Raw genomic sequence first — 72,089 nt, 5'->3', positions numbered from 1 at the left:
TACGAGAATTCATAGCCCTTTTTCCTCTCCTTCGTGAAAAGAAATTTATTATAAACAAACAAAGATAATTTCACAGAAATATATCTGATTTTTTAATTTATTTTTCATTAACTCTGTGTAACAATGAAATAGACGTTGTTTCCTGATAGCTGATGACACCACCACAGGACAACCAGAGACAATTTATTCCATCAAGAATCTGCAAAGTCAGCTTAATTTTTTAAACTATCAGTTTTAAACCATTTTAACAGAAATAACAAAACGAAAACAAAAATCCCATCAACAGAAAAAATATATTTGAATAAAGAAGAATCTTGAATAAGATTTGTCTTTTTGATTGATTTATAGTTTATATCTCAAGAAAAAAAAACATCTGAGGCTGAAACAAGAGTTTCTAAATATAGAAGATTATATCTTTCTACGTCATTAAATTCTGGTTATCAGCTCGTTGATTGCATTGCAGACTAGTTTTATTTTAGCTATACTGTTTAGATGTGATATGAATGATTTATTAATCTGCCAAATGAATAGAATAGTCCATGATGGCGCAATGCAATGGTTAATCTTCAAGTGTTAGTCAGTTTTAACGTCTCATAATACCTTCTTTCGCTTTAATATTCTCTTTTTTACCAACCGTGTAAGACCCTCATGTGTAGTCAAGATCGTTACAAAAAAAAACCTAGTTGTAGTATATTCTCTTTACAAAACCCAGCCCGAACCATTTTGATAAAGTTTTAAATGTTGTATTCCAAATTACCTGGACAAATGCAAAGGCTGAATTTTAAGCGAAATACTAAGAAAGCATGCGTCAAATGTGCTCAAAGCAGGCACAGTATTAATAAAAAGAGGAACGATCATGGATAAAACTATTATAATTCTAAATAGCAGAAATCAGTTGATTGCATTAATTTACAGTGGAGAAAACCTGGTCTACACTCGAAAAAAAAACTGGACCGATTCCCTCGAATATCAGCTTGACACTATACATACGTGTATGAGGAACTAATTAAAAAACAAAGAATAACTGGCAAATGATTGTAATTATCCATACATGTACATGTAATTCAACAATACTCGTCTCCAACTCAGAATACTAGTGTTAAATTTGTGTGAACACGTAAACTTCAGAAGTTAATTTTATCGATTGCTATTGCAGTACATTTGAGGACAAATAAAGAAATATAGATTAATAACAATAAATTCTGTCCGGGCAAACCCATTTTCTTTTTGTTATTTTTATTATAAGCAACTCCCATTTTTAACGGACGTGATCTGCTCATTCGACTTTTTGTTTTACTACAGTAACTACTGATGAAATAAAAACGAAAAGATATTATAGCATGTTTTTCTTTCCATCAAAAGAAATAACCTCTTCTCCCACAACAAACTGCGCGTAGACAAAATGTATATTTTGGGAATTTCCACTTTTGAATTTGGCACGCTTTTTCACCGCAGAAGACATAGCTAGTTATTTCCTTTCATTTGATGTCGACTGGGTGAAACGGGGGATGCCACCAGTCATAATTTTCATAAAAAAGACTATAAAAACACAAAACATGCAGCAATTGTAACATTACTTCACGAAAATTAGTATGCGCTAAGCATGCTATCAATAAGTACAAAATTAAGCCTGGATATTCTTCGTTCAGTCTTCCTGTGAATTCTTATCTGAAGTGTCTATACTGATGTCAGGGGTAATTGATTTTGATTTTAAACATATTTTATTCATTAAGATATGAAAAGGATTGAGCAACAGGCACAGCCTATAAAAGCTCTCTCAATATTACATGTACAAGGTATAATTCAATTATCAACAACTGTATTTAAAATAATGTAATATAGTGGAACATGCATGCTACTTATGAGCACACACGAGCAAATATATGTTTACAGTGTTACTTACTAAATGTAAAGTATATTTAAGTATATAGGCAATTACTCATCATTTATTCAAGTACCTTGAAACATGCAAATATCCTTTATAAGTCATTAGAAATATATATGTATGGCTTGAAAGAGGCACTAAGCTTACTTAGTGGGATAAATGAATTAATGTTGAAGAGGAAGCGAAAAAAATAAAAAATAAAACTAAATAAAACAAAAATTGAGTAAATTTCAAACAAAACGTGTCACTGATATATTTCTGAACAGATTTAAAAATAGCAATATTCATATGAAAATAATCTGTTTCCAAAAAGTAATAATTCAATATTTATGTCAACATTATCAGCAATGGAGTAAATGGAATCAAGTAGGATCTGTCTTACATACTTGTACTTAGGGCAAATAAAAAAGAAATGTTGGTTATCCTCAACAGGGTGATTACAGTTTGCACAAAAAGTGTTCTCGGATAAGAACTGATTAAACAAATGAGATTTTAGGTTGCTAGCATTATTTCTGAGTTGACAATGACTTATATTAAGTTTCCTTATCCCATAGTTGAAAGGATTAAATATATCATCAGTCCTATAAAACTTGTCCAGTCCACTTCTAAATATACCCAAATTTGGGGATTTTTGTAAACTCAAAGAAAGACTATTCCAAAGTCTTATAGTGGAAGGAATGGAAATATTAAAATAAGAGCTAGTTCTAGCAAGAGGCGGGTGAAAAGTGTTATTTTCATTCCTCAAAGTATAAGGGGTCTGTCTGGGAAGATATGGCTGGACTAACTCATATAAGTATGCAGGTGTCATCCCATTTAATATTTTATAGAATCGTATAAGCTTATGTTTATTACGTCTATTCTCCAGAGTTTCTAAACCTAATTCAATATAAAGTTTTTGTCTTGAGGAATTACGTCGTAATCCTGTAATAATTCTAGCTGCTTCTATTTGGATATTTTCAAGAAGCTCATACTCGTGCTGGGAGCAATTGCCCCAAACAACATCACCATACTGTAATATAGGTCTAAAAAAATCATAATAAATACGTATAAGTGAACTCCTATCTAATAAATGTTTAACTTGACGAAGCACAGATAGACGAGAGCATGCTTTTTTATAAATAATATCAATATGTGTGTTCCATGACGCTAATGACTGAAATGTTATCCCAAGATGACAGTGAATATTTATTTTCTCAACCTCTTTGCCATTTATCCCAAAAAAATACAGGTGGATGCTCCCTTTTCCTTCTAGTAAATACAATATTTTTAGTTTTCTTAGAGTTAAATTGAACAGCCCATGATTTTGCCCAATTTGAGATAACATCCAAGTCATCAGTCAAAGAAGCAGCTGCTACAGCATGGTCATCATCTACTATAACAAATAAAGAGGTGTCATCTGCAAAAAGTCTAATATTATTAGCAATGTCATTTACTATATCATTTATATAAATAAGTAACAGAAAGGGTCCCAAAACTAATCCCTGAAGGACACCTGCATGTATACTTCTTAGAGTTGAAGAAAAGCCTTCTGAAACTACCTTTTGTTGACGATCTGAAATATAACTTTCTATCCAAGATAAGAGCTAATTATTTAAGCCAGATTATTTAAGTTTAAATAAAAGTCCTTTAAGCCAAACTTTATCAAAAGCTCTAGATACATCACAAAATAAAAACCTTACATCCCTCCCACTATCCATATTACTAATAATTTTATGATATATTTCGATTAACTGATTAACAGTAGAGTCACCTGGCTGGAATCCAGATTGAAACTTTGACAAAAGGTTATTACTCCTCATATAATTATACAAATGTTTAAATAGAACTTTTTCCATAATCTTACAAACAATACTAGTAACAGATATTGGACGATAGTTTAGAGCTGAATGTGGGCTACCTTTCCCTTTAAAAATAGGATTAAATTTAACATGTGCAATTTTCCATAACAGTGGAACCTGTTTAACTGATAGAGACATATTAAATAACTTAGTTAATGGTTTAGAAATAAAGCTAGCAACCTCTTTTAAAATTCTAGGACTGATACCATCAGGTCCAGTTGGTTTGTTAACATTCAAGATTTTTAACTGGTCTAAAATTTCTTTCTCAGTGATGACAAATTTGTTTAAATGACATGGAAGAGGCTCATTATTATCAGGAATTTCTGGTTCCGTATCAATATTAGCTATATTAGCAAAATGATTGTTCAGGATCTCTGATTTGTCCAAAGGATGAATAAAAATTTGGCCATCATGTTCCAAAAAAGGGGGGAATCTCTGTTTTTAGTAAAATTTGATACAGACTTGGCAATGCGCCACCATTTACCAGGAGGAATATTTTTGTCAATAAGTTGTGATGTCAGTTTGCACTTATAGTCATCTTTTGCCTTTCTAACTAAACTGATAATTTCATTACGAATTTCTCTAAATTTTTTCCAGTGATCTGGATTATTTGAAGTTTTCGCTTTGTGGTGAATTCTATTACGATGTCTTATCTTGTTTCTTATCAAGTTGTTCATAAATGGTTTATCATTTGGTCTTACTGTAATAGTTTTAGTAGGTAAATACCTATTGACAGTACTTTCAAATGTTTTGACAAAGTTCATATAAACGTCAGGGGTAATTGGAGATAATACAAATCCATCAGTTCGAAGGCAATCCCTTTTCTTCTGTATAAGCCTAGAACGGTTTTTGCTAAACATTTGACGTTCCACCCCCTTTTTTTAGTACTGTTTTATGTCTTTTTGTTGTTTTTCGTTCCTTGCCATATTAGTATTGTCGATTTTTCTCTGACCTATGATTTTTGATATCCCTTTTGCTATATAGAAAAGTGTAGATATACAGAATATAAATCTTAAAATGTTCTTTTAAATCATTCGTGCATCAATTGAACTTTCATATTAAGCGCAACATAATAATACAATAATTTCTCTCGTAAAAAGTTAGAAAAAAACCCGAATTGGACGAGATCTTTCTTCTCGTGTGCTAATCTATGATATACCAACTAACAAGAGTGATTATGATATGCACATTCTACAGTAACTGTACATGTGTTTGCGAGATATCAGAAGCTGAATGAAGTAAATAAATCTTTAACTACAATGACAGCAAACAGTATATTTCACGACAATATTATGTCTAACAAACAACACCATTATTTCCTTGAAGTTCTTATAAGAAGGCTTTTAACACAAATTATGTTAGAAACAACATATCAATAGTGTCAATTTAGGACATTTTGTTTGTTAAGAAAGAGGTTATTACATTCTAAGCCGTAAATTGTTGCATATTAATTGGGGTTTTCAAGGGTCATTCTCTGGATCCAAGGCTACTCTTTACATTAGACAAGAGGTTCATTAAGATATTATTCTATGTGTTGGTACAATGTATTTCAAATAAACGTCTATGTAATTGTTTTCAATTTGTATGATGTTATGACGTAGACAGTATTTGACTACTCAAAAGGTTAGTGTCTTTCTGTCCTGACCATGTGCGCGCGTCTTTGCCATATGGTATTTCGAGCTCAATGGTAACTAAACTCTATTGTCAATTTTTCTTATGGAATATTGGCCCGCCACAAAGAAAATTTATCTCACTCTGGATGTTTGATGCCTTAAAAGTAAGATAAACCTAATGGCGTTTGCTATTTTTCTAATTTAAAGGGAAGTAATTTTAAAAACCGGGAGGTAAGAAATCCAATAACAAAGAAATAATGAAATTTATATGGAAAAAGCAGTTGTGTCAATCCTCTGTGATTAGTGGGAAAGAAGAGGGGATGTAACAAAACACCAAATTTAAAAAAGACATACTACTATAAAGGACAGAAAGCAAGATCTGAACCAAAACAAAAATGCCCTATATTTTCAAAGATTTTAAAATTTATAATTGTTTACATTAAACTTTCTCTCGCTGACATGTAGGGACACTAAAACTGACGAGGGAATATCAATACACATTTAAGGGTTATTGGTCTTAGACGCCTGACACTATCAAATATACCGATGACCATATCAAATTTCCAATATCTTGTTCCTATCAACACTGGAAAGAAATAAAATTTTGAGAAACGCATATGGTGCATCAACTTGATTGATTGATTCTTGAAAATTTAACGCCCAATGGCAAATATTTCATGCATAAGCAAGACAAGAACAATTTGAAAATTAATCCAACAAGTATGTACTACAAAGTGTGTCGTTCTGTGTGGTGGGCAAATAACCTAAACTTAATTGGAAAAAGAGTGCTGGTTTGGTTTGTGTCGGCAGGGGATGGTTGTGTGCACATAAATACTCACAATCAAGGATGTTTTTCTTGATCGTGCATCCATCCTACAAATTGACCAAATATTTATAAATATTGAATCTCTGTCCTTCAAATAAAACATTGCTATTTTAGTTTAAACTACTTGCTCGTCTATTGTAATATAGTCTACAGCCTTTATAAATTGTCAACAATATAAACCATCAAATCATATGACATAGAGCACAATCCTCCCCAAAAAGATATTTAAATATTTAGAGTGTATTCTTTGTTGATCTACTTTCAAACAAAATTATTTTGTTGACACTTGTGCTATATACCAAATTGAAGAGCCGACAAAATGTTCATGGAATTAGCCTATATTTACCTAAATGTGTATTCCAATTGTCATTATGACGTCCCAGACAAATTATATCATGCACATCATCAGGACTAACCAAATATATATTCATTTTCGTTAAGATCTACATTTTATATGCCTTCTTTTTCATTTTCCATATTGTTACACATTGTTGTTCTCCGTGGAATCCAAAGCAATTGTATACAACTTACAATAGCTTTGCTCTTTTAACCAAGATCAACATTTGCCCTGTCCACTTGTGTCTTTTCCTTTCAATTTACTTTTCAAGTTCAATATAGCACATGGACATTAATGTCTCTCTATCCCGTAATTATAAAACTTAGTTGTCACGAGAAAGAGACAGGCCATTACAACTTTAAGCCATATGCCGATTTTCTCTTAATGGATTTGTTGATGGGTCTATAGGAAAATTTAATTACAAGGAAAAATACATACACTATTTCGTTTCCCTTTAATTAACCTTTCTTGATATTTGTAATACATGAATAAGTAATGCTTAAAGCAACGTCTGTAAACATAACGGTAAGCTTTGATTCACTTATTCGTTTGATTTTACGTTGAGCTAACGTCTTCAGTGATAAATATTTTTGTTTGACAATATGGTTCTCATGACGTGTACCAGTTTTCTCTAGTCTCTGTAACCCGAATAATTCAGTCCCTCCTGTGATCGACTCTCCCATTTTCGAGGGCACGATAACTTTTTACGTAAAAAACGCGTCACAAATCCAGGGGTGCCTTCAATATCATAGCTGCGTCGTAGGGCTACGTAGATTTCGACTACTGAACGCATAGCTAGCCTAGCCGCTAAATAGATCTAGATAGCCTAAACAATTCATGCTATCTAGAGTTTCCAAAATGGCGTCGGATAGGTTATTATTAATGACGTCAATTGGATAGCCTAGCTACGTAGCATATCATTCAATATAAATAGATATCTAGGACATAGCGGCTATACATCTACCAGCTGCTACGATATTGAACGCAACCCAGGATTTTGTTTGACGCTCTCTGGATAAGACAGCCAATCAGCTGGAAGCTTAATATTATCGGTATAGGTAAATCCGTATCTTACATTTATTTGAATGATGAATTGACGAATTTTATATTTACTAGGTATTCAGGGGTTTAATATAGCTGTCGTACGGCAGCGGACTATAACTACTAAACTATTCGTATTATAGTTTCTGCTAAATTTAGATGCTAGTTCGATTTGGAGACAGTAGGTTTTCATCTTTTCTTTATTTATTCACCAGTTGGCGCATGGAAGATGTCGGATTATTAAGCAAACATGGCCATAGACGGCTTCTGCTCATATGATAAAAAACTCTTTTGATTTTTGCGTTCTCTAACGTTTAATATATTCGGCTTACCAATTTATTAGTCTTGATCCAGCTTGGTGGGAGATTGTTTCAGAAAAACGAGTTATGCCCATGGAAATGATATCATGAGTTTTTATGTTTACATAATACATTAATAATTCTAGGAAGACGAATTTATCATTTGGTATTTTCGTGCTTTAACAAAAAATTAAACAAGTTTTTTTAAGAAAAAAATATAGGAAAGGAAACATGGACTGTTACTGGAAAGATGATATACAGGATAAAGTTGCTTCAAGCGTTCTTTAGAGTACACAGAGCATGACGTCTTAACAAGGGTATTGTCGTTTGAAGAGGAAAGTTCAGGTGATCATATTTCGATAGTCCAGTCAACTGTTAGGACTCCTAAAAAAACCAAGGGATGACCCGGGTTTATGAATATGGTCATTTGGATATCTCTTATACGGCAGTAAAATTAGATTTTGAATTTTGAATAGTTTTTGCTGTTTATGGTTTTACGGAGTTTGCAAACTATACACACATCAAATAGCAAAGTATCGTTTTATGATATACTTATAGATATGGAGAAGGCTTTCTCAAGCCATATCTTGATGATACAGTTAAAAAAAATTATATTTCCGGTTCCCCGTAAAGATTTACAATAGTCACATATTTAAATACTGAAATTTGTACAATTAATCAATGGTATCGTGGCAAAAAGGAAATAACAAAAATAGCAAACTCCAAGGAAAATTCGAAACGGAAAGTCTTTTATCAAATGGCAAACTCAAAATTCAAACACATCAAACGAATGGAAAACAATTGTCACATTCTAGACTTGGTACAGGCATTTCCTTATGTAGACAATGGTGGCTTAAACCTAGTTTAAACCTAATAGATCTTTAGATATCAGTATAGTTGTTTGATCTGTAGTTTTACCGATTGTGTCCAATTCCTGATAATGACATCTTTACTGAGTGTGAGTTCGCATGGCGATTGATGCATGCAAAGCAGGAGACGCCTACCCTGTCGACTAAACCTGTCTGAGTACTTTTAGAGTTCCTGCGATTTGATCAGTTTCTGTTTGTTCACTTGATTTGTCTCCTCCTAGTTGAATTACGAGATTTGACGGTAAACAACTGTCGCCTTAATTTAAACCGAATTTCCTTTTTTTTGCAATTAGAACAAATATATCGACAGTGTTTCCTTGTGAATTATGTTTCATCGTTAGTTCTCTAGTAACATCAGCGACTGTACTTTAAAATGATGGATTTAGAAGCGCTGTTAGCAAACATTAATCCAAAATCTTATTTTACCAGTACTTATTTAGGACCTCGTTAAAAGCAATATTGTTGCAAATAACACATGAGAACACTTCTAACCAGTAATATGAGTTCAATATTTACAATCAATACATAGCTCTTTGAAAGTACATTTTAGGTACAGTTCTTGTAGCAAAATCTTGCATCATCTAGCAAGTGAAGCATAGTAAAAAAAGTCTAAGAATTACATAGAATATCATAGATTGTTGGAAATTTATGTATAACACTAGCTACTGATAAATGAAAATAAGATACTAAACAGTAAAAAAATCAGAAGCCATGGCCAATAAAGAAAAACAGCGAAAACAAAATTAACAGTCTAAAAAACACTACTAAAAAAACTCAACACTGAGCAACACACACCCCTTCAAGACCGGTGGTACTCGCAGGTGCACTAGAAGGGTGATTGACATATCCTGCTCCCCAAGTGGCTCCCATCATTTCTCATTTGCAAGTAAAGATTCGGTGATTTAGTCTGTCATCTGTGACACCGATATACATACCGGTCAATCAACTGTTGTCGAACATTATAATACAGTATTTTGACATTCCCCTTTCCAACCTTACTTACAATTTCGGATGTAAATATGTATGCATCACATGTATATATATACTTATTTAATACTGTAATTGTTGAATTAACAATTTTTTGTCTGTAGCAAGTATGTAGTAAGTAATTTCCATTTTAATAACATAATATAAAAAATACTCAACGACTTCGTTTTTACGGTATACATCAATCAAAGTAGTGTTCTAGTTGAAAAAAAAACACAAAACGTCAAAATAATCGTAACTGCATCGCGTTGTAAGCCGTCAATTTTTGACGTTTTTTAACTACTAACTAGGTTCCAAATTGTTAATACAAAACAAAGTCGGTGACCCTTTTGATTATTTTATATAAACCAAATGGAAATTTATGTATCGACAACATGTCAATCTAAAAAAAAAATCTGGGTTTGAAATTTGAGACAAATTTAATAACGTTTTTCTCCGATTTTGTGTGCTTTCTCTTGTATGCAATTGATCAAAATCTGTGACGTAGCCCATTAACTGTACCCTTGACCTTAAGACGTACAAATGTAATATGTGTTAACTTCAATGCAGCTGCAGTCATCTCGAACGGAAGTATGAACTGTATAAATCCTTTAGTAAAAATAAATGAAATATACTGTCTCAGTCTATATATTGGGAATCATACCACCAACGTATGGTTGAAACTGTACTAAAATACCTCGATTGAACTTCTTAATATTGCATGCCTAGTGGAGATCACCGAAACCATTGGTTTAAACATTATTAAAGGTAAAAAGTACAACTAATTGTCTTTTCTGTGCAGCTAAAAGCAATTTCAAACGGAAGTACGAACTGTAATAAAACCTAATAAAACCAATTAAAAAGAAGAAAATGACTATATATTTAGAAAAAACGGAAAAAGGCAATTTGTTGTACTTTTCTACCTTCCTTGTATATTCCTTTTTAGTTCCATAACCATAAATACCGGTGAACTGTGCTAGGCGACGTGTGTCAATGGAGGTATACACTATCAAGAAGTTCCGATCTAGACGTTATATTACACTACTGACCGTACGTTGCATGGTGACATATAACAGGATCTGTAAAGTAATGATTCCGTTATGAAAATGAAAATAACGTTTTAGAAATAGAAAAGTAATTCTGCGTTTTCCTACATCTAACCAGACGCAAAGCCAAACAACTGAAAGCCAACGATGAATAAGTGTTATGAGGTTTGTGTAGACATGTATAATTGGTATAATATTGATTTTTTTTTAAGACCATATATGGTTACATTTTTTTATGTAATTCCTCATATTTTCAAAACTTTATTTTGCTTACTGACATTAAAATATAAGTTATTTATTCAAAAAATAAAAACGATGTATTTACCACATTTTTAAATTTGAGTTAACTTTTCAACATGCCGATTTTGTATGCAAAATATTAACATCAAACATTTACAGTAACATGTCCTTAATTAAATGTTGACCAAATGCGATAAAATTTATGTGTTACAAACCCACTTGATGTTTTTCTGAATATTATCCTTCCATCGTTTTTTATCTATAATTTATTCAAGCTTCAACAACCTAACATGCTAAGAATTTATATGAGATATACATACATGAATATATACAATAACTATTTTAAAAAAAATGAATTTCTTGGGCATACATGAACGACGAATTTTAATGTTCAAATGAAATACAAATTTCGTTTTGGCTTAAATGGTGAATGTCTCAAAACCACGAAATCAAGTATTCACGACAATACACGTTTCTTGAATCAACGAATCCAAAGTAGATGAAAAATAAAAGTTATCTTCATATTTTCCATGAAGAATGCAGTAATCATTGTTTATAAAGAAGTAAATCTGTATTACATTATGAAATGGTGAGTAATTGAGAATTAAACAAAGGGATTTCAATCTTGATAAATTAGAAAATAAGTCAGTGCATGAATGTCGACCCGAAGTAAAAATAATATTGACTGACTGTTGTAATTGCATGCAAAACATAATTTATACCTAATAAAATACTCCTTAATGAAATTAAATAGACCATCTTGACAATAAGTGTAAATAATGCAATAATGGATGTGTAAACAATAAGTTGTCAAATATATCGAAATGTTTGCACGCAACCTTAACATAAACGAAACCTTTGCTAGCCAATTGCAATTGTAACTATAAACGAGAACCATAATCTTATTCATTGTGATGTAAATCAGAAATAAGGCGAAACATAATCTCTGTCTTTCAGGTATCTGTACATGGAAAATTAAAGTAGACAGAGAAGGATATGGCTTGCTAAAATTACTAAAGACGTTAAAACTCTTCAAACTAAATGCTCATCTGACGTCTTTAATGCTTAGCCTGTGATATTTCTTGATAGTTGACACAGTTGGTGACACTTTTTGGTCCTGGAAGGTATCCAAGCCCGGGAGCGCGCTCTTTTTCTGTACAGTTACTGTTTATAAAATATTAAGAATAATTGAAACAATAAGGTTTGTCTACATCAAGACATAGATATCATTAACCAGATTTGGTGCCATATTTGGGAATGTTTTGGTTGTTCTACTTGTTTGTTTTGCTCTTTAACGTCGTAATTGATTTTGGCTTATCTAATACTTTGATATAATCACCAAAGATTAGTCTTTTATAGACATAACGTGCGTCTAGCGTACTTATTTGGAATTGTAGTATCTTAAATAGGATTAGTTGTTAACTTCAATGTCATTTGGTCTCTGGTGGAATGTTGTCTCATTGGCAATAATACCACATCATCTTAGTTTTTTTTATTATAATGGTCACCTGGATGATAAAAATCCAATAATTCGCTTATATTTTCTTTTCAAATAGTGATTTGTGTTGAGTAACTTAATTAAATCGTAACGAACATTTGAACTAACCTTCAAAACTGTGCTTAATCGGAATACAATCTTTGCCATAAGCATAAATCTCTTAGATTAACGTCAACTTATTTTCCTTTTACATATAAATTGCTTTATTCTTTTGCTAGTGGGATCGTATATTGTCAGTTTTTGAAAATTACAGTATACATTATTACAGAATGAAAGCTTTTATGTGACATTTCAGGCGTTTAATTATACGACAAGACATTCTTCAAAAAAGATTTCTTTTTACAATTCATACTGAAATGTTGATTTCATTGTCTTTAAGGGTTTCCTTGTATTGCAAAATAAGTACAATAAGGTAATGTTTTTTTCTGAAGAAAGATAATCTGTGATAAAAATGCCTTCGAATCCCCACTCATTTCTTTCGGAGAATGAATAAATTTAAAAAATCGGCTAAAATAAAGTTCTTAAACTAAGATATAAATAGTAAAACTAAATATTTATGTGTTTACATACTTAGTATTCTATCATTTTTGTAACGAAACCAATATCAGGTGGAAAAAAATCAATCATATCAAATAGAAAAACAATATTTCGAAAGATATTTGTGTAAGTAATATGTATTCATGTTCAGTGGTATCTGCATCATGCGAATAGGTGTGGAGGCACTTCTTTCCATGTTGGTTAATTTTGTATTGAAAATCTTCAAATTCAAAGAACAAACAAAATGCAAAACCGAAATAAAAAAAAATATGATAATTATGGCTATTTGCATGCATGCGTCCATTTTCACTGAACTAGCACACAATTTTAGTTAGGGGCCAGCTGAGGACCACCTCCGGGTGCGGGATTTTCTTGCTGCATTGAAGACCCATTGGTGGCCTTCGGCTGTTGTCTGCTCTTTGGTCGGGTTGTTGTCTATTTGACATATTCCCCATTTCCATCCTCAATTGTAGCATGTATATATGAAAATACCTTAAGTATATATCCATACATCCCACATGGTGTTATTATTTCCAAAGGCAAACATACACGCATGCGTATATCAAAAGAAATGAAACTGACAAATGCATGTATATTTCTATTTAAATTATATGAATATCCAGCTCATCTATCATTTTTAGCTAATTAAATACTATTTCAGTCCTTTAAAGGTCATTTTACCTCTATAATTCTTTTTTTTTATCAAATATATTTTGTTAAAGGGTATTTACTTCAAAGCGACAAAAACAAAGTATAATATACATATATATCATATATAAATATATAGATTTGGGAACCAGAAGGGCAGTATGACTAACCATTGGGATTGTATATCCGTTTTGTAATTACAAGCTACTTTTGTTGATTGAAAGCACAGCTGTTTGTTCTTTAAGAGTGTTAAATATGCTGTTTGAAAAATCATCTTTATCTTGATGTAATTGAAAGTTACACATACTAAAATTACAAATCGGTTGATTCACCTTGTGGAACTATATATAATTATAAGCATGACCCACTTTGCATTTCCGTTTAAATGAATATAAAATTATTATATTGTCACAGACTTTCTTTGTGGTGAATTTAAAACGTTGGTACTGAAAAATGTCAAAATACAATGTGTTACGACTGACAACGCGATGATGTTACGGTAATTTCGACGTGGTGGTTTTTTGTCACTTGAAACACCACTTTGAATGATGTATGCTGGATAAACGAAATTGGTTACCAAATTTATGTATCAATAACATATCATCCATAAGAAAAATCTATGGCTAGGACATTAAAGTGTTGATGATTTTAAGACAAATTGGAGAACGTGTTTCGTCGCTTCCATGTGCTTTCTATACAAATGTTCACATATTCTGATAGAATTCAATCAGAAATATGTCAAAAAAAAAGACATAAATGTATTTTTTTCTTCGATTTCCAGTTAGAGTTCAACCAGCCAATGGTGTATACAAAATTTAACCAAAATCTGTAAAATCGAAGCTGTTAAAACAATAAGAAAGACAAAACATGAAGACTGACCTCTCCCATCTGAAAATTAAGAGTTGAAGGGTTCCAGATATTTGGTCTATCACGGACTTCTCCCATTCGACAGTTAAAGCCTTGATAAATTTTGACGTCCATTAAGAATGTATAAAAACGTACTATCGAAATGGAGTACGTAAAAACAAAACTACGTTTAACCCGCCAAATGTTCATTTGTATGTCCTCGTCTGTGGAATTCTTTAGGAGTTTATTGTTGTTGTCCATTTATTGAAATGTATGTTTATTGTAGATCTTTGATAGTCTGTGTTAAATTTAGTCAATACTTGTCTAGAACTTTGGCGATTTAATAATTGACATATACATCTATAATTGACAAATGTCTTAACAGTATGTCAACTCTAAATCACCACAAGTATTTGCAAAAAAAAAAAAAAAAAAAATACCTTTCACTATAGAAATTTTCTTTCAGTATCAAATGTTTGAAACCCCTGACGAGGTGTTCGGCTAGCACATGGTATTTGGGTTAATATTGCTTATCAAATTTATATTTTCTATAATGGAACAAAACGAGTGCATTGCATTTTTAGCAATATTCTGACATTATCATTTAAAGCTAATTTTTGAAACGTAGTAAACCCAACACGGCAATTGCCCCTAGAAGAAGTAAATAAGAAAGGCCTCTTTTCCGGATTTCATCCTTGTTTTGATGAGGTTCATGTCATGCAATCTCTTGTATTTTGTATAATATTTTGACGCTGATGAAATATGTTGTTAACTGTAGATTGTTCGTTCATTGTTTTTCCCACCGACCTACACAACTGTACCCATCCTATTTTGAAGTTACCCTCGTCCTGAATTATAAATAGTAGGTCTTTTGTTTCTGCATGTCTGGTAATTAGAGAAATCTCTAGATAACTTTTGGTTAGAATGATAGCAGATTATGGAGTTAGCTCCCCTTAATTGATAATTTCTAGTGCGTTTTAACCAATTTTTATCTTGAAATACCAGAATAGGAAAAGGAAAGGAATGTAATATGCACGCATTATAACGAATTTTGAACTGAAATTAATGTAAACTTGAGTGGGTTTTTGTTTGTCATGTTTTCACCACTGCCTGATTCTTAGGCAGATTGGCACTTAATTATCAATTGGTTACTTCTCTTTTTTGAAATGATAGTTTACGACGTAGAATTCTAATTTCAATCTTTTAAAAATATTTTATTAGAACTCACCAAATTTTACTCAAGCACACTGTATTATTTTCTTCCTACAATGTACTAGGCACAACATTGTTATATTTATAATTTAAATGTTGGATAGCAAACAATGCAACGACTAAATCCTCATATCCTTCGAAATAGCGTTTTAACATTATCCTTATCAATCTAAAGTATTGTTAAGTTTGGTATGCGGAATTAAATCAATTAACCTTTGAATATGTATACCCAACTCACAGTAATATACAATTAAAGTCCTTATTCTATTATTAAAGCACAAGTTAATCTCTATTTCAATAGACAAATCCTCGTATATGTATTGATTTGAAGGTAAAATCAAGAAGACCAATGACGGATGTAATCGAAAGTATTGAAGTAAAGTAATTGTTCCCTGTAAGCTTTTATGAGGTGCAATTTACGTTTTATCGAGTATCACGATAGGTGTCACTAATAAAGCAGGATCCGCTTACCCTTCAAGAAAATCTGCTGTCACCCTAAGTTTGGGGGTCCCTGTTGCTCATTTTTTTTTCTAGTAAGTGTCTTTTGAATTTGTGTTTCTTTTCGTAGTCCTTTTTTTTGGGGGCTATAACGTTTTTCTCGACTGAAGTGATTAGAATGTATCCTTATTTACCGTTCATGTGGAAAATACACACAGCTGATATTCGGGCTATTTTCAATATTAAAATACTTTGATAACATTAACTTTTTAGCAATTGTAACAGTATTCCCACATTCAACAAAATTGAATGTAATCCTTGCATTAACAGAAAACATGTTTATTTTAAGAAGTTTGGAAAGAATAAATGGGCATATCATCTTAGCTGCAAATAACTTTGGTATTTACATAAATCATGCTATTAAATTTTTACATGCCTTATCCTATACAGAAATAATGAAATTATACGTACCTTAAGATATAAGCGCATGCAACTTGTGTCAAAATTAATTAACATCATTTACAAACTTACAAGGAATCAGACAGTCTTGATATAACAAATTTAATTTGATTTTACGTTATATTTTTTCACACGAGAAGTAAATGACATGAGTTTCCTCAAAGCAGCAATTAAATACCAAACCACTCTGAAAACTCTTGAGCGTTCATAAATCACAGATAAACCCCGAATGGCAGGAAGCAATTAAAACGAGCTGGAATGATTTCTCCCTGCAATTACACTTCTACACTAAGGTAATATATAATGACAGGATGAGACATTAGATATGTTATACTCTAGGGAAATGGACGAATTTTCATTTCTTTGTTGCTTTGATAATGCAATTTTAAATAAAAAAGAGAAAAAAATGAAGTTGTTCTTTTGTAAAATTTTACAATTACATGGAATGATGTAGATTCGAACGGAGACCTGTAGTTGTTAAAGTCATTGGCATTTTGGTCAATTGTTTGATAAAAAAGTTTATAATACCGAACTCCAAGGCAAATTAAAAAAGATCAAAGTCCATAAAAACTGACGAAATCAACGGAACATTGTTGTCTCTTTGACATAATATCAAAATTTCCTTCTTTATATATTGTACTATACAATGTAAGTATGGGTTTCAAAATGTCTACATTAAAACAAAGAAATATATGGAAAGTATTGACAATGATCAGACTGAGTGTTTATTAAAGATAAAGCTCACAGTTATTCTACTGATAGTTTAAAATGAATTATCAACAGCAGTTTTAGACTTTCCTGATAACTAATATTCTTGGTGTTATGAGTTGCTTTTCAAAATTGAATTATATCTCCAAGGGCTAAAAAAAAAGTCAAAACTTTATCAAATTGGTACACAAATAATCCATTGCGCGCGGTTTTTACAATTTCTTTAAACACACAACTTAAACTAATACAATCGATAAAACTACAGATTATACAACTATATTGAGATACAAGACCGCGGAAACAAGTCGATAGTGAGTTGGTACATCGGCACAGCATACAGTCTTCCAATTCCTGACGCCGACAGCATAACTTATGAAATGTCGATTTTAGCCGTTCTTACTCATGACTTCGTTGGAGCAGTATGTGTTTAAGGAGCACACCCTTGTATAGGAGTCCGCATAATGTGATCATGCACGAGTGTACATATTAAATGTAATATATAAACGTCATACCTGGGAACAGAGGGTATGTTACTGCTAAGCAAAGGTAAGTTGACAATTAGAAAATTGAAAGCATCACGTTTGTGGTAGACCTTAGTTTTAAGTCGTCCATTTAAGATCGAATTCAAAACTGTCAACATTGACTAAGATTAGTATATACCCTTTTGAGCAATTCGTTTCTCTCTTTAAAAAAAAAACCCACACACACACACACACACACAACTATGGTTGCGTCTCCTCGTGCGCTTCAATATTTTTCGTCTTCCCAAATGTTAATCTGGGTATTTCTGATTCTGGTTAACCAAGTCATCGAATAATGGTAAATGAAGAAATGCAATACAGTTGTAGTAAAATAAGGTAAATATCATGCAACGTACTCATTTAATACATCTTATCTTATTATATTATAATTATCTGTATAAAGAAATATTAATACACGAGGCTCCCCGAGTGTAGAAGGTCTAGGGTTTGATCGCCTGTCAGGTCAAATCAGAAACTTAACTTTGTTTTTTGCTGCTCTCCCGTTAAACACACCGCATTTAGGAGTAAGAAAAAAACAGCGGTCGACTAAGAACAAAGAACTACTTGGTAGGATGACAAACCTTCGTGCGTATCTTGTGAAAAAGCATTTTGGTCAAGTACAAAGCCGGTTTAATATTCATATCACATAAAGATGTTCATGTCCTGTTAGGAATATGCTAATTGCCACCTGACGCTAAACACCAATCAATCTATTCATCCATACAGGAGATTTATTTACTGTTTTTTCGTTACAATGTTAAGACTGACATAAGTTAGGATTTTCGGTTTTTCTGCTAGTGTTTATAATCTATGTTTATGATAAGTTTTAAATTACATCTTAAGCGGAATGTATATGTGTTTTGTTTCATAGAATGCTGAAGTTTAAATGCAGTTGTTATTTAACTACATTAAAGAAACATTCTATTTATCTATGCTTGGATTATTAATACACAAATATGATATGCTATATCATTTATGTAATATTTACAAAAGGACAAGAATGTAAACATTTGATTTCTTTCAGCATTGACGTTTATTAATTATGTACATTTTTGGTTCAAATTTCAGCCAAAAACAAAGGGCAAATTTGACTTAATATTAAATAGTTTTTGGTATAAGATTTCATTTAGTTGCCCATGTGATTAAAATGTATACATCCTTTGCCTCCAAAATTTGGATTTTCGCGTTGCTTTTGAAATTTTAACTAAAGAATTGCTAGACAGATGCAAAAAATAGTCATTGCATTACTTATATGGCACGTATACTTTGATCTTCAATGTAAAGGATTTCGTAGATTACAAGAAATAAGAAAAGGATAATTGTAAGGCGAATTATATTTTATGTCGATATATTGTAGTGAATGACAACACTCACAGTAGATTATGGTTTATGCCTTTAATAGCATTGTATAGATTTCTATTGAACTGACATCGTAAATATTTCGTGGTAGCTAAGATCATAATTTTGCGTTTTTATGTGATCATTTAACCACATTTGTTTTATATTTTGTTGAGACTTTAATTAAACTGGCCGATTCCTATTTGTTCGTTGAACTACCGTGTTAGCCTTTATCTTATTTTTATACCGAAATGTTTCTTCTTCTTTTTATAATGCTTGTATTAAATCAAACGAAAAAGAAAGGATATAATATTACGTATTTTACAAGTCTTGTGCTACAATGTAAATAAATATGTGCCAATGCTCTTTATGTCTTCTTCAATTACTTTGAATCACTCGTGAAAAATAAATAGAAAGGAACCTCCGTTATATGACAGATATACTGATATTTTGCGTTGCATTAAGGCTTACCTAACTGTATTATATAACTTGATCAACACCTGCCTATTATTGTGGAAACATTTAATCATTTTCCATAGACCGAAAAGTAGTAAACAGACAGAGAAAAAAAACCCAAATATTTCAATCAAACGCGATGATACATCATACAAATTAAACCTCATCAAATGCAGTTAAATTAGGCATACCAGAAAAATGCGAATGGCAATAAAGGCTAAGGATAAATTTACAGGTCAGTGATAAGGAAAACAATATAGATATAAAGCTTAAGTTAGTATTTGAAAAGAAGCAAATTGCGGTGTATGACCTTTAAGGGAAACAACAAACTTTTTTATATTGAAATTTATTGAATTTCATTGCTCTTAATGTTTGAGTTAACCTATTGGATTGAAACAACGTTATTTAATTTAAATGTGTACCGGTAAAGTATCTGGAATTTAAGAACTATGTTATTGTTTTAAAAACTATCCAATGGGGGAGATGTTCTGAGCAAAGCTAACGCTAGGACGTTTGAGAAACTAGGGACACTTCGGAAACACTATTCAGCTTTGGATGATTATACAAATGTCAACTGATTTGCCAAACTGAGACAGATTTATCAAAAATACAAATGCATACCTTAAGCCACTATGCATTTCACCAAATGATTATAACAAAGAATACGTGATTGGCAATAGTGAGACGAATGAAATGTCTATGTCGACATATTGTAGAGAACGGAAAAACTACAGAAGGTTTTGATCGATTCTGTTAACAGTTTTGTTTTGATTTTTACTGGCTTTTTGTATATATTTTATAGAGCAAATCAAGGATGTTCCATTTTTAATGAATTCGGATGGTATGGAAGTTGATTTAAATCTGTTTTTCTTCAAAATACGATATTTTGATACTTTAACAAAACTGCATCATTCTTTATTTGTATTTATTGTACCAATCCTTTATCGTATTTTGTATCGAAATGATAGTCTGAATGTTTTGAATTTAAGTAAATGAAAAAGTGATCTTTTTATGTTCTGTACCACAAGTTCAATGTAAAGTTATCTGTTACCACAAGTATGGAATGAACCTCTTTTAGTAATCTTCACATTTTTCCTATTGCAAAATACATGTACGTAGACAACGCCTCGGTTATGCAATACAAAGGTTGACATTAATTCCACCATCAATGATGACTCTCTTCATAGACTTTGGCGTTTTGTCAACGATACTTTCATAAATCTGTTATATAATTTTAAAAGCAATTTTCTACTTTCCTGGAAACATTACTCTTTCTTGCATAGACAGAAATAAACATGCCTACATAGTGGAAATCGGTACAAATAGTTAAAATAGTTGAAACTTGATCGAACGCTGTATTATGTTGGCGTTGCATGTAAAATGTATTAGTGTTAAAGGCTTAACATAAATATCAATTAAGCTGACATTTGTTTTGCTGTGCATGTATAGTTGCGAGGGTGATAACAGAATCGACTTAAGGGTAGAGATTTGTTTTTACTGTAAACTCCTTTAAAAAACTATGGGACACATAAAATTTGATTTGATTAACTGGAGGCTGTTTTAAATGTGTCAGTCAATCGACAGCATTTTACAAGAGAGGCGGAAAATACTAAAGGAATATTCAAGTTCATTAGGTCATGTCGTCATCTGTGAAAAAGATTTTATGTAACGGTCAACTAAATCGTGAATGCGTTCGTCAGACAGCATTTCAAAATAGGCTCTGTTTGAAATTTCAACATAGTTATTGTTTGGAATTTCAACACAGTTTTTGCTTGGAATTTAAAAAAGCTCAGGGGCGGGATATTTCTATACACAGTTTCACATACAACACACATACATTTATAAGTGTGAAAACTTATTAAAGATACCAGACTTATAATTTAGTACGCATGACGCGCGTTTCCTATGCACAGGAATAGTCAGTACGTGGTGCTTCATACGAAGTTTAAAAGCATTAGAAACCAAACATTCCGATATGTTTGCCCACAACAACCCAGTAAAAATATATATTTGGTGGTAAAAAAAAAATCCATAATGTTATAGACAGTTATTTTACAAAATAAGTACACATCAATGATATGCTTCATATCAACTCAATACTACCGAATACTGGTCTGTTAAAACCCTCCGGGACGAAACGTCCATTAGAAGTGGCATATGCCCAGTGGTTGTAAAACAATCACCGAAGACACATTTACAAATTAGTAAATCAATCGCGCACATTCTATATACATGTAATTGTTTTTCTTTTTAAAGAATTTCCAGATATTCATATTAAGAAAAAAATGTACAATCATTATTTTTGATTACCATTATTTCAGGTAAAGTAATGAAAAAGATACTAAACAAAACTAATGCATTTAATCTGTAATCACGAATTTGATTATCCACTATATATCATACATTTTGAGGGGGTAAATGCCACGGTTTACCAATATGTAACTAACAAAGGCCGCCGTTTTGAATTATTTGTATGTTATTTCTTCAATAGTAAACGATATACGCAGATTCTTGATCTGAAATTATCGTGTTTGTCGAATTTTATTTTATTTTGAAGCGTACATCAATTAAGCCCACGTATTCGTTTGACGCCGGATTCTTACCGATGGCATCATACTCGTCTGGTAATGTTTCAAAAGCGAAAACAACGGTTCGCGGGATTTTCGATTTCAGTGATTTTACACCGAAATCATGTCTTAAGTTGAGTTTCTGATCAGAATGAATATATTGTTACATTGTCACGTAACTTTATTTCTATTTTAAGTTTTGCCTACGTTAAACTTGGTTATATTGTCGCAAATCCACTTCGCATGGCTATGTAAACTACATTTGTAAACGTATTGTCAAACTCCTGCTTCACATATTCCACGTGTAAGTCTAATGTAAGAATATTATTTTCTCATACATCTGGTGCATCATATAATGCCTAGTTAATTCCACGTTGCTGTGTAACGTTTGGGGTCAAAAATCCTAAATCAAAACACACAGTTAGATCCAGCATATCAAAGAACCCCATACATTCAATTTTTGTTGAAATCAAAAAGTTTAATTTTGGACCCCTATTTGTACCAACTAGAAAACTGGGCCCAAACTAAAAAATCTGAATACATGTTTCGATTCAGCATATCAAAAAATCCCTTGAATCCATTTTGTTTTTAAATCAAACTACGTTTTAATTTTGGACCCTTTGGACCTTATTGTGTTCCAAAATCAAAAGTCTAAATTATACGGTTAGATTCAGCATATCAAAGAACTCCAAGAATTCAAATTTTGTTGAAATCAAACAAAGTTTGATTTTGGACCCTTTGGACCTCAATGTTGACCAATTTAAAAATATTCAAAATCTAAATACACGGTTAGATTCAGTATATTAAAGAATCCCAAGAATCCAAGACTTTGAATTGAACCCCATTAAAACTTCTCAAGAAATACGCAATTTATAAAAAGTATTAAAAAAGTATTGTTTTTGACCCTTTTTTCCCAAACAGTAAGGGCCATACATGTAAACCCTCAAAATCATTCCCAACCTCTCTTTAGTAATATGGAACCTTGTGGTACAATTTCATAGAAATCCATAGACTTATACTCAAGTTATTGTGCGAAAACATGAAAATCCTAGTCCCCTTAACTCTTTAACGGTTTGGGCCATAACCCCCAAAATCAATCCCAACCTTTCTTTTGCGGTATGGAACCTTGTGATACAATTTCATAGAGATCCATACTCTTATACACAAGTTATTGTCCTGAAACAAGAAAAATGCTTGTGTTTGGCCCCTTTTAACCTACCGAATTAGACTTGTTACCGGGTTTGTACTACCATGATCAACACGACGGGTGCAACATGTGGAGCAGGATCTGTTTACCCTCCAGGGCACCTGATATCACCCCCAGTTTTTGGTGGGGTTCGTGTTGCTCAGGCTTAAGTTTTCTATGTTGTGTTTTGTGTACTGTTGGTGGTCTGTTGGTCTTTTTCTTTATAACCCATGGCGTTATCAGTTTATTTTTTACTTATGAGTTTAAATGTCCCTTTGGTATTTTTCGCCTCTATTTGTGGCCTCTTATTCCTAAACCGTTAAAACAATAACCCACAAAATCAATCCCAACCTTCCTGTTGTGGTATGAAACCTTGTGGTACAATTTCATAGAGATCCATACACTTATACTCAAGTTATCGTCTGGAAACCAAATGTCCTCGGACGACGACGACGATGCTGACATAGTGATAACATTATACGAACGCAACAAGCTTGCAGTCGTATGAAAATTTTGTACGCCAGACACGCGTTTCGTAGATAAAAAGACTCATCAGTGACGCTTAAACAGGCCAAATAAAGTACGAAAATGAAGAACATTGAGGTCCTAAAATTCCGAAAGGTTATTTTAGTGTCGTCGCAGTTGTATTTAAAACGATATCAAGAAGTTATCATACAGTATTATGAACATTTATATATTTAATATGTACATTTCAAAAACTGTCTCTATAACATGCGTTCATAATGCCAAATCAAACAAAATTCTCCGGAGACAGTGGAAAGAATATTGTTAATGTTGACGGCTAATATCGAACATGATTGATATTAACATTTAAAACCGATTACATCATCAATATAACTAGTCAACCTCTGTCTGAGAACGTGACCATAATCTCTACGGTAACCTTTTTCCAAGCTTTCTCGTTAATGCAACTGTTGTCTTTTACGGAAGAGAGATGCACTGCATAATATCGTGTGACATATTCTATTATGTGATTGACTAGCCTGTATATTGACACAGAATTTCATAGTATGAGGAGATTATTCGATAGATAACAACCAATTCTTTTGTTGTGTAATTGAAGTTTCAAGAATTATCTAATTGAGTGAAAATAATGTTAAGTTTCGTAAATAGAACCACTTACAATATACTTCCTGGTATAATCATATTTACATAACAGACAATTGAATTTAAGAAGTATAGCATGCAAAGAATAACTAAAGTGCCTAGATGTCAATAAGAGCTCAAAGATGATAGATCTGAGATTATGGCAAACGGAGGACCTTGAATGTTCACAACAAAGACAATATAAATTTCAGTGGGTGTAGATAAATGATCCTTGTCGTCCGGTACTTTGACATTTCATTATAGAGATAAGGAGATGTGGCATGGTCGCCAATGAGCTCATGGCGTGTATGTAAGAAACAATAGGTCACTGTTCCGTTTAGTCAACATTAACGTACCTTGCCATAAAAAAATAAGAGACATTTGAAAAAAAAAAGAAATATTGGCCTGAGTCAAAACAATGATTGAAAAACAAGTATGACAGACGATAACTAATGACTAACTCTGAAAAACAGGCTCCTGACTTTAAATAGACACAAACAGAATGTTGCGAGATTAAACATATCTAACAGCGCTACGCCATCCCCTACCCTACAAAGGTGTAAGTGCACAACAGAACTTACATTCCTTTGGAAATTATCTGACTTAACTTAATAACATAAGACACATTGTTCCAATCTAAGAGTATGGTGGTAACGGTGTCTTCTTGCTATTCCTACATTTTATAAATGCATATTCCTTCTATTCCTACAAACAAAGAACAATAGATGTTGGTAAAAGTTGTTTTGTTGTTTTAGCAATTTAAATTTGATTGAAATACAGGTAAGTACAGGTCATCTGGAAAGGATTATTACAATGAAGAAAAAAAAATAATAAAAAAAGAAGATGCATTGTAGAGAATATAGAATAGAACAGTCCCCCAAAAAAATTCATTTCTGTTAAAAATTAAAAAAAAATGTTTTAAAAATAATAAACCTTAAATAGGAATTTTATTTTTAAAGTTTAATAGATATCTTTATGGGGATAGTATTGTGTACAGTAATCTTTATTTATTTTGACTATGTTCTTATTAAATGGATTTGATGCTAGAATGAATGCTACAAAAGTATAAAATTGATCAAAATGAAAAAGACCCAAGCCTAGAAGTAACTTTGGAGCTCTTTTTTTTGACAAATCCATAAAACTCTTAGAAGGCATGCCATCGCCGATACTTTTATTCTTCATTCAAACCTAGAAGTAAGAGTTATAGGATAGATTTTACAGAGGGGCTTGACATCGATGGCCCTGACCTACTTCGTACACCATCACACATATCTCCAATAACATTGCCAGATCCAGAGGCCATTCAAACTGCCTTTGCCTTGCAAGAACGGCCAGACACTGTACCAAACAGTAACAAGTTTTAAGAAGTATTATATGCTTAAAACAATATTAGGTAGTAATGACAACTACTATGAAGAAGAAACTAAAGTTTGTGTCTGAATTTGCAATAAAAATTACTTTTAAACAGTCAAAACGTATGATAATAGCGAGAAAAAGTATATATTCATTAAATGAAGCAAATATCATGTGATTCAAGTTTTTCTTTTTACTTTTGTATAAAGGGGTTGCAAACTTTCCAATATACTCTTAGGCATTAAAACGACTTTTTCGAAAAATATTACCTTACAAAATTCTTACGACAGTGTGGAAAATATAGTACATGTATAATATTTGTCTTTTTTAGCCGTGTGTTATTTTGTGAGATTAAACTCAAAATTTAGACGACTTTTTACACCTCTGTCACTGCACTATATGTGGACTAATGTCCTATAATTTTGATTTCGTTTTGCTCATGTTTTTGTAACAATTCCTATTACAGTCACTGTGCTTAAAGATTTTGGACCATAAATAGTGTTTAAATTATTGTTCTATTTTCTATTTTTCATGAACATGATGAATTAACTAAATGCAACTATTCCGATTTTAAAATTTATTGTCTCTCAGTGATATAGGAGGTAACAAACATAACTTAACAGTACAAAAAAAGACAAGAATATATTATATTTCTTTTGATGATTTGCAACATTTTATATTATTATACCTCAGTATGTTATTTCTATATAAAAAATAATGAAATAGTTGTGCTATTTCATTCCACGAACTATTTGCCAGTCAATAGTTTCAAAGACTATTACCCCGGTTAATAGTTTCATAATCATCTTTTCCGTACTTTTTCATGCTTATTTTTCATTGGACAATAATGATGTCATTGACTATTTTGCTTGGCAACGTCAAACTCTAATATTGTAAACGGTATAATCTGTTTGTGTCGATTGTAATTTCACTTACAAGAAGCAATTATAAAAGAGAGAAAATCTTTTAAAGATCTAAAATATAGTACCTTATTCACAATATGGGTTCGGTCGTCGTATTCTAAAAGCGAATTTGCGTTTGGTGTACTTTAGCTTAAATTTATCATATGCACGGAAAATTTAACACAAGTATTTCTAGTCTTGATTGCAATTAATAAAATATTTACAAATACAAGAAGAACTATAAAAAAAAAACCTTATAGTTCATCTTGTGCATGTCAAGTTATGTGACATTTTTTCTTTTCTTTCAGATGATATATGTACACTTTTAGAAAATTAGTTAATTTGGTATATAAAAACACTTAATGACTGTGTTGTTCAGTATAATAAAACACCTAATGACTGGTTGTGCGGGTAATAGCAAGTTTGTAGTCCCTTCGCATACCAACTATTGCTCTCGGCTTTGCCTCGAGCAATAGTTGGTGTATACTGTTAGTACACTTAAATTACACATGAATTGAAAACTAAAAAGATATTTCATTTAAATTTACCTGAAGTTAATTAGCTTCATGTTTTTACAACCTGATCCGCCTTAATCCCATGTTCGTACGGTATTTAGGTTTACTCCTGGTTTGCCCACTTTTAATTATACCAATTATCTATTAGTAAAGAAAACAAAAAAGACAAAAGGTTTAATGAGCATACAATTGTATAGTCTGTTCCAACTTAGGTATATAGGATCATATAGTTTATTAGCGTTTTCTATATATTCAGGTATTTTTTATTTTGTAATTCCATTTTCATTTGAATAGGAAAAAAATGAATAAATCAAAAAAAAATTTCTCTCAATAATTTAATATCAATTCATTCGATTCACATACATATTGAACAACTAATGACAAAACAATGACCTTCAGTTATAAAAGTGTCATTATGATAATAATTCATTAGTTTCTGAATGATTTTCATGATATAAATACACCAACACAAGTTGGCTTTTATTGCAAACATAATTTATATAATATATGAATCAAATTTATAAATGCATTGCATAATGAAATAAATAAAGCACTAATGTAAAATAAATAATATGGGGCACTATATGTATAATGATGGCAAATACAATCTTTTTGTCGAGCCTGCGACTTTTGTTGCAAAAGCAAGACATAGCGATCCTACATGCCGTTGTTGGCGGCGGCGGCAGCGTCCACAAATATTCACTCTGTTGTTAAATTTTTGAAATTTTAATAACTTTCATAAACTATCCTGGATTTCTACCAAACCTAGACAGAACCTTCTTTATGATCATAAGATAGTATCCAGAAGGTAATTGTGTAAACAAAAATCCTGTGTATTCGTATTTTACTTATAAATGGACTTAGTTTTTCTGCGAATTAACATTGCATTCACTCTTTGGTTAAAGTTTTTAAAATTTTAATAACTTTCTTGAACTATCCTGGATTTCTATCAAACATGGACAGAAGCTTGTTTATGATCAAAGATAGTATCCAGAAGGTAATTTTGTAAAAAATTCGTATTTTACTTATAAATGGACTTGGTTTTTCTGCCAATTAACATTAAATTCACTCTTTGGTTAAAGTTTTTAAAATTTTGATAACTTTCTTAAACGATCCTGGATTTGTGCCAAACTTGGACAGAAGCTTGTAAATGACCAATAGCTAGTAGCTATCAAACGTAAAGCTTGGCTACTGAACAGTTGCTTTTTAATATATTCTATTTGTTAGAATTAATTGGATATTTTTTTATATTAAATTTCTAAGTTTGAAAAATTTGAAATACTTACGCTTTTATACCTCAGGACTAGATAACCTTAGCTGTATTTGGCAAAACTATTGAGGAATTTTTTGTCCTCAATGCTCTTCAACTTCGATATTTGGCCTTTCTAACTTTTATTGATTCGAGCGTCACTAATGAGTCTTTTGTAGACGAAACGCGCGTCTGGCGCAAATACAAAATTTCAATCCTGGTATCTATGATCATGATGATGAGTTTATTCAGAAAAATATATTTATTAAAATTTAAAAAAAAAATATGTTGAATAAATAAAAAGAAATTTAAATGACATTTATTCTAATCTATTATTATTATTTTTCTTAACTTTTTTTCAGAATGTACCAACAATTAAAACTATTTGTTGAGAAATTGTAAAAAAAATAAACATATTTGAACATATATTTGTTTATTTTTTATTTTTATATTTGTCAAATTCAATACATTTTCCTGCTAAAAAAACTAGATCAAATATAATATATTTTGGCACATTTTCCTTGATTTAATAGCAGAATATAGTATCTTTTATAAAATTTTACAGGTAAAATAAAGGTAAGAAAATGACTATAATTCAGAAATAAACTATAATTGTTAAAACAACAATTCCCCCTATGTTTACATATGTATGTAATTAAAAGTGGGCAAACCAGGATGACACCGTTCGTACAAGCATTCTTCCTATTCCTACATGAATTTCTTACATTTTACACACCGGATTATCAAATGTAGGAATAGCAGGAATAAACCAAGAGTATTGCAAGGTACTCTGTTAATTCATAGCCAATTACAACCAATAAACAAATCATGTTCTCCTAACTAAAGTAACCATCAGAACACATCCAACGGATTTAGTTTTCAGACGTAATAAGCACTATCAGAAAAACATGACCTTCTGCAATGCCAAAATATAAGTACATTTCATCGATTGGACGTAAGACCATTTAATAAATGTTTAGCAATGCATATTGAGATACATTTTAATTTATCTAAACAAAATCAATATACAAAGATAAAACTAGATGTGTCGGAACGACACGAATGGCCCCGTTCACAAAAAGAAAAGCTTGAAGCCATTTTTAGGAGTGGAAATTTGATAATAAAAGTCCGTATAACTGTTATTTTTACAAACTTTTCAAAGTCCAAAGCCCGTTGTTTCAGCAAAAATCAATGGAGCGGAACCAAACGTCAATTCGATCTGTAACTCATCATAATAGACTCACATACTAAAAATCAGCTCAATATGTGAAGGTGTTTAGACGAAAAGTCCGTAAAACTGCTATTTTCATGAAATTTTCTATGTCCAAAGCCTGTAATTTCAGCAAAATTCAGCGGAGCGGACCCAAATGTAAACTCGATCCGTAATTCATCATAATAGATACACATACTGAAAATTAGCTCAATATGTAAAGGCGTTTTGAAAAAAAGTCCGTATAACTGTTCGTTGCGGAATGACGGAATGGCTGATAAGGGTAAAACTATATGGCCCCGACAACTTTGTTGCGGAGCAATACAAATAATAATTGGTTATATTATGATGTTAAATTGATAACATTTACTGCAACAAACCAATCAGTTGTAAAGAATCGTATTTAAATTAACGGGCTTATGTCTTTCATATAAGTAAAGCTTTCACTACATCATGTAAAATTGTCGTCACTTAATTTATGGGCTCATATTCCTAAACTTTGGTATGTGATATCCCGTTTGTAATACATTTTCTATAGGTAAACCGAAGAGCATATTGAATATGTGTATCTATGAAAGAATTAAGTAAACGTGTTAAGTAATTTGCAGTAAAGGAATCCCTTACTTCAACCATTTACCAGTTATACATATATTACATACGTTGACATCTAAAACGTCACTACATACAGGTACATAGTGACCGATTCGGAAGATAAACACATCGTACGAAGGGGTAAAAGAATCATCACCAACCACAAAAAATAAAAATAACAAAGGGGACCGAAAAATCGTCTGTTGTGTTGTAAAATGTTGTATAGAGTTTCTCGTGAGAATCTCAAATATAATTTAGAAACAGGACAATTTTTATAGTTATTAAGTCAGTTCTCTCGGGTAAATGTCCGAAACATAATTAAAGAATTATTGTTTAAGTTTGTCAATTAAATGGAGTTACTTAGTTGCCGTATACCATGAATACACTGTGATTAATAACAGTACTGAAACAAAATAGTCTTCTATTAAAGCAATATTCCAACGTTTATAAAACAATTTCGCCTTGTACATGTCAAAGAAAAATGTCAAAAGACTATGCCAATTTTCCAATCGATCACTTCTATCAGCCATTTTCTTTTTTCTTTTTTCATCCGATCATAATGATATGAGGAGTTGTTTTAATGGAACTTCTGTATGCTATTCCTGCAAAGTTTGATTCAAATTGGCGTAAGATTTCTGAGGAGATTATCAAAATGTAACCTTACCAACGACGGCCGCTATGTGATGACAAAAGTTCGTCTGGTAGGATAGGATTAGTAAGCAAAATTTGAAAACGTTTATAAAAAAAAAATATTCAGTTATATCAATCTCACCAAATATATATTACCATGAGCAACACGATGGGTGCCACATATGGAACAGGATTAGCTAACTTTTCAGGTGCATCTAAGATCAGCCTCGATTTTTGGTTTTGCTAGGTCTTAAGATTTCTTTAAAGTGGTTTATGAACTGTTTGCTTATTTTGTCATAGTTTTGTTCGATTTATTTCGACTTTTGCATGTCAATTGTCCCTTTAGCATCTTCCGCCTTCTTTTTAGCTAACCTTTCCTAAAAGGAAATTTGAGCTTTTGACATCACTTGGCGTCCGCCGTCGTCCGTCGTCCGTCCGGTGTAAACTATTTCAAAGATCTTCTTCTCTGAAACTACTGAACCAATTTCAACCAAACTTTAGCTGAATGATTCGTAGGGTATCTAGTATAAAGTTTGTGTTTTATTTTTTGTTTCGTCAAAAAACATGGCCGCCATGGATGAAAATAGAACAAAGGGGTAAAATGCAGTTTTGGCTTATATCTCAAAAACTAAAGCATTTAGGGCAAATCTGACATAAAAGTAAAAATGTTCATTAGGGCAAGAACTACCTGCCTGAAATTTTCAGACGAATCAGACAACCGATTTTTGGGTTATTGCCCCTACATTGATAATTTAACTGAAATTTTGCAGTTTTTGGTTATTATCTTGAATATTATCATAGATAAAGATAAACTGTAAACAGTAAAAATGTTCAGCAAAGTAAGATCTACAAATAAGTCAAATGTCCAAAACTGTCAATTGACCCATTAAGGAGTTGTTGCCCTTTAAAGGCAATTTTACACAATTTGTTCATCATGATTGTTAACTTTGAAAAATCTTCATCTCTGAAAACTACTGAAGCAATGTCAGCTAAACTTAAGCTGAATGATCCTAAGGGAATTTAGTTTTTTTTTTTTGCCAATTATCTTTTAAACTATAATAGACAGAGAGAAACTTTAAATTGCAAAAATGATCAGCAAGACAAGTTCCACTAAAAAGTTTCATGGTCGAAATTGTCAGTCGACTCCTTATTAGAGTTATTGCCCTTTATTGGGGATTTTTACCAATTTTTAGCGTTTTTGCCTTATATCTTAAAAATTATAATAGATGAATAGAAACTTATATAAGCAAAAATGATCAGAAAGACAAGATCTACAATAAAGACAATTATGGAGGAAATCGTCCGACGACTCCTTATTGTAGTTATTGCCAAACAGACTCAATGATCAGCAATACAAGATCAACCAAACATAGATTTTTGTCATGAATTCTATTCTCGTCTACAATGTTGGAGAGTGACCTTTGTTTAATATGCTAATAGACCAAGGTGAGCGACACAGACTCTTTTGATATTTTTGCTTACTTTCATATTCCATAATATCTGCTAAACTGATATTTTTTAAATTCATGATTATAAAATTTTCATTTTTATGTTTATATAAATTCTCCTGAATTATTCATAAATATTATATAAATATATATTTATATATTATTCATGTATGTTCCTTTCGAGTAGGTTTGACAAAATAAATGACATTGAATCCGTTTATTATTTTATATCCAATATCTATGCTTTTACAATATAGTTACTTACAGTATATAATATGCCACGATCCAATAGGTTGCACGGTAAATTAAAATATTTTATATGTTCGTTGTTATTCTGCGGTTCACATGTTGTGACTATTATATTATTTATTTGCGCGTTTCTCTGTACTGAGTCTTCTTGCGATTGTTTGTGTTGTAATTCCTGTCACGTAGTGTTGTCATTTTAGCGATAATCTTAACATTGCCATATAAGCGGGAGGTTTGACTAGCCATAAAACCAGGTTCAACCCACCATTTTGTCTTAAAATGTAGGTACCAATTCAGAATTATGGCAGTTGTTATCAAATAGTTCGTTTCTATGTATGTTGGCGTTTGTTTAGTTGATGTGTTTCCCTCGGTTTTATTTTGTACCCCGGATTTGTTTTCTTTTAATCGATTTATGACTTTTGAACAGCGGTATACTATTGTTTCCTTTATTTAGCGTTAATGGAAGAAATGAGTTTATTTTGACCAAAAGTATTTTTTCCCGATGGATGCAGCATTTTCAGAAACATTTTTTTTTCAAATGGATAAAAAATCATTAAAATTTAAACCAAAAAATCTTTAACCTGCCAATTGGTATTACGTTTTTAACAAAAATATATGTCACTTTTTTATCCATTTAGGAATATATACGAATAAAAAATAACTACTTCAATAGTTAATTATATTTGAATCTGAATGTTGTTTTTAAAAAAAACCATAACTTCCATTTGATATTTTCAAATATATAATCGGATTCAAACTTGACAGATTTTATGGAAGTTTATTCTAAATATAATTGCAGAGGAGGACATCGTTGTGTTATACAACAGGATATTGCAACAATAAAACTCAATACGAATTAAGTTAAATTAAAATCCTTGCCAGTAAATTTCATTGGACGACATTCGTCAAGGGACTTTTTTAGAAATTTATATTTTCATTTCTTTGTCAATATAAATAAGATTAAAAGGAGGTGTGGGGGCTTATGTCAATGATACAGCTATCCAAGGCAATATCAATTACTAGTAGGGGTTCTGAAGCAATGTGACAATAAAAGAAGTTTTGTCGTAATAAAGCCTTTAAGCGATTTGTGTGATATACAAATGTAAGCGTTAAAAATTACATTAATGTCTTTGGGCTATCTTTTGGTATCGTGTTTGAGTGTGGGGAAGGGGTTGGGTTGTAGTCCGTATCTTGTAAGGCTTGAAAACTTTAACACCCTGTTTTTTTCTCTTAGGGAGAATGAAGAAAGACCTGTTGATTCAGAGTAAAAATATGTGTCCGGGTTCCTGCGAAAAACTTTCTTTTGAACTAGAACGTTCAAGTCCTGCTAATATAAAAAAGAAGATGTGGTATGATTGCCAATGAGACAACTCTCCACAAGAGACAAAATGACACAGAAATTAACAACTATAGGTCACCGTACGGCCTTCAACAATGAACAAAACCCATACCGCACAGTCAACTATAAAAGGCCCCGAAATGACAATGTAAAACAATTCAAACGAGAAAACTAACGACCTTATTTATGTACAAGAAATGAACGAAAAACAAATATGTAACACATAAAAAAAACGACAACCACTGAATTATAGGCTCCTGACTTGGGACTAAGTATGTCAGTCAAGTAAAAAGCAGTGTTCATGTCATACCACATCAACATGTTCTCGTTCTAGTATTAATGTAAAAGTTATACACCTATAACCCATGCATCTCATTGACGTCTACACAACATCTCCTCTTATTCATAATTTCATAATTTAAGCTTTTTCGTGAATATATTTAAATGATACAATATACCGTTCAATCGAGATGTGTTTATAGAATCGCAATGCAGTATTTTAGTGTACAAAATCCACTTAGAAAATCTGTTTTATTTAGCAACTCCAAATAATTTCACCACTATACGTACATATATACTTTACGAATATAAAGTAATTTACACCTTTTCGGCAAATATGCATTATGATATCGCTTTCTGCCAGTACAAGTTTTTTTTAGCATTGGTATTTGTTTTCCTTTACAAATATGTATTCCTTATTTTGATTGTTGGATGTGTAATTATTTTCTGGGTTTTTTCAATGGTCTCATATGCATTCTGGTAATATCTTGTAATTACCTTGACTTTCTAATTCCACAATGATCGTGTTAATCTATGTCCCACAATGTAAGTACAAAATTGTCTAGATATAATTTGCTACCATATTAATCGAATAAAAATGTTAGTATACAAATGTAAGATATACTAATGGTATTACTAGATACCAGTACGGCAATCGAAGAGAGACAGACAGCGCATGGCCGAAAGAAAATCATGCAACGGCCTACGCATTTGATATTATACAAAAATAACATACATGTATATCAAGTATATTGATGGTTAAAAGAAACCCGGTTTAAAGAAAGAAGGGGTGAACTATCTTCCTGTGGAAAGATAAGCAAAATTATTCACAACGCTTAAAAAAAACCAGGGTGTTTTTTTATTAACTATTTCATTAAAAGTCGTATACTTATTTGTTTAACATATGAAATTACCTTGTTGGGAAGGGAAACCTATTAGTCTATGAAACAAAATAAAGAAAACACAATACCTCAAGAGTGCATGCTTCTAATTGAATACGATATTCATCGCCCATTTTCCACAAAGTTTCGTGCACTGCATTTTTGTGAAAAGAATGATGGTTTCCAATTCTCAAAATATCTAATTTAAGAATTTTCCTCTCCATTGCTGTACTAGTATGTGCATTTATAGCCAAAAATCGTCGTTGTTACTACTTTGATAGCTAGCTACACGATACATTCCAATTCTGATTTGCAATGAAAAAGGTTATCTTACTATCAAACAATCTAATGTCATTAATTAAGACCACGATCCGACTTTTGATTGCAGTGATCAATTATCCTCTAACGTAATATGTTTATTTTGCAATATGTCGTTATTCCCGTTATGAACTAGCCAACTGTAATAAATTCTTTTTTGACAGTTTTATAAGAAGGCGAGACAATTATTAGACATCAAATTGATTTCAATATATTAAATGTCACAAATCAGTTATCTCGACTAAAGATGACCATATTTGATGCAGTACTTGACGTTTGATTTATTTAGCTGATTGTCATAAGAGGAAGCCAGTCGCAATTAATCTAGAAGTACATCTGAATTTAAATCTGTCATTTATGAGTTCGTTTTTGTTAAAAGGTGCAAGTCTACATATGTCTGACGTTTGTGAACACACTCTCAGGGTGCGGGATTTTCTAGCTGAGTTGAATACCCATTGGTGGCCTTCGGCTGTTGTCTGCTCTTTGGTTGGGTTGTTGTCTCTTTGAAATATTTCCCATTTCCATTCTCAATTTTATTTTACATTAGTACGTTTTATCAAGCAATTCATATATACTCGTATGTTTTTGTCTTAGGTTGTAAAATATTTCCAATTAATAATATAAGCAGTTTAATTCATATCTCGTTCACATGATTGGTTGAAATGTTATTAATCTTAACTAATTTGATGGGGTACATAAACTAATATATATAAAACATCGAAATGTCAATAAAACTAGTATACACACATGTTTTAAATAATTGTTTATATCCTCTTTCTTTTGTCTCTAGTAGGTTGTTGTTGCAATGGCCATTATATCACCGAAAAACATTCAATGTTACTTTGTTACGGTCTCCTGTCGTTTGCAAACAAGCGAATCTTTAAATTAATATCTTTTAGTTAATTCCAGTTTACATGAACTTCAAAGAGTCTGGTCGCTTTAGTAATGCTTGATAAGCACTGTTAGCCACAAACAGAAAATGTATGTATCCTTTTCTACTTTTTGTACATAAAGAAATATGTATCACTCACTGTGATGTTTTCAAATGCATGACTACACAGTAACATATTGTGATAACGATAAGAAATTAAAGTACTTACAATTCGACTGATTGTTTTTACTACTGTGTGCATTTCGATCTTATAGTTATAAGTTCAATGTCAGTTTTAGGTTTTCTTTTGTTTGTTTATTGTCTGTTTTATATTGATGTAACAAAGGCGACAGTTCTAAGTCGTATATTCAATTAGTTATCTCTCAAAAATGTACAGTTCGGGATGTTCTGTGTATTGATAGTTTTGAATTGTTAAAGATGTTCGCTACTCTGTTTCAAAATAACAAGTTTTTTAAAAGACTGTTATAAAATGATAGTATATAAATAAAGGAGCTAAAAAAGCAGAAAAAATGAATGGTCCGTGTGCTTTTTTTCGAGATATAAGCCATTGAAAATTTGGCGGGAAATGATTCTCTCTAGACTTTTCTTACATTTAGCATTGGCATCCTTTTCTTTCAAAAACTATTAAAATAATAACAAGGGTTGTATAGGATTTTCAAATAGGGCTTTGTAAACTATATGTAATAAAATTATGAAAAGTAGGGGTTAGTGGGCAAAAAATTTAATTGCACTAAATGGATAAAACCAGAGGATTCCGAATATCTGGCAAAACTTCAAAAACAAGAGGAGCGAACATCCTTAAGACTCATAAAAGATACCTGATTTGAAATTATCAAAATACATTAAACGCATTTTTATTTTGATAAGTGAAACTCGAATCAAACCAGTTGGAAGTGTAATCAATTACGAAGTTGTAGCGAAAAAATCAGAAACTCCAGATCATACTAAATCCACCTGACTTACTTGACTTAATCAACCTCGTCCCATTGGGGACATAGGGCGACCACAGTGGCTTTCCATCTTTTCCTGTCCTTAGCTAGTTTCTTAGTTTCTCCCCATGTTTTCCCGATTTTCTGTAGATCGTAAGTTAGATCTCTGAGTCAGGTGGTTTTTGATGGCCATGAGGTTTCCAATCTAACGCCTGTCTAGTTTGTATTGTTTTTACGTAACGTGAGTCCAATCCATTTCCATCTACGTGTTGAAATCATTCGTTCTTTTGGTTCTTGTCTTGTCCTTTTCCATAATTCTTTGTTGCTTATGGTGTTTGGCCACTTAATTCCAATACTATATCTTAGGCGTCTGTTCATGAAAACTTTCGCATTTGGGTTGAAGATCCTGATTTTGGTGTATGTTCTGAGTGCTTTGCTCCTCCAGACTGGTTTAAGGAAAGCAAATGCTTGTTGTGCTTTCTTTAACTAGACTGAATATCTTCATCTGTCCCTCTAGATGTACTGATGACACTTCCAAAATATGTGAATTCTCGGACATCCTCAATTTAAAATTCAAAATTTGGTGGCTATGTTGAACGCGTCTATCCAATAGAACTTGAGATAAAGGATACAACAGATACAGTCAAGTCGGCCTCATATCTTGACTTACATCTAGAAATTGACAATGAGGGTTGGTTGAAAACAAAACTTTACGACAAAAGAGATGATTTCAGCTTCCCAATTGTGAACTTTCCATTTCTATGTAGCAACATTCCAGCAGCGACTGCATGCGGAGTATATATCTCCCAGTAGATGCGAAATTCCAGGGCTTGTGTTTCCTATCATGATTTCCTTGATAGAGGGTTGCTCCTTCGTAAACTTTACGGACGCGATCACAAGTTAGTTGACCGTTATGGAATACATATCACCGGGTTTGTACTTACATGAGCAACACGACGGGTACTACATGTGGAGCAGGATCTGCTTACCCCTTCCGGAGCACATGACATCACCCCCAGTTTCGGTGGGGTTCGTGTTGCTCAGTCTTATTGTCATATAAGCGGGAGGTTTGACTAGCCATTAAACCAGGTTCAACCCACCATTTTTCCTAAAATATCCTATACCAAGTCAGGAATATGGCAGTTATCAAATAGTCCGTTTCTATATATGTTGGCGTTTGTTTTTGTTGCAGTTCAGTGTTTCTGTTGACCCGTTGATCTCCTCTTATAGTTGATGTGTTTCCCTCGGTTCTAGTTTGTAACCCGGATTTGTTTTCTCTTAATTGATTTATGACTTTTGAACAGCGGTATACTACTGTTGCCTTTATTTGGTTTTCTATGTTGTTTTTCTGTTTGTCTTTTTAGCCAAGGCGCTATCAGTTTATGTTCGACTTAAGATTTATAATGTCCCTTTGGTATCCTTCGCCTTTCTTTCTGCATGTCTCACTTTGGTTTTGTTTGGTGTGCGTTAACCCTCATATATTTTGTCTTTTTTGCATTTACGTACAGTCCTACTTGCTTTGCAGTTGTTTCAAGGTTGGTTGCTTGGTTTTGTGAATCTTCATTGCGATGGGAAAGCTGGCAGACATTGTCTGCAAAATCATTGTCTTTGAGGCATTACTGTAATGTCTATTTAATGCCCAGAGGAATATTGTATGATGTTTGACTCACTCAGTCTATAACTATCAGAAAAAGGAGAGGGGAGAATATACATCCTTGTCTGACACTAGTTGATACTGGAAATGGGTCTAACAGGGTCCCAGCATGGATCACTTGACATGTAAATCCATCATAGAGCTGTTGGATGACGGATATGATCTTTTCAGGTATTTCATAATATCTGAGGATGTTCCACAGTACTTGATGATCTATACTATCAAAGGCCTTTCAAAATCTATAAATGTTAGGTACAGAGATGTCTGCAATTCAATTGTTTGCTCAATGATGATTCTTAGTGTGGCAATTTGGACAATACATGATCTCTCTTGTCTGAACCCGGCCTGTTCACATCTCAGCATTTTATCAACTTCTTTATTTAAACTTTGTAAGATGGTGTGACATAGGACTTTGCTAGGAATGGAAAGCAAAATAATACATCTCCAATTGCTACAGATGGAGTTGTCGTCTTTCTCTGGTAGTTTAATGAGAATTAATTTACGCAAGTTTTCAGGTTTATGTTCGTCAATTCATATTTTGTTAAGTAGTTGGTGAAGTTTACCAATAGAGATGTTATCCGTTGCCTTAATAGCTTCAGGGGGTATGTTGTTAATTCTTCCTGCTTTTTCATTTTTAAGTTGTTTGATTTCAGCATTAACCTTTGTTTTAGTTATATCTCCTGTTTTGATATATCTTGACCTGTCTCCCTACTATGCTAGGTGGGTCTGTTGGAGAGGGTCTGTTTAGCACTACTTCAAAGTGTTCTTTCCATCGTTTTAATTATTCTTAAATTTTGGTAATTACATTTCCATTTTTATCTTTAACTGGAGCATTTGAGTTGGATCGTCTGCCACTAAGTTTTCTAGTTATATAGTAGAGAGATTTATGTCTCCTTTGCTAGAGGCAATTTATGCTTCTTGTGATAGTTGTTCAACATAGTCTCTTTTGTCAAGTTTACAGTGTTTCTTCACTTCTTTGTCTTTCTCCCTATGAAGGTTTTGTTTTTGTCTTTTCTGTTGTCTTGTTGTGGAATTTAAGACTTTTTCTTTGGCTTTTCTCTTTTGTTCAACCTTAACCAAAGTATCAACTGACATCCAGTTTTTGCGTTTATACCGCAAGTTTCAAAGATTACATTTTTGTCTGCTCATGTGTTGTTAATATCGTTGTTCTCTATATCCAGGTCACTTATAGCTGAGAATTTGTTTTGGAGAGATATTTGAAATTCTTCTCTTATGTTTGGTATTTTTAGCTTCCCAACATTAAACTTTCTTCTTTTGACATCTGTTTTTTTTTAGGGGGCTAAAAGTTTCATCTTTATTGATCCTATAAGTATATGATGGTCTGATGCTGCATCTGCTCTTCTTTTTGCTCTTACATCTTGCAGTGAAGACCTCCATCTCTAAGAAATGGTTATGTGGTCTATTTGATTTTCTGCATTTCCTGTTAGGTTACCTCATGGCAGTTCTTGTGTTTGTTCGTCCTATGACAAGGTTGTTGGTAGCACAGAGGTCTGCAAATAGTTCACCATTTTCATTAATTTTTCCTTTCCCATGTGGACCAATTTCTCTCTCCCATCCTTCTTTTTATAATCCAACCTTGACATTTAAGTCACCCATTAGTACCAATAGGTCCCTTTTTGGCACTTTTTCTATGGTTGTCTGTAATGAGTGGTAAAAGTCTTCTTTTTCACTATCTTCTGCACCATGCGTTGGGGCGTATACTTGTATCAAGGTTTTTTTTTTGGAAACGTGAGTTAAAGCGTACTGTGATACTTCTTGGTGAGATGGGATTCCACTCCAGCAGGGCTTTTTTTAGATCTTTTTATTATAAGAAATCCAACTCCCTTTTCATGTGGGTAATTTTGTTTGGTGTTTCCAGAATATATAATTGTGGGACCTGTATTCATAGTTGTAATGCCTGATGTGTCCCATCTAACTTCACTTAGTCCTAGAATTTCAATCTTGTATCTATCCATCTCTTTTGTTACTTGTGCACACTAACCACTTTGGTATAGTGTTCTTACATTTCAAGTGCCTATTCTGGTGGTGTGTTTGTTTGAAAACAGCTGTATCAGTCTCCGCGTCATCTGCTGTTTTCGGTTAAAAACATGTTCTTCCTCCGTTTGTGACGGGAAAGAGTATAGTTGCTTTTGTGGTCGTTACTGTAATCAAGATTTTTTTTTCAAGGCAGGATGATTAACCCTACGGTTAACCGCCTTGGCCCGGAGGACCGGCAGCTTTTCTGTAGGGGTTTCCATCCCTGAGACGATTCCTGTTGCTAACGAGTTCCATCTACCCGGATTTTCTGTCTGGATTTACTTCCATAGCCTTTGATTCAAAAATCCAATCACAAGGCGTTGATGCTATTTGAACAATAGCTGGGACAAGGATAATGAATGCTAGGGCATGTTGACCTGTCGGTGGGCCTACACACTGCATCTTTGGGGCCCTTGCTGCTCCGAGATCCTCTACAGATGCGGCCTATGACAATATAACCTAGTTAACTGTGTGCTGTCGCGAGGGGAAACTGTAGACGTCTTGGAAAGTGTAGAGGCTTTTTACATGTTGTACTGGCAGGACAGGTTTAAGCACTCGACTCTCTCTTCACACAAGTAAGTTAGCCAGAGGCAATGATAGAGTGTTAACTCCTCACTGTACTAGACGCATACACAATCCCTGTGGCAAGAACTACCAGCACGCAAAATCATTCTAGTAAGGACATATCATAGCACTGGCATCGACCCAGTATTTATATGACCTTGCAGTTTATGTCAACCTTATAATTCCAAACGCCATATGCACAGTTCGCTACAATTTGATACATCAGTGACACTCACAGCAAAACAGTTGAAAGGCCAAATCAATAACAAATTTGAAGAGCATTGAAAAACTTTTCAAAATGACGTGTTAGATATTTAAAGGGCAATCTATACGTAAGATTATCAACATCTATATCATATCTAAGTTTCATGTTCGTAAAAATAAGATTTGATTAAAACAGCAATAAGATAAAAGCTACATTTTCCTAATTTTTCCCTCTTTTTCATCTGAAATAAATTACGTAAATATAAACTTTCATAAACATGTACAAGTATTGACAAACTATAGAATTCACTTATTTTAGTGATTCATATACTTTACTGTTCCTTATCTATATCCATAACTAGGATCGCATAAGATGAATTAGAGTTTGTCAAAATAATATCGCACTAAGGACCATTATCACGAACTGTTCATTTGTGAAATGCTTTAAAAATATATTTTAATTTGTCTAGATTATTCGACCTCGAACCACTAGGATATAATCAACTATTCTATCATATTTTCAACAATTTGACAGAATAAACCTCCATTTGTAAGATATGATGGCATTTACATGATCAGAATTGCTGAAATTGTAATTCGACAAAGAATTATTATACAAGGAATCTCTTAAATTCATATGAAAAGAGTTTCTTGTAATTAATATGTGGAGGAAATTATCGAACCAATGCATAGGATAGAGAATGGAAACGGAGAATGTGTCAAAGAGACACTAACTCGACCAAAAAGCAAAAAACAGCACAAGGCCCCCACGGGTCTTCAACGCAGCGAATAAAAAATCGCACCTAGAGGCAAGCTTCAGCTGACCCTTAAACCATTTTCATTTATTTATAAAAGTTTGTCCTCTGTTCATTATTTTTTAACATTTAGTACGTATTCATTCAGTATAATCGACACAAGTATTTCTTCCTGCGATTAATGGTCGGAAATTTTACCTTTAAATTAACTTGACGATAAAGCGATATATATTTGACTTTTGTGTTTTCCATGCGTACTCATTCGTTAATTAAACTAGTCATAACAGTTGTAACATGTATATGATTTGGTGTATTATTCTTTTATTTATATCAGAATTATATATTACTATCTTGTTTCCACGTGTGTTTACCTTTTCTTTCATCACCGTTTTCCCCTCGCACTTGCGCTGTGCGATTGTCAAAGTTCTAACAAAAGGTTAAGGTCACTGCATACGGAGAGCTGTGGCCGAATTAGAGTACGGAGAGACAATAATTCAAAAGCAGTACATTTCTAACGATTTTGATACAGTTAAGGATTTTCTTTTATAAGAAAGTCTTTGTACGCGTTTTTCATAGTAAAACTAAGCCATTCAAGAACATAAAACGATTTCAACTTTATTTTTATTAAATTTAAGTATCGTATGCTTTTAATTTCAAAATATGTAAGAAAATCTAAATAAGACAATCTTAAATGAGTGCGCCAGTAATACAAAGATATGTGCCATCCGTGAAATCCACGAATTTGGAAATATTTACTAGATATTTTATTTTATGACAAATAAAATGTAAAACACTTTACAAAGTATGACATATATACGGTTTTTGGGCTGCCGTTACCAAAATTAATATAAAAATTATTAAGTTCACCATAGTTTTCAAGCAGTTGTGTTCTGTGTTTTTTTACTTTACCCGGCAATTATGCGGTGCACAGTTAGAATGAATTATAAGTATGGAGTTTTGGAAATGTTAAATTTTCATTTCTATTCAACTACTTTTTTAATTCTACCATATGAACAGTAATCTTAATATTTTTCTATTGTACATTATTTATATTTTCTTTAAAATACAGATTTTCAATGCTTTTTGCATTTTTTACAATATAGACACAAGCAAAGAAAATTCGCATTTATACTGTATGACAATTTACACCAAGGACTAAATTGTACAATGCATAAAACTTGTAAGAAATAACACTTGACAGCTGTTTAAAACTTCCTCATGTCAAGTTGGTTTAACAGCAGCAATAGTCGAAGTTTTTTAAGAAAAAAAACATAAGAAGCTTAAATTGATGAAAATCTTTTTCAGTTTGAATTTATGTCAAGGATAATATAAGGACTTTATGTAAACATGTACAGCCGGAAATAGTCAATAATGGTATACTGATATGATTTTTACATACGATTTATATAGCAAGAATCCCAATTAATGACTTTGAAAAAAAAATTAACAAACTACTTTTCTTCAAAGCAAAATACTCCAAAGGTGATTGCGTGTAGCGATATGTTTACCTGGGATTCTCTCGTTAAGCAAGCAGTAAGACCCATGACGATTGCTGTCCGTATTGCTCTGTGGGACATATAAACACGCGGGCATGCACAGACACGGACAAAAAATGGACGTGAAATAACAAGCCCCATTTGTTTTGATGCATTCGAGGCCGATTGTTTTAATTAACTTGTATTATCAACGCTATGATAATAGGACGAATAAACATTTTGAAATACAAGATAGAAAGCCATTTAACCAAACTGTCTCGTTATATCTAACATCTACCTTCAGTTAAAGAGATAAATCATGCCAAAGGCTAGAACAAGGAAATTGTACGGATAAAAGAGCGCAGTGACATTGTACCGAAAAATTTAAAACTTTCAGAGGACATTATAGCTCAACAGAGTGGTTTTCAATTACTCTTATTATACACTTTTTTATGAAGCAACACTTAGGCAGAGCGTGCATATGGAGTATATTTTTCTGAGTTGAAACTATTTTCCAGGGCCATCGTTTCCTATTATGATTTCAATAATGATGGGTTGCTGCTTACAAGGAAGCTAGTTTTCCAAAGGTAATATTTGCCATATTTTCCAAACGCCCTTATAATTTGCTCTACCGTTAGGGGAAATCTTTGTCACAGATGACCACGAGCATCTTCCTAATGTTGTTAATACAATTTGTCTTCACCGATTGGGACGTAATCGAATGTGACTGATCGCCGGATTTTGAAGCGTCATCATCAACACGACAAGTGCCAACAGTTAGACAGTAACTTCTTGTCCTTCAAAACGCTTCACGTAAAATTTGTTTTGAAAAGGGTTTCGTGTCTTCTTTTTTTTTACTATTATATATTTCATCGATTGTTTGTGGATTAGTCTTGTTTTATCATTTGTCCTGCAACAGGCTATATATATTCATTTCAAACTTACAAATTTTTGGTCAGAAAATTAACATGGCAGATAGTTTTCTTATATGCTTATATCATAGAAATAAGATAAAATAAATACTCTATTACAGTAATCATTAATGAATTTGGAGGTGCGCACCATTCCAGGGAGCATGAGCTCATGTTGGTGATATTCCTGTTGCTGAATATTGAATTTTCTATGTAGTGCATTGTGGAGTGTTGTTTATTCGTCATTTTCGTTTGGTCATTGAGTAGGTATTTCTTTTACATATAGTGTTTGATTACCCATTCATTTCGTCTTTCAATTTTATCGCCAGTTCTACATACATCAAGAAACAAATGTACAACCGCGAATACACAAGGTTCTAAATCAGCTGTTGTCCCTTTCAAAAAGAAAGGTTTAGAACTTTTAATAGTGGAAAACATTACTTAGAATTTAAAAAAAAAAATCAAACTATTTTTCTTTTTTTGACTGTAACATACGGCATGATAGTAGATACAGGTTGCTCAAACTTGTCAAAAGACATAGTTATTTTTTGTTATTGATTTTTATTTAAGAGGCTCTTTCGATGAGTCGTATAGTGTATATTTTTGGAATGGCTTGGTATACATTTGAACATGCAAATGACTTACTAGATTGACTGTAAAATGTGTAGCACTAAGTACCTATAGCTAGTAAGAAGTGTTTACACAAAATAATGTCGTCTTGATAATAACCAATTGATTTTTTATTGCTTTTTAGCCAAATAGCGGCAAATTTGTTTGATGTGTTAAATATTTATTCAATAAATTGATTGTACAGTTTTCAATTCAATATCTTACATTAAAATTCAAATTTAAATAAGACAAGAAAGTTTGATATAAATCTTATTGGTGTGTCGAAAATATTTCCTTTCGAGTGATTGAAAGGATTAAAAATAATCATTTGGCAGACATCTTAATTCAAGTAGATTTTTATTAGGAAATGTGAAATTGTTTTCATTGATTTGAGAATGATTTGTTATTAAGACAAACCTTATGTAAACAATTATAGAAGAACCAAGTCAACGGAATTTATTTACTGTGAAGCAATTATTCTCCTTGATTGCATTGAGAAAATTGCATAAAATGAAAGTGAAATTGAAATTTTGAAAAAGTACTTTGAAAAGGATATTGACATTAAAGAACTTATATAAAGTAACGGAATGTCGTAGGAGGAATTGTGTTAGCTGTAAGTGATAATGGCAAAACATTATTTTTGGAGGTTTATTATTTAATAAAATGCGTCCGACATGCTACATATTCCATTGCATTTTCATACTAAAATAGATAGATTAGTAAAGCTTTAATGAAATCAAATCGCATAAATTCGGTAAAACAGAAGATTCTTAGGGGTATGATAATTAAATAAAACAAGTCTATATATTCCGAGGACATCATGCCCTGCTCGCACTATCATATTTTCATGTTCAGGTAATCTATAAAAGATATTTTAAAGACTGTTGTTTGTCTTTTGGTCATTTTTCGTTGTTTCTCCATGTCGCTGCGACTTATGCGTTTGAAAATTAGTATCCCTTTGGTATCTTCCGCCGCTCTTTTAATGTCGGAAATTAAACAGAGAGTAGATACAATATCGTACAATAATTAGAACTCATTACAGGAAAATTTGAAGTATTCTATTTACGTTTATTCATTAAGACGCTTGTCCAGAAAAGTTCGTTTATCATTTATCGTGATAAACTTATTACGTGAAGTACATTTTATGTTATAATTGAAATGTTCTTTTTAAAAGCAGTGCAAAATAATCTGTCATTTGATTAAAACTACCAAAATACACGAAAAAATGACGTTTTATGCCTGAGTGAAATAACTGTTCAACAGATGTCATCATTATAAATTGTTGTTTTTGAAGTTTCATGAATCAATTGATGTCATGAAAAGAAGCTGTATTGACTTTATAACAAGCTGTTCAAAGAAAGATAAAAGAAGCTAATGAAAGTTCAAAGTCTTTGATTATACAATTCATTTATAATAGAATAATGAAGAAACAAAGTATAATGTTAAATTGATTACATAAATATTGCTGTAACAACGATAATGATCAAAACATATACAACAAATGACATTAATTTGATGTAAAACATTCTTGAAAACAATTACCCTTCACATATTCTTTTTGCAATGACTCATTAACAATAAATTTGAAAACTCGTTATCGGTTATTTTAAGACTTCTTTCTTAGAATTTCCACAAATTTTCTAAATATGTAAGTGATAAAACGAAAGTTCGCAACATATTTCTTAACGCCAGAGGAATTTTTTCTAGACGTTTGTAAATTTAATGCTCGACTACTTTTAGGACATGTAAAAATGAGTTACAGTCACCTAAAAGCTTATTTTATGGAACAGATGTTTTTTTATTTATATTTTAATGTACATTAACGAGTCTACATAACTGTGTTAAAGTACAGTCTAGTTATACAATAACTAGAAGCTATTATATCACTATTTCAGAGTTAGGCGTACATTTGCTATATTCAATAAACGTAACTGTGTCGTTAGACCCATTGAAAAATTGCCAAACTTATGAAATTTTAAAAAGGAATATTAGATAAGAAGGAAAAAAAGCAATGAACCAAACATTTAAAAAGATAGTTTTTACTAATTTGTCCTTTTCTTAATCTTTCCTTAAACAGAAAGTTAACAAGTGAAATTGTTTAACTCAGAACGTCAATAATAATATTAACAGTACCACATGCGCATTTCGACAACCAATGTCTCTTCAGTGATGATCAATGCCAAAATATCTAATAGTTTAAAACCTCATACAAACGTTGAAAAGCAGATAAAACCAAAAGGTCCAAAAGTAAAGCAATACAATTTGAACATCTTCTACCGTCAACATATAGAATGCTAGTTGCAACAAAGTTATTCTCCTCTAATAAGCTATATAATATATAACTGCATACTTTAATATTGTAGCAACACTTTTTATCATGATCTTTCAAGACAAAAGACGGGATATGTGTATTGCCAGTAGCTGATAACTAAAGAAATACTTATGAATAATCTTCTTTATATTTGCATTTCCTTTTTAAAATAGCAAAACATAAAATTGATACTATACGAAAGCCATGTTTGCCATTTACAAAAAATGAATCTTGTTATTACATGAATGTGCAATTAAGGTAAACACTAGTACACAAAAAACTACAAAGAAAACTAAAGATTTAATAACAGGAATATGAAAGAGCATTGCAACGGGGAGTGTGTCAAAGAGACAACAACCCGACCAAAGAGAAGAAAACAAGCGAAGGCCACCAATGTTGGATTGATAAACAAAGATACTTTAACGTTCAACCAGCTAATAATAACGACATTATAATTAATAGAGTTATCTTTTCTTGCAAATGTAGTATGCGCCTTTCTGTTTTGGGGTTTAGAAATACGTAGTTATGTAAGTTGTGGTTATGATTTGGGGTACCATAATATCTATTCTTACCAATTGACACTTGAAAGTTAAGGATGTATAAATATGCAACCTACACCGTTATAAATATGTCGATACGTACTTATACAGCAATATTTTATAAGGGTAAGACTTTTTTCTGAGAATTTCTTCATTTTCTAAATATTTAAGTGATAAAAAGAAAGTTCGCAACATATTTCCTGACACCAGAGAAATCTTTTCTAGACGTTTGTAAATCAAATGCGCGACTACGTTTAGGACATGTAAAAATGAGATACAGTCATCTGAAAGCTTATTTTATGGAAAAGATATTTTTTATTTATATCTTGATGTCCATTTACGAGTCTACATAACCATGATAACTGTGTTAAAGTACAGTCTAGTTATACAATAACTAGAAGCTATTACATTACTATTTCAGAATTAAGCGTACATTTGCTGTATTGAATAAACGTAACTGTGTCATTAGACCCATTGAAAAATTGCTAAACTTATGAAATTTTAAAAAGGAATATTAAATCAAGAAGCCAAAAATTATAAAAGATTGTTTTTACTAATTTGTTCATTTTTATTCTTTCCTTAAACAGAAAAGTACACTTTTTCTATATCAGACTCATCGGTGGCACTGGAACTAAAACAGTGGCAAGATCAAATCAAAAATGAAATTGAACAACATTAAAAAAAAAGAAAATATCACAAAAAGTTGTGCTAAATGCCGATTAGGTTATCTTTAATGCCTGGGAGTAGAAAAGCTTAAGTGTTTCAAAAATTTAGAAATTTACAGAAAAAAAGGCGTATTTATTAGTATATTGTGTCACAAAAGGGCAAACTACTAGGCTGTTGATAACCTCGGAGACGAGATGTCTACCAGGAGTGTCATCAAACTAGTGGTCGTAAAAGCCCATCAAAGATAGCAGACTTATAATTTGTTACGACAGACGCGCCTTTCGTCTACATATGCCTCATCAGTTGGCATGGTGCATTTACATTAATTTATTACCAATACAAAGCTTTACATGTTTACAGCATTAGTAAAACTGTTTAGATTAAAGTCAGACAAAAACTGCATTATTGTTTTCTTCTCATGTTAGCTTTTCAAATGTTTATCAAACAACAGGGCTCATTTAAACAACAACACATATTCATCATGTTTTACTGCTGTTTTAATGACCCATTAAAGTACATAGCTATATAGTGCACATAAGGGATTTAGTTTAAGAGTATCAACAAACTAACAGGCTTCACACATTTCTGGGTTAATTTCATTTAATTATTATTGTCGTATGGCAGACTTAAGTTTTTAAATTGGCAAAGTTGGGATGCAGTGTTTACCAGTTTGTAGAATAAAAATTTATAATTGCTTATTTGTTGCTTATTATTATTGTGGTTTTCATTTGTATCTTTCTAGTTTGTTGTCAGAGAGTTGCTTATTTCTATTCTATTAGAGCGTCTAGAAGTTTAACAAGAAGTGACTTCACCAAGTCAGGAATATGACAGTTGTTTTACATTTGTTTGACGTGTTTGAGCTTTTGATTTTGGCATTTGATCAAGTCCTTGGAGTTCCGTATTTTTGTTATAATTTACTTCTTTTCTTATTCTGTCTTTTAAAACTTTAATATTGCTTGTTCTCTTACTGTGAATTAAAGTGGATTTCAATTACCAAAAATTTTTATACGCAATAAAATGCCCGCTTCCTTACGGAAAAAAATTATATGGAATGATTAGAATACCCCTTTCTATAAATTTTTTTTTTTTTTTTTTAAATCAGGTTAAAAGTGATATATCCGGATCCCTATAAACTGTAAGTGGATTTTCACAACCAGGGGGATCTCGATAAGTATGATAATACTGACCACCATAAAAAAAAAGTCATTTAATATACCTGTACGAAGAGGACATAATAACCAATGTTGCAATAATTACTTTAAGTTTTGCTGTATTACCAAAAAGTGGTCTTAAAACTTACAAACCAACAAAAAGAAAAAAGAAAAACAAAATAGCTCTCTGGAAATTTGAACTTTTTATATTGTTTTGCAACAAGAGTGTTGTTTTTTGATTCTGAAAACAAATGCAGGTTCAGGCTCTGACTCACACGTTTTATATAAAAATCCTAATTGTGAGTTAATCGCCCCAGTTTACACATCAATAATCTCTAGAAAAAATGTGTTTGATGCCACAATATTGAACAGATAAATGTTGGAATGATAAATAAAAATACTTTAACGTTCAACCAGCTAATAATAACGACATTATAATTAATGAAGTTATTTTTTCTTGCAGTTGTAGTATGCGCCTTGCTGTATTAAGGTTTAGAAATACGTAGTTATGTAAGGTGTGGTTATAATTTGGAGTACCAGAACATCTATTCTTACCAATTAACACTTGCAAGTTTGGAATTGTATTAATACGCAAGCTACACCGTTATACAGCTATATTTAATAAGGGTAAGTGAGGGACGATCAACTATTTTGAATGTATAGAAACATGTTCGCCATATTCGGTTGGATTATAATGTACACCTACAAATACTCTTCATAAGGAACCTTTGGTATAAGAAATATCAATAAAAACTGGTTCATTATAAATCACTTTGTAATAATGAAAAAAAACTCAAGGTAACAAGCCTCTAATTTGTTACGTGAGACGCGCATTTTTCTATACCAGACTCATCGGTGGCATTGGAACTAAAACAGTGGTAAGGTCAAATAAAAGATGAAATTGAAGAAATTAAAAAATGAAAATATTACAAAATGTTGTGCTAAATGCGACTTAGGTTATCTTTAATGCCTGGGAGTAGAAAAAAACTTAAGTGTTTCAAAAAAGTTTAAATTTACAGAAAAAGGCGGTTTTATTAGTAAAGTATGTCACAAAAAGTGCTGACTACTGGCTATAGATACCCTCGTGGACGAGACGTCTACCAGGAGTGTCATCAAACCAGTGGTCGTAAAAACTCATCAAAGATAGCAGGTTTATTATTTGTTACGCCAGACGCCCGTTTCGTCTACATGTGCCTCATCAGTTGGCATTGTTCATTTACATTAATTTATTACCAATACAAAGCTTTACAGCATGTTAACTTTTCAATGTTAATCAAACAACAGGCTCATTAAAACAACAACATATTTTCATTATTTTTAACTGCAAATAAGACATGTTTTAATGACCCATTAAAGTACGTAATGCACATAAGGGATTTATTTAAGAGTATCAACAAACTAACAGGCTTCACGCATCTCTGGGTTAATTTCATTGAATTGTTATTGTCGTATGGCAGACTAAAGTTTTTGAATTTGCAAAGTTGGTAGAATAAAAGTTTATAATTGTTTATTGGTTGCTTATTATTATTGTGGTTTTCATTTGTACCTTTCTAGTGTTTTTTTTTCAGAACGTAGCTTATTTCAATTCTATTATTGCGTCTAGAAGTTTAAAAATAATTTACTTTACCAAGTCAGGAATATGACAGTTGTTTTCCATTCGTTTGACGTGTTTGAGCTTTTGATTTTGCCATTTGATGAAGGACTTTCCGTTTTGAATTTTCCTTGGAGTTCGGTATTACTACTATAATAAACTTTTTTCTGATGCTGCCTTTTACAACTTTAATTTTGCTTGTTTTCTTATTGTAAAAGTGGATTTTGATTACCAAAAAATGTTTACACAAAATTAAATGCCCGATTCCTTATGAAAAAGAAAAACATATGGAGTGATAAGAATACCCCTTTCTATACAACAAATAATAAATCAGGTTAGAAATGATATGTCCGGGTCCCTGGTTGTTAAGTGGATTTTTACAACCGGGGGGGGGGGGGGGGGGGGGGGTCTCCATAAACATGAAAAATATGACCACCATAAAAATGTCGTTTAATATACTTGTACGAAGAGGATATACTAATAAATGTTGCAATAATTACTTTATGTTTTGCTGTAATACAATAAAGTGGTCTTAAAACTAACAAACCAACAAAAAGAAAAAGAAAAACATTAACTGTCCGGATTATTTGGACTTTTTCTATTGTTATGCAAAAAGAGTGTTATTTTGTGATTCTGAAAACAAATGAAGGTTGAGGCGCTGACTGACAAGTTTTATATAAAAATCCTACGGACTTTTATTCCGTTTGTGAGTTAATTGCCCCAGTGTACACACCAATAAACACTAGAAAAAAATGTGTTTAATCCTACAATAATTACTAATAGGTCAGTCAAGCATTTACTATTAGATGGCAAATGGTGTTTTGTTGATATAGATAATCAATTATTAATTATCATAACCATTGTTCCGTGGTCCATTATCTATTGTTATATTTCCTTGGCATAAATACATGTATGTATATTTTTATGAAATATGCATCAAAAGTATCATGGTCATACTTTATAATTGTTTTTGTTGTGACAACTTAAATGATATTTAAATTGAAAATTAAAATTACATGTGTTTCTTCCACGATAATTTGATTAAATCAGTCCTAAGATGGATAAATCCGCATTTGCAATACCGATGACGTGGCCCAGTTGATATTCATACAGCTTTTAGAAAGAAAAAAAGCTGATGAAGGTAAATCCAGAAAAGCGCTTCGAACGCATGAAATTATTAAACGTGTTGTTTTCAATTTTTTAGCCCATTTGGTAATCATTTCAAGTTGCTATCCAGATCATTTGGTTTTACACAAGACAGACTGTATGAGTTCGAACATCTTTATTCTTCCGATACTAATTTCGTAGTTTTAACATTCCTGTTGAGGCTTTCATTTTGAAAATTTGAAATTTAACAACCTGCGCGATTAACACTTTTATTAATAGAGTCAAAGAAAACGACAATTATTGATTTGGGGAGGGGGGGAGGGGGGTCGGGTGGATAAGGAGTATCTTTACTGGGCTAGTATAATCAGTTAATAAAAGTGCAGGAGGCTCCGAACGTTCTAATTATAGAAATTGAACAGTAAGTTTTAAAATGAAACAAAGCATTCGCGAGTTTACGGAAGCATAATACTGCATTTCATTGTTAAATAAATAATATTAAACGGTCTCTTTTATAACAATAAATTTTAACCTAAATAACGATAATGGTAAAACCAGAATCGCAGTTTTTCAATTACCAAATAAAATTTGGGGAAACCTTGTTCGAAAAGGAAAAAAGTCTAACAATAATTCCGAACAATAAGGCAAATTCAAAAAGGAGAAGTGCATAAAAACTGACAGAATCAAAAGCTATCAATCAACGGAACAATTGAAAAATAACTGCCATATTCCTGACTTGGTACATTGGTACATGGAAATTAGGGTTCACATGTACATGTATGTTAATAAAACTACATAATGAGAATTAACGTTGTATAATGTCGTTCGTTTGGTAATATGTCATTTTATAAATGTAGTCATTTTGGTTTTTTTATGTGTAGTAGCCACTAACGTGTCATTTTAGTATATTTTAAGTCTATATATATTTAATGGAGTAATTTTATTTTTGCTTATGGATCTGACAATTTTCCTTTTATCTATTTATTTGGTATCATCTTATGTTGTTCACACCTCTTGCTTGAATCTTTACAAAATTTAAACTTAAATCAAAAATCTATTTTCACGAAAAAGATTAACTTAAAAGCAGATATTTTTGGTCCAAGTTCCCATGTTATAACATGGGACCTTAACATTGTCCAGGACCGAGCGTTGAAATCATTCCTTATTTAAGGACCTAAATATCGACCCCCGTCAATTATCAATTGAAATGAGTGTCGTAACATCATCAACGACTCACTCCGCACTTACTGTATGAAATTGATAAAACGAGAAAAAGCTGACATTAAATCCTTAGATTCTTTTTTTAATTCAGTAATGAACATAGTTGATATTCGTAATAAACAATTTAAAGAACATTTTACTCCTAACAACAACCATAATAGCCCTATTCCTCGTATCAAACATAAGCTAAAAGAATTCGCCAAGGAATTTATTTTTGTCCCGGCTTATAAAGCTGCCAATAATATCATTATTGTTTGACGTCAAATTTATATTCAGGTTTTGCAAAAAAGAAATTACGAATTCACCCACATTCCAACTGACTCAATTTTCGGAAAATGACATCTGTAACAAACATAAACTTTAAGCTACCTCTTTACAAGAGTTCCAACTATGAACTGGTTTCAGAAGCTGCACAAAACACCTTACAAATATAGATGTATTTCGTCTTCAAGCCATTATTCCACCATTAAACTGTATATTTGACTTACCAGTACACTTTGTACAATCAAAACCCTGGTAATTAATTGTTCAAATGAGGCCTTTGAAAATAGGTTCTTAGGGTATGGGAATTAAATAAAACAAGTCTATATATTCCTAGGACATCATACCTTGCTCGCACTTTCACATGTTTATGTTCCGTGAATCTATAAAAGATATTTCAAAGATTGTTGTCTGTGTTTTAGTCGTTTTTCGTTTTTTCTCTATGTCGCTGTGAGTTTGTCTTCGACTTATGCGTTTGCATATTAGCTTCCCTTTAGTATATTCCGCCTCTTTTTTAATGTCGGAAATTGGACAAAGAGTAGATAAAATATCGTACAATAATTAGAGTTCATTGCATGAAAATAAAGAGTATTCTATTTACGTTTGTTCATTAAGACGCTTGTCCAGAAAAGTTTATTATCATTAACTGTGATAAACTTATTATGTGACGTACACTTTTTTGTTATAATTGTCTTGTTCTTTTTAAAAGCAGTTCCAAAAAAAACCCTGTCAATTGATTAAAGTTAACAAAACGCACAAAAACATTTAAATGACATTTTATGCTTGAGTGAGATAACTATTCAACAGCAAACTCCGAAACAGCGGTGACGTTGCTTCGCTTAACTATCACAATTATCAACGTAGCGCAGGAAGGAAGACGTTACCACTGTTTCGGAGTTTAGTTTAACAGAAATCATCATTATGAATTGTTGTTTTTGAAGTTTCAAAAAACAATTGATGTCCTGAAGAAAGTTGTATTGAATTTATAACAAGCTGTTCATAGAAAGATAAAACAAGGTACTGAAAGTGCAACGTCTTTGATTATACAATTCATTTATAAACGAATAATTAAGAAACAAAGTATAATATAAATATTGCTGTAACAACGATTATGATCTAAACATATACATACAATAAATGACATTAATTTGATGTTTAACATTTTTGCAAACAATTACCTTTCACATATGAATTTATTCTCTTCGTAATGACTCATTTACAATAAATTTAAAAACTCGTTATCGGTTATTTTGAGACTTCTTTCTTGGAATTTCCGCATTTTCTAAATATTTAAGTGATAAAAAGAAAGTTCGCAACATATTTCCTGACGCCAGAGGACAATATGCTAGACGTTTGTAAATTAAATGTGCGACTACGTTTAGGACATGTAAAAATTAGTTACAGTCACCTAAAAGCTTATTTTATGAAACAGATGTTTTTAATTTATATTTTGATGTCCATTAACGAGTCTACAGAACTGTGTTAAAGTACAGTCTATATCACTATCTTAGAGTTCAGCGTACATTTGCTGGATTCAATAAACGTAACTGTGTCATTAAACCCATTGAAAAATTGCAACGTATGAAATTTTAAAACGGAATGTTAGATAAGAAAATAGAAAAAATAATAAACCAAAAATTACAAAATAATGTTTTTATTAATTTGTCCATTACTTATTTTTTTCTTAAACAGAAAGGTTACAAGGGAAATTGTTTAATTCAGAAAGTCAATAAAATAATAACAGTACCACATGCGCATTTCGACAACCAATGTCTCTTCAGTGATGATCAATGCCAAAATATTCAAAAGTCCAAAATCCAAAAATCTAATACAAACGTTGAAATGCAGATATAACCAAAAGGTAAAGCAATTCAATTCGAATATTTTCTTCTGTCAACATATCTTAAAATAAGGAGATGTGATATGATTGCCAATGAGACAACTATCCACCAAAGTTCAAATAAAGTGGATGTAAGTAATTATAGACAACCGTATGACCTTTAACAATGAGAAAACCCATACCGTATAGTCGGCTATAAAAGGCCCCGACATGAAATATATGAAATAATTCAATTGAGAAAACGAACGGCCTAATTTATAACAAAACAATTAACGAAAAAAAAAATATGACAGATATGAACCAACGACAACCACTGAACTACAGGCTCCTGACTTGGAACAGGCACATATAGAATGAGGCGGGGTTAAACATGTTTGCGGCTGCCCAACCCTCCCCCTAACCTTGGACAGTGGTGTAACAGCACAACATAAGAACAAACTATAAAAATCATTTGAAAAGGCTTAACTCATCAGATCGATACAAATGATAGATCGATAGAATGCTTGTTGCAAAAAAGCTATTCTCCTCTAATAAACTATATATATATTACCGCATACTTATATACTGTTATAACACTTTTTATCATAATCGTTCAATACAAAAGACGGGATATGTGTATTACCAGTAGCTGATAACTAAAAAAATACTTATGAATAATGTTCTTTATATTCACATTTTCCCTTTTAAAATAGCACAACTTAAAATTGATACTGTACGCAAGCCATATGTTTGCCATTTAAAAATTAGAAAAAAAATAATCTTGTTGTTGCATGAATGTGTTATGAAACAAAACACCAGTAGAAAAAGCTAAACAGAAAACTAAAGATTTAATAACAGGAGTATAAAAAAGCATGGACACGGGGAGTGTGTCAAAGAGACCAAAACCCGACCAAAGAGCATGGAAACGGGGAGTGTGTCAAAGAGACAACAACCCGATCAAATATCATGTAAACGGTCAGTCTATCAAAGAGACATCAACCCGATCAAAGAGCATTGAAACAAGCAGTGTGTCAAAGGGACAACTACCCGACCAAAGAGCATGGAAACGGGCAGTGTGTCAAAGAGACAACAACCCGACCAAGTAGCATGGAAACGGGGAGTCTGTCAAAGAGACAACAACCGGACCAAAGATCAGAAAACCACCAATGTTCGATTGATAAACAAAGATACTCTAAAGTTCAACCAGCTGATAATAACGACATTATAATTAATGAATTTATCATTTCTTGTAGTTGTAGTATGCGTCTTGCTATTTTTGGGTTTACAAATACATAGTTATGTAAGGTGTGGTTATTATTTGGGGTACCAGAACATCTATTCTTACCAACTGAAAGTTAAGGATGTATAAATACGCAACCTGCACCGTTATTAATATGTCGATACGTACTTATACAACCATATTTAATAAGGGTAAGTGACGGACGATCACTTATTTTGAATGAATAAATACTTAGCCACATTCGGTTGGATTATAATGTACACCTACACATATGTTCATAAGGAACTTTTGGTATCAGAAATATAAAAACACTGGTTCATTATGAATAACTTTGTAATAAGAAAAATCTCAAGATAACAAGATTTTAGTTTGTTACGTCAGACGCGCATTTTTCTTTATTAGACTCATCGGTAGCATTGGAACTAAAACAGCGGTAAGATCAAATCAAAGATGAAATTCAAGAACGTTAACAAAATGAAAATATAACAAAAAGTTGTGCTAAATGCGGCTTAGGTTATCTTTAATGCCTTGCGGTAGAAACACTTTTAAAAGTGTTTAGAACATTTTGTAATTTAGAGAACAAGGCGGTTTTATTAGTATATTATGTCACAGAAGTTCTGACTACTAGGCTTTTGAAACCATCGGGGATGAGACGTCTGCCAGGAGTGTCATCAAACCAGTGGTAGTAAAAACTCATCAAAGATACCAAGCTTATAAGTTGTTACGCCAGTCGCGCGTTTCGTCTACATGTGCCTCATCAGTTGGCATTGTTAATTTACATTGATTTATAACCAATACAAAGCTTTACAGCATTAGTAAAACTGTTAAAATTAAAGTCGGACAAACACTGCATTACTATTTTCTTCTCAAGGAAAATTGTCAATGTTTATCAAACAACAAGCTCATTAAAACAACAACATATTTTCATTATGTTTTACTGCAAATAAGACTGTTTAAATGACCCATTAAAGTGCGTAATGCACATAAGGGATTTATTTAAGAGTATCAACAAACTAACAGGCTTCACACATCTCTGGGTTAATTTTATTTAATTGTTATTGTCGTATGGCAGACTAAAGTTTTTAAATTGGCAAAGTTGGTGCAGCTTTTACCAGTTTGTAGAATAACAGTTTATAATTTTTTATTGGTTGCTTATTATTCCTGTGGTTTTCATTTGTACCTTTCTAGTTTTTTTTTCAGAACGTTGCTTATTTCTAATCTATTAGAGCGTCTAGAAATTTAAAAAGAAGTTATTTTACCAAGTCAGGAATATGACAGTTGTTTTCTATACGTTTGACATGTTTGAGCTTTTGATTTTGCCATTTGATCAAGGACTTTCCGTTTTGAATTTTCCTTGGAGTTCGTTATTTTAGTTATAATCTACTTTTTGTCTGATTCTGCCTTTAAAACTTTAGTTTTGCTTGTTCTCTTACTGTAAAAGTGGATTTAAATTACCAAAACTAGTTTACAAAAAAATTAAATGCCCGCTTCCTCATAAAAAAAGAAAAAGACATATGGAATGATAAGAAATCCCCTTTCTATATAAAAACAAATCAGGTTAGAAGTGAAATATCCGGGTCCCTTCAACCGTTAAGTGGATTTTCACAAACAGGGGAAACTCGATAAGCATGAAAAGACTGACCACCATAAAAATGTCGTTTAATATACTTGTACGAAGAGGATATACTAATTAATGTTGCAATAATTACTTTACGTTTTGCTGTAATACAAAAAAAAAGTGGTCTTCAAACGTACAAACCAACAAAAAGAAAAAAGAAAAACAATAACTATCCGGATCATTTGGACTTTTTCTATTGTTATACAAAAAGAGTCTTATTTTGTGATTCTGAAAACAAATGCAGGTTGAGGTGCTGACTCACAAGTTTTCTATAAAAATCCTACGGACTTATATTCCGTTTGTGAGTAAATCGCCCCAGTTTACACATCAATAAACTATAGAAAAAATGTGTTTAATCCTACGATATTTACTAGTAGGTCATTCAAACATTTACTAGTAGATGACAAATGGTGTTTTGTTGATATATATAATCAATTATCAATGATCATAACCATTGTTCCGTGTTCCATTATCTATTGTTATATGTCCTTGGCGTAAATATGTATATGTTTATGCAATATGCATCAAAAGTATCATGGCCATACTTTATAATTGGTTTTTGGTGACAACTTATATGATATTTAAATTGAAAATTAAAATTAAATTTGTTTCTTCAACGATAATTTGATTAAATCAGTCCTAATTTGGATAAATATATATTGGTATATATCTTTATTCTCAATAAACCATATACATAGGTATAGAAAAGACATTTATGTACAATGTTTACAATAAGACAGAACAAACAAAACAATTGCGAAGACAATATATGAAGTACATTTTAGCCAGGAGCACATATACCTGTGATGATAATCTTTATAAATTTACAAAGTTTAGTCAGTTCTGATTTGTGTTTTGAAGACATAATCTGCTTGTATTTATCAATTTTTGCATTTTTAGAGTAATAATGTGACATACAATGTTTCCCTTTGTCTTCAAAGTATTTACATTCTAATATGTAATGAAATTCATCACCAATGTCATTTTTATTACATATAAGACACAGTCTATTATTTCTAACTATATTATTCCATCTACCCTGTTCAATAGGGAGCTTGTGATTTGTGGTCCTAAATCTACACAAATCAATAGATAGTTTGTTTCCAAGAATTACAAAATAATCTTCTTTTCCAAAACACATCTTTAAAAAGGTTATAATTAGGTGCTTTTAGTGAGTTTTCAACCAAAGAATGCCACAAGAAGACTTGTACAAACTGATCTTTAAGTCTGAACATGATAAATAAAACAAACCATTTGCAATTCATAAATGATTGCGTTTCCCACACATTGGGAACACATTCATTTTAAATAGTCTTTACTCTGTTTCACCATAAATACACATTTGCAATTTGCAATACCAACGACGTGGCCCAGTTGATATTCATACAGCTTTTAAAAAGAAAAAAAGCTGTATTAGCCTATTTAGTAATCATTTCTAGTTGCTATCCAGATCATTTGGATTTACACAAGACAGACTGCATGAGTTCGAACATCTATATTCTACTATAATTCGTAGATTTTAACATTCTCGTTAAGGCTTTCATGTTTAAATTTGAAATTTAACAAGCTGAGATTAACACTTTTATTAATAGATTCAAAGGAAACGATCATTATTTATCTTGGGGGTGGGGGTTCGGGATCGGGGTCAGTTGGGTAAGGAGTATTTTTACTGGGCGGAATATTTCATTTTTTAGTAGAATCATTTAATAAATGTGCAGAAGGCTTCGAGCGTTTTAAATATAAAAATTGAACAGTCGTATGTAATATTGAAATAAATCAGTTTTAAAATGAAACAAAGCCTTCGCGAGTTTACAGAAACATAATACTGCCTTTCATTGTTAAAAAATAATATTCAACGGTCTCTTCTATAACAATAAATTTCAACCTAAATTTCGATAATAGTTTTTCAATTACGAAATGAAATTTGGGGAAACCTTGTTCGAATAGAAAAATGTATAACAAAAATACCGAACAATAAGGCAAATTCAAAAAGGGGAAGTCCATAAAAACTGACAGAATCAAAAGCTATCAAACAACGGAATTATTGAAAAATAACTTCCATATTCCTGACTTGGTACATTGGTACTTGGAAATTAGGGTTCACATGTACATGTATGTTGATAAAACTACATAATGAGAAATAATGTCGTTCGTTTGGTAATATGTCACTTTATAAATGTAGTCATTTTTTTCATGTGTTAGCCAATAACGTGTCATTTTGGTATAGGTTGTGTCTGTTCTGTTCCATTCTGTATGACGTTTTTATATATTTATTTGGGTATTTGAAATTTCTTGTAATTTTATTTTCGCGTATAGATCTGACTACTTTCCCATTTTCTATTTCTTTGGTATCATCTTATATTGGTTACGCCCTTGGGTTTCGCAGCTTTGGTTTGGCACAAATAAGTACTTCCAAGCAGTTGTTATAAGTATTGCCATATAAGTTCTCCTTGTTTTAGCTTGTCCACCAAATATTGTAGATTATGGAATCCATGTTCAAATCTCTATGAAATTTTTAAACGATGGATCCGAAAATAACGTTTCATGACACTTATTTACAAGCAACAAGGACAATCCTTTGAATATAAATCAAACAAAACATCTTATAAAGATGTCAATTTTCGAAATGTTGTCTGTCTTGTTTCATAGAATCTCTAGATAATTATTTGCGCAATGTCCTTCAACTGATTTGAAAAATGGTGCTATGTAACCAAAAAATCCATATTTCAATAGTCTTCATGTACTCATGACATCACTTCAAAAATCCTCCGAACGGCTATACTAGGTACCATTTGTTTGGATCTTTCCAAATTTAAACTTAAATGAAAAATCTAATCTCACGAAAAAGATTAACTTAAAAGCAGCCATGGTAAATACACAAGCATTTAGGGAAATGATGTAAAACAGAACCTTAAAGCAAAATACCCTACCTGCATAACGGTCATTTAAGTTGTAAACATTTTAAACAGAGAACAAGAAATCATTTTTGGTCAAGAGAAAGTAAGGACTTTTGAGTTGTCTACCATACATCTATTGTTTTTTATCCTGTAATTTACACGTCAGTTTATTTTCGATCTTGAGTTTGAATGTCCCCTGGTATCTTTCGCCCCTCTTTTACACCCGGCATTTTACGGTTTAGTTGTTTAATTCCAAATAGTATAAAAAAAACTGTTGTCTCTGATTTTTCAAAGAAATCAACGGGGTTTAAATTCGGACCGCGAAGGACCCCAAAATGAACTTTCACCCAAAAAGAAATATTCATATTTCCGTTTGCTCCAGATGGATGCCGAGTAACAGGAGACTTAATTTACAAGTACAAATAAAGCAAACATTTATTTGTGTGACTTTTTTTTGTACAATAGTTGGCTGACTGCAGGATAAAATAATACAATATAAACTAATAACATTTCAAAACAAAAACGCTCGTAGGTAGAAATACTTTTTGTTGTTTATTTTGTTTAAAATTTTGTACTCATCGGAACTGCTTCGAGAAATATGATGCCAATGAATCATAATTGCTTTTAAAGGTTAACGTAGTTTATTTAATTTCAGATATTTTATTGTAAGAATCCGATATTTGTTTTTGTTTATTGATTTCAAAAGAATTATTTATCGCTTTAGTTCAAAATGACGAAATGAATGTTTAGTTTATTTTTCACCAGGTGTTTTTTTTCTCTTTTTTTTTCTATCTATTTAATGATTGATATTAAGATTACCAGATTGAAAAAAGTAAAAAAAAAAAAAAACCAGATAAAAACAATATACCAAAGTTGACCTTAAGTTGTTGTCTTGTCAGGCTCATTTAAATATTCTTCTCTCCTTGTATATTTTTTAAACCTTTTACGCTAGAGTATCGAATGAAAATATTTTGGCAGACCTGTTCCTTGAGGCTATAGACCTTCATGTGATTTTCTCTAATTCTTAGACGATTTGTCCATTTCCTGACCTGTTGATTATTTTTATTTAATCAACGTGTGGTTCGTTTGATCTGAGTTCTTCATTCAATTTTGGTCAAAATTCAATTATGACGTAAAAATTTCTTGCTTTCCTCTGAACTTCCCACTGTGACGTCACGAAAAAGAGGCGACCATGTCTGATGACGTTTCATAGAAAGATTACATCGTTTTGCAGATAATTGGAAAAGAAGGATTAAGTTTGTCTGCATATCGTCTAAAATTCATTAGAGAAACGGATTCTACCACCAAATATCGTGCAATACGATATTTCCCCACTCTCCACAGTTGAATTTTAAATATTTAAAACGCTCGGCAAGTCTCGCGTTTTAAATTTGAAAATTTAACTGTCTTGATTATATAAATAACTTACCACACTCGATGCAGTAATAGAACCTATATACAATATGATCCGCTTTTTATTTAAATACACAAAGCGAAACTGAGCATATGGTTCATATACATGTATTAAGATTGTTTTTTAACATGGAATACAAAGATTAAAAACATATACAAATAAGGTAGCTAGTACATTTAGCTTTCTATAGAATACCATTGCAACTTCATATCGATAGAGTCATCTAATTAGAAACTAAGGTTTCAACTCCCTCAGGCAAAGTTGACCTTAGATGGATTTTGCTTTTTTTTAGGTCCTTATTGGTAATATTTCTCTTCAACTGTGTCGGTTCCTATACATCCTGGGCTTTCACATTTTCGGCGTTGACCGTTCCTGATGAAGGTAAATCCAGAAACGCACTTCAGACGCAAGGAATTCATAACCTTTGTTTTCATTTTTTTATTGTCAATATAATGGAATCATATGCGACTGTAATACAATGAGAGGTTTAGTTAGCTATAAAACCAGGTTAAATCCACCATTTTCTACATAAAGAAATGCCTGTATCAAGTCAGGAATATGACAGTTGTTTTCCATTTATTTGATGTGTTTAAGCTTTTGGTTTTGCCATTTGATAAAGGACTTTCTGTTTTGAATTTTTCTTCCAGTTCGGTATTTTTGTTATTTTACTTTTGAATATGTGTCGAAAATACCAGTAGGCATACCTTATTGTGAGTTGTTGCACATGTTCTCATTAGGAATACCCATAAATGATAAATGTGTAGTAGAGACATATTTTAAAGTAAATGTGAAATGTCATGATAGTATTTGTAGTCTGAATGTAAATAAATGATTTAACGTGAAGGTACCCAAATTGCAACTATTTTGACAGTTTTTTCACCTTCGTTTATCTATGATTCAGACACACGTTTCCATTTTGGGTTTATTTTGTAGACATAATAGATGTATCATTATTTACATTATAGTTGCAAAAGTTTAATTTTCAATCCATATTGAATCATAGCAAAAGTGGTTTGAATCGACCTCCGAACGATCCATGATTCTTTAATGAGGAGTACCCAAACTGCATCCATGCTTAAATTCTCATCAGTAAAAATCGGATAACTGATGTTTTGTTATATTTTTCCAAATATTTAGATCAATTTGACAATAGTCCTTGCTTACTTTTAATTTTTAAGAGATGGATGACTGTAACATTTTTAAGTTGCTAATTTTTACAAATTGACTTTTTGTGGACGTCGCATGGCGACTGTTCCGTAGATTTTACTTTTTTCAGTGAAGACTTCGTCTGTTGATATTTACTGTGAACGTTTTTTGTATATTTAGATATATTTATCTATGTTGAAAGACGTGCATAATGTCAAATCATAAAAATACAAATTATTTAGTTTCTAGAATTTCCGCTGCTAGTTTTGCTAAATGGCTGCAATTTGGGTACTCGGTGTAATTTTGGTACTGTGACGTAAAAACTATTGAATAAGTTGAATATTCTGGTCAGTTCAGATAACACATTTATTTTGTCAAACTTTGCTAGAAAAAAAAAATATCGTTTAATTCCTGCAAAAATAGCTAAAACAATTATTTTTTATTAACCATGAAAATCACACTTTTATTGAATTTGACCGTTTGAAATTTCCTAACAATTTGGTTTACAAACATAAGTAAAAAGAAAAAAAAATTGGAAAAAGTTCATTCTGTTCCCTACAAAGCCTTCTAGGGTCTATTTGCATTATTTTTGTTTTTTAAAACTAAAATTGTATGATCCCAACATTAACTGTAGTCACATTTATATATATATGTATATATAAAAATCAGTAATATTCAGTCGACGGTTACCTTTGGGCCGAATTGACATATCTACATTAAAATACGTAATATTGGTTTCCCTCCCCAATACTCCACAATCAAACGATAAATTGAATGTTATGTCATTCTGTCACTATCTAAGTACTGTCCATGTGCTAATGTAGATTATCTGTAAGCATAACATTGTACGAGGATGGATGTTCAGATCATATTCTCTAGAATATTGCATTTGTTTTTGAAAACTAAAGACATAGAGCATAGAGTTTAGTACAACATATAAACCAACACAATAGCTAAGTACTAAAACCTTATAATTTCATTGTTCAATCCATTTTTCCACCAATTTAATTTTCTTCAAAACCCTTCAAGATTTCATCTAAATTAAGTCAAGAGTCATTCAAAACATTCCTCAGTTCATTTGTTTTAAAGCATATCATTGTATGAATGTTATTTTTTTAACTTTCCCACCTTTGATTTTTTGCATCTTGAAAACAATATAATTCCTGAATTTAATGCTTTGTGTATTCAAACTTATCCAATGTTCTCAAATGCTCCCGCTTCATTCTCATAACCAAATGTAAACAACATATTAAATGCTTGATCACTATTTCAATTACTGCTAGGTTAAAACGCACAAATGACTTTCAATATCTTTGTAAGAGTTGTCTCCCATACCCCAGATCTACCCCTTTAATCCGTTAGGAATCGGGATGCAATTGAAAAATGTCTGTATTCAGATGCACGGGAGACGATAATTGTGTAATATAATCAGTTATAGCGACAGAACAATTTCAAGCACTGGTAGTAAATTGAAATCATCACTCCTGTGGCATAGTTTTGTGTTCTACTTTGTTTTTTATTGGATTTTTTTACTGTCAATTGCTTGATTCTTATGGGAGGAACACAAATATATGCCATGATGTACTTAACAATATATCAAACGCTAACATACGCGTAATGAAGGATCTATGAAGTCACAGAACTTAAACATTAGATTAATGGCACCATAAAGATTACATGGGAGAATACACCTTCAAATAAATTATTGAATACGACAAGCATATCTCAGTTTTATTATTATAACTTGATATATGCAATGTTATTTATTATGTGAAGTTTAAAAGACATATAAAGCATGTGTTCAGTTTCAGATTAAAAGTGCAAATCTGTTCGAGTCAGTATACATTAATTTTGTATATTTATTTTTTATTGTATGATCGTATTCAATTATTTGATAAAAACAAAAATTAAAAAAATACAAACATTTAATGACATATGTTTGTTTTCTGTATCTTTAAAACAAAAGTCGAATTTAATTATGAGGTTAAGTAAGAGTTTACTGTAAACTATGAGATCATATGCCATTCGCAAAAAGTCTTGATGTATATCAGTTAAGCACTAACAGTATCAAATATTGAAGAGGTTTGTTAATAAGTACATAAACACTCTATTGCAGCACTGCAAAACAGTTTGTTCATCAAACATTATTTTGTTGCTTTCATTTTACAAGGAATTGTTCTACTTTATAAAATTAGAGACATCTAGGACACTCAGTCTGTGAATTGGAATATGGCTACCTTAATTTAATTCAACTCCCTGTACGTAGTACCTGTGCCAAAGAGACGTCGTGTAAAACACAGTCGTAGTTTTAAGATGGACTTATTTAAAATGAGAAGAAAAAAAGAGTAAATTTTATCAAAATCAAATTGAGCGATGTTAATTCAAGAACTATCACTTCATGCAGATACAGTCAACTTGACAATTTCTGTTGAAAGCTTTATGAATATGTTACCACACAATGTAACAGTCCACTTGAACATTTTATACACATAGAGAACATTATTCGGACACCGAACGGGCTATCAGTTTTAGTCCCTCCTCGCTTATCAGAGAAGAAGGTGTATATATATCACATCGACATGTACATGACTGTGTAGATGCATCGAACTGCAATTCGAAAAAAAAACATGTTTTTCATTTGTTAACACATCTTTTAAAGTTCTATTCCGTAGATTTGCAAAACAAAAAACCCATAATTATTGAAGGAGCATCTTTTTTTTTATCTTTTCATGTGATAATAACATGATCTGTTTTTTATGTACATGTACAAAGAGAAGATTCACAAAAAATTGTCCTTTAAGATGTAATATAAAGATTTGAAAAATATATATAAAAGAAAGCTATGACATTTACTGGTCTAAAGAATACCATCGCAAGCTCATAGCGTGGTCTCTAATATTAGGCTAGCGTTTTACATTGCATCTAAATAATTCGAAAGTACAATCAAATTAAAAGCATGGAGAGGATACCAAATAGACATTCAAACTCACAAGTCGAAAACAAATTGACAACGCCATGGCAAAAAAAGAAAGACAAAACCTGAAGACAAAACAGTAAACAAAACACAAAATACATGTAGAAAACTAAAGACTGAGCAACACGAACCCCACCAAAAAACAGGGGGAAATTTCATGTGTATCGGAATGGCAAGCAGATCCTGCTCCATATGTGGCAACCATCTTGTAAGTACAAACCTGGTGATAAGTCTAATTTAGTAGGTCATATACGGGGAAAGAAGAACAGGATTGAGGTTACGACGATTGGAACATATACGTCGTCATCGATGAAACAGATATTCCATAACGGTCATCCAACTCGTGATGGCGTCAGAAATATTTTTCAAAGGATTGATTTCAGTTTCACCACTTGGAACTCTTGGTTTAATAGCTTCTTTGTGAGCAGCATCCCTCTATCAAGGAACTCATGATAGGAAAGGCTACCCAATGAATATCGTATCAACTGGGATATATATTATCTATATACAGGCGCTGCTGGAATGTTGCTACATAGGGATGGAATGATCACACTAGGGAAGCTGCATTCATCTCTTTGGTCGTAAATTTTTTTCTCAACCAACCCTCATTGTTAAATTCTAGACGTTAGTCAAGATATGAAGCAGAATTAACTGTATCTCTTGTAACTTTTATTTCAAGTTCGATGGGATAGATACGTTCAACATAGTCACCTAACTTGAATTATTTAGTTAGAGGTCATCATCTACATAGCGGAACGTGAAGTTAAAGGATAATGCTAGCTTCTTTTTATCCTTCCCAAGAAGCTCCTATATGAATATAGGAACAAGTCGGTAAGAAGAGGAACACAGTTGGTTCCCATGGGAATGCCGATTGTATGTGGAAAAACACGTCCTCAAAACGTAGCAAAAATGTATCAAGAAATCAAGCATCTTGATAATGTCAGTTTCTGAGACTGTTTTGTTTGAATCAGAATGATGTTTTACAAAGTACGATTTATCCCTCCCTAAGACTATATACTTGTATCTACTTTGGCTGCTCTTTCATATGAAACAAAGCAGTACCAAATATTTCAATTTATCTTTTAGTTTGGAATGGGGAATAATTGCGTAAAGTGTAAAAAAGTCAAATGTTTTAATACTATTGCAAGATGAAAGAGTCTTTAATTGTAAGTACTCTAACAGATCTTTGGAATTTTTCAGTATCCACATTTGATTCAAGTCTCCAACATAATAGGTAGTTTCACAATAACTTTGAAGCTCGACTTTGAAAAGTAGTATTTTGTAATTTTTTTAGATAATGTTGTACCTTTCATTTATTACTTATTTTTTTATCAGTGATTGAAATAATTCAAAAAGTCATCAAAAATTAAAACAACAATGTATACATTTATATTATTATTTTGTCTATTTTAGTTAACTAATGTGATTTATTCATATAGAATCAGTATTTTCAACTGTATTTTTAGTGATTGACTGAAAACCTCAGATAGAAATTCGAAACTACATGTATTATAATAAATGAAAACATCACGTTATAATTTGCATGCGTCCGATGCGCTTTTCTAAATTTTCCTTCATCATGAACGCTCAAAGCTGAATATTGGATAGCCAGGGATGTATAAAAACCGAAACAATTGAAGAGCTAAATAACCAAACGGACATAAAAAAAATATATATCCAAATCCATGTAAGGTCAACTTTGCACAGTGACAGTTGAAACCTTAGTTTCTTCATAATTTTAAAATTTATAAATGGACAATTTTTGAAAGGTTTGTTATAAATCATGTCAGTAACGAATACTGACTACTGAGCTGATGATACCCTCGGGGACTGATAAACCACCACCAGCAGTATCGACCCAGTGCTGTAAAAAATTAAAATAACACGTTATAAATTGCATGCGTCTGAAGTGCTTTTCTGGATTTACCTTCATCAGTTGTTCATAAGACATTAGTCTGTTACACATCAGTAATTATGTTTTTGGAAGTTTTGATCCTTTCAGAAAGAATAATTATTGTTCAACAATATATTTAAAGCTAGACTGAAAACCGCAGATACAGAATATATATATTATAAATCTATAAACACCATACCTCAGATGTTCATTGTCATTAGTCTGTCGGACAACAGTATTAAAAATTATACGTTTTTTAAAATTTTATTTCGTTCAGAAAGAACCATTATTGGTGAACTTTATTTTTAAAGGTAGACTGAAAACCGCAGATAGAAACTACATGTATTACAAATCTACCAAATACCATACTTCAAATGTTCTTAAGACATTAGTTTGTCGGACATCATAATTTATGTATTTATAAATTGACATTACATGCAGGGCTTCAACATTCTACTTTTACTGCAAAACAGCAAAAATATATTTTGCTAACCAATTTTAAGTATTTCAAAAAAATATTTTTGGTTAAATTGTTTCTCATATATATATTTTGACCAAAAACTATTTGCGCAATTATCATTTAAAGGTTCAACAAATTTTAACATGTTTTTGCCGTCATAGTGACTTCACAAATGACCTTTCGTCACTTACGTCACTTAAGTTTTCATATTATATTAACTTGTTCAATAAATATAATTTTGAATGGATTGAATAAGATCAATATTTTCGGAATTTTAGAAGCCAAATAACTGCTCTTATCATACCCCTTCCTTTTCACAAGTTGCCAGTTTGTTCCCGTAGTATTATGATTTAAAAGGGAGAATATTTTTTTCTAAGTTATGTTTCGTATATAAGAAGATCGGTGTAATAAAGATTTTTTACCGAAAGAAACATTATTTAGTGGAAGGCATCATAGCACCAATGGAAAGAAAAGCTAAAGAACATTACTAGCTCTTTTTCATTTCCCTTCATAAACCACTAATCAAAGCCGCCTTTATAAAAAGGACAAGTAGGCCAAAAACTGCACAGTTGGTTCTAGTAGGCTGCTACGTCCAATATACGTTATAATCAAATTTTAATTTTTGCATAAAACTGACATGTAAATCTGATATAATAAAAACAAACCATTTTACCTATAAAGTTGCTGACAATATAATTGATATGACTTATGACATATACTGAACCAAACCCGGACACATGATGCACAGATAAGTAAAAAGTAAAATAACAAAAATACCGAACTCCAAGGAAAATTCAAAACGGAAAGTCCTTATCAAGGTAGCCATATCAGCGTACCTGGGCTAACAGGCCTTTATCAAGTCATCCGCGTTATTAACTTAGTTTGTGTTCATCTGGATTTAATATTTTCTATTTTTGGTTTCGTGCACATGGATATTCATTTTCATATTGAACTTGATGTCACATAAAACAAATAACAGCTTACAGCTTAACAGCTTTCTTTGTTCTACTTACAAAGAACCTATATCGGAAGCACATGATAAACAGATTAAGACGTGATATTTTCAATATCGTCCTTTGACTGATATTGGAGTGTCCAGATGATAACCGGACCGATATGGGAATGAATCTGTATTCAAATCACACAGCCTGTATGTTAAGAACTTTTCCTTGTTTTTGTGATACACCAGAGAAACAACACGACAACACGGGACACACATAATTAGCATAATTATAAAGTTTCTATTTGAAAACTATTTCCTCGCCCTTTGTAGTAGAAAAACTAAAAATGATAATAACTTATATCAAATTAATAATTAAGAAGTGACAACACCTAATCACAAACAAAAAAACAACAATTAATAATAATTCCAATGAGAATATGAATAAAGACTTACCTAGTTTGGTAAAACATCGTATCTTTAGAATTTTTTGAGATATTACCTAGCAGGTCTTTGATAACATATTTTTTTATCTATAACTTCGCACTCTTGTTTCCACTTCTGTTTTTTCAGCTTTCAATGATGATTTATATATTATGGATACACTTATATTAATGAAATTTATTATCCCTATTATCGAAGAAATTTTCAGAGAAACTGCTATATATCGGTTCTGCTAGTAATAACATGTATTGATTGAAAAAGGTAAATAAGAAATGTGTTAAATAGGCGGAGTCTATAATTGTCGAACAATTAAAAGCATATTGATGATAGTTACTTTGAAAATGAAGTCTGTAAAATTATTATTACAATTTAATTACTTCTGTAAATGTTTTATACTGTTCGTAAACGAACTTCCGCTTTATATCAGAATATAGCAGGTTGCTTTATAGAATAAATCAGATACCTTAAGATGAATGTGCAAATTGCATGCGTAATTGATATCAATCATGTCTCATGTTTTAACCGTAAGGACGTTTTTTTCAACAACGAACTAATACAGGTTTTACATTGAGGACATACGCATAGGTTATGCAATAAGAAAATCCACAATGTTAAAGGAATGTTTAACAATGTTCAAAATAATGATAAATGTTTCAATTTCAGCGCGCATGGCATATTAGAAAAACAAACTAGGAACTTTACATATGTTTGTGTTCTCTAGTTAACATTGAACAATGATGCATTCAGCAATTCAGTTGTTTATTCCATGAGTAAAAAAAGATTCTAACAATAGGGAGAAGTCAACAGCCTTTTCAATGATCGAAGAAAAACAACTAAAAAAATATAAACAACAGTTTCTAAAAAAAAAAAAAAAAAACAGACACATAACAATTGAGCAACACGAACATCACTTAATGCCTTTGGTGA

The sequence above is a fragment of the Mytilus californianus genome, unplaced genomic scaffold (assembly GCF_021869535.1).
Source record: "Mytilus californianus isolate M0D057914Y unplaced genomic scaffold, xbMytCali1.0.p SCAF_14, whole genome shotgun sequence".
Classification (NCBI taxonomy): Eukaryota; Metazoa; Mollusca; class Bivalvia; order Mytilida; family Mytilidae; genus Mytilus; species Mytilus californianus.
Note: the sequence above shows the minus strand (reverse complement) of the source record.